This window comes from Bombina bombina, chromosome 3, assembly GCF_027579735.1.
Source record: "Bombina bombina isolate aBomBom1 chromosome 3, aBomBom1.pri, whole genome shotgun sequence".
Classification (NCBI taxonomy): domain Eukaryota; kingdom Metazoa; phylum Chordata; class Amphibia; order Anura; family Bombinatoridae; genus Bombina; species Bombina bombina.
Window position 1 is genome coordinate 79,863,210 of NC_069501.1, and position 72,089 is coordinate 79,935,298.

A 72,089-nucleotide genomic window follows, 5' to 3' on the forward strand; every position below is an offset into this window, starting at 1 on the left:
TACTTTAATAAATTATTCCTATTTAAAACTAAATACTTACCTGTAAAATAAACCCTAAGATAGCTACAATGTAATTAATAATTACATTGTAGCTATTTTAGGATTTATATTTATTTTACAGGTAACTTTGTATTTATTTTAGCTAGTTAGAATAGTTATTAAATAGTTATTAACTATTTAATAACTACCTAGCTAAAAGAAATACAAAATTACCTGTAAAATAAATCCTAACCTAAGTTACAATTAAACCTAACACTACACTATCATTAAATTAATTAAATAAATTAGCTGTTCCGATCAGCCAATAGAATGCAAGCTCAATCTGATTGGCTGATTGGATCAGCCAATCGGATTGAACTTCAATCTGATTGGCTGATAGCATCAGCCAATCAGATTTTTCCTACCTTAATTCCGATTGGCTGATAGAATCCTATCAGCCAATCGGAATTGAAGGGACGCCATCTTGGATGACGTCCCTTAAAGGAACCTTCATTCAGTTGTCGGCCGTCGGGGAAGAAGGATGTTCCGCGTCGGCGGGATGAAGATGGATCCGGAAGAAAGAAGATTGAAGATGCCGCTTGGAAGATGACATCGCCCGGTTGGAAGACTTCTTCAGCGCCGCCTGGATGATGACTTCATCGGATGGAAGATTTCTTCAGCGCCCCTTGGATGATGACTTCTGCCGCTCCGGATCTCCTCTTCAGTTCCATCGGTGGGTCAGCTGGCTGAAGACGACTCAAGGTAGGATGATCTTCAGGGGGGTAGTGTTAGGTTTATTTAAGGGGGGTTTGGGTTAGATTAGGGGTATGTGGGTGATGGGTTTTAATGTTGGGGGGGGTATATTTTTCTTTTACAGGCAAAAGAGCAGAATTCTTTGGGGCATGCCCCGCAAAAGGCCCTTTTAAGGGCTGGTAAGGTAAAAGAGCTGGTAACTTTTTAATTTAGAATAGGGTAGGGCATTTTTTTATTTTGGGGGGCTTTGTTATTTTATTAGGGGGCTTAGATTAGGTGTAAGTATCTTAAAATTGTTGTAATATTTTTTAAATGTTTGTAACTTATTTTTTTTATTTTTTGTAACTTAGCTTTTTTTATTTTTTGTACTTTAGTTAGTTTATTTAATTGTATTTAATTGTAGTTATTTGTAGCTAATTTATTTAATTAATTTAATGATAGTGTAGTGTTAGGTTTAATTGTAACTTAGGTTAGGATTTATTTTACAGGTAATTTTGTATTTCTTTTAGCTAGGTAGTTATTAAATAGTTAATAACTATTTAATAACTATTCTAACTAGCTAAAATAAATACAAAGTTACCTGTAAAATAAATATAAATCCTAAAATAGCTACAATGTAATTATTAATTACATTGTAGCTATCTTAGGGTTTATTTTACAGGTAAGTATTTAGTTTTAAATAGGAATAATTTATTAAAGTATAGTGTAGTGTTAGGTGTAATTGTAACTTAGGTTATTTTTTATTTTACAGGTAAATGTCTCTTTATTTTAGCTAGGTAGCTATTAAATAGTTAATAACTATTTAATAGCTATTGTACCTAGTTAAAATAAATTGAAAGTTGCCTGTAAAATAAAAATAAATCCTAAAATAGCTACAATATAATTATTATTTATATTGTAGATATATTAGGGTTTATTTTAAAGGTACGTATTTAGTTTTAAATAGGATTCATTTAGTTAATAAGAGTTAAATTTATTTAAATGTATTTAATTAATATTTAAGTTAGGGGGGTGTTAGGGTTAGACTTAGGTTTAGGGGTTAATAATTTTATTACAGTGGCGGCAGTGTAGGGGGGGGCAGGATAGGGGTTAATATATGTAAAAAAAGGTGGCGACGGTGTAGGGGGGGCAGATTAGGGGTTAATCACTCTAATATAGGTTGCGGCGGGGTCCGGGAGCAGCGGTTTAGGGGTTAAACTATTTATTTAGTTGCGGGGGGGGGGTCCGGGATCGGCAGGATAGGGGTTAATAACTTAATTATAGGTGGCGATGGTATAGGAGGGGCAGGATAGGGGTTACTAGGTATAATGTAGGTGGCGGCGGGGTCCGGGAGTGGCGGTTTAGGGGTTAATACATATATTATAGTTGCGGCGGGGACAGGGAGCGGCGGTTTAGAGGGTAATACATTTATTTATTTGCGGCGGTGTAGGGGGGGCAGATTAGGGGTTAATATGTATAATGTAGCTTGCGGTGGGCTCCGGGAGCGGCGGTTTAGGGGGTAATACATTTATTTAGTTGCGGCGGTGTAGGGGGGACAGATTAGGGGTGTTTAGACTCGGGGTACATGTTAGGGTGTTAGGTGTAGACAGCTCCCATAGGAATGAATGGGATGTCTGGCAGAGACGAACATGTACTTTCGCTATGGTCAGACTCCCATTGATTCCTATGGGATCCGCTGCCTCCAGGGCGGCAGTTTGAAAACCAGGTACGCTGGGCCAGAAAAGTGTCGTGCGTACCTGGTAGTTTTTTGATAACTAGCAAAAGTAGTCAGATTGTGCCGCACTTGTGTGCGGAGCATCTGTAGTGACGTAAGAATCGATCTGTGTCAGACTGAGTCCGGCGGATCGAAGCTTACGTCACAAAATTCTACTTTTGCCGGTATCTAGGGCTTGATAACTAAGGCGAATCAGCCTCGCCTCAAATACGCTGCGGAATTCCAGCGTATTTGAGGTAGACATGTTGATAACTACCCCTCACAGCATGGATGAATCCCAGTTCACCACATTACCAACCCATATTATACATTACCCTGCATGACACCAAAATCAAATCTGCTAACATTAACCCCTTGCACCAACTGGTATAAACTGGGTACGGTAGAAATATTTGTTATCTGGTTGTAAACTGCACCACGTCCTCGTATCAATTTCCATAAAATAAGTGAGTTACAATTTTTTTTGATTATGGTTTCTAAGGTTATTCGTTGTTATAAAGAACTTTTAAGACGTTTTTTTTTTTTTTTGGTTTATACTGCAAATATGACCAGATTCTGATAAATATTATTTAATACCTTGTTGTTCATAAAAGACATGTAGAAAGACAGCATGGAGCCTGACATCTGGACATACTTTTTCTGCCCTGGGTGCGTCCTTGACTCAAAGCATTCTTTCATATATTTTCAAACACTTCGAGCTCCAAAATAAGCAACATTGCCTTCAGCAAAAGACATTGACTCTTTGACAAACAGTTGGGATTTTGTACTAAAAACATTTTTATTAGCGCCACGGTCACTATAACGTTTTAACCAACAATGGCAAACTGTGTTTAATAATGTAGAGCAGACGCTTCTTATTGTGAGAGCCAAGAGTTTAGAGAAGCGATGTACCATTTATTCAGAGCTTGACAAGCCTCATGCACAAAAAAAGTGCTTTTGCAAACTAAATTAAAGGGACATGAAACCCATATTTTTTTCTTTCGTGATTCAGAAAGAGAATGCAATTTCAAACAACTTTCTAATTTACTTCTATTATTTAATTTGCTTCCTTCTCTTGGTATCCTTTGCTGAAAGGTTTGTCTAAATAAGCTCAAGAGCAGCAAAGAACCTAGGTTCTAGCTGCTGATTGGGGGCTGCATATATATACCAACTGTCATTGGCTCACCCATGTGTTCAGTTAGAAACCAGTAGTACATTGCTGCCAAGAGTATTAAACAAATTTGATAATAGAAGTTAATTGGAAAGTTGTTTAAAATTGTATGTTCTACCTAAATCATGAAAAAAAAATGGTGTTTCACGTCCCTTTAATTATTCTCTGCATCTCTCAGTATTCAATAAAACTCACATGAAGCATAAACTGATTCAAGCAATTTCCCAGAATTATTGGTTTAGATGGCAAATTCTCGCTATTAAATTCATATTCCAGGAGAATTTTTTTTCCATTATGCCTTCCCGAAACAAATGAAATGTGATCTTGCTGGAGAGAAAAGTAAGGAAAGGAATTACCGCTCTTTTCCAAATGTTAGTGTTTGTGGTTTTGTATAAAACAGAAGTAAAAAAATATAATTTTTTTGGTTCTGTAAATACTCGATAATGTCAGTTTACAGGTATTTTTTTTACATGGTCACACAAAAGATCCAGCGTCTAGAACAAAATGTTTTGCAACAATCGAACACCTAGATTACAAGTTTTACGTTTGTGTTTTAACGCTGAAAAAATGGTAATTTCAGCATTAAAACAGCACTGCAGCCATTACAAGTCTTGTCGGTATAGCTGTACTGCTAGCCTTTTATCCTATAACGCAACACTATATTAAACGTATTAACCCCATATCTGCCGCTCCCGACATTGCCGTCACTAATACAATTTATTAACCCCTATTCCGCTGCTCCCCGACATCGCTGCCACTATACTAAAGTTATTACCCCTATCACCCACACTATAATAAATCTATTAACCCCTATTCCGCCGCTCCCCGACACCGCCACCACTATAATAAACCTATTAACCCCTAAACCTCTGGCATCCCACATCACTACCACTAAGTAAACTTATTAACCCCTAAACCGCCAGCCCTCCACATCACAACAACCTTACAATTATCCAACATAATAACAATTATTCCTATTCTAATACCCATTTAATAAAAAACCCACCCCAAAATAAAAAAAACCTAATCCTAGTATATAAAAGGCCAAGTGTGTTTGTCCGAAGCTGTCATGCGCAGTAGAAACTGCGCGAGGACAAACACACTTGGCCTTCAAGAAGACTGACCTTGCTGGCATCTGGGACGACCGTGTATGATGGGGGCAGAGGGCCGGCCGGACGTGACGTGGGCAGGGTGTTGCGTGGACGGGGCTGGGTGTGTCGTGGGCGGGGCCAGGTGGATGTCAGAGAGAGAGAGAGATCAAAAAAAGAGGGGGGATAGAGAGAGAGCTCAAAAAAAGGGGGGATAGAGGGAGCAAAAGAGGGGGATAGAGAGAGCAAAAGAGAGGGAGAGAGACAGCAAAGAGATAGGGGGAGGGAGAGCAAAAGAAAGGGGAGAGAGCAAAAGAGGGGAGAGAAAGAGAGCGCAAAAGAGGGGGGGAGAGAGGGAGGAGAGAGAGAGCAAAAGAGATGGGAGAGAGAGAGTGCAAAAGAGAGGTGGGAAAGAGAGGGGAGAGACAGAGAGGGAGAGAGAGAAAAATAGAGGGTAAGAGAGGGGGAGAGAGAGCAAAAGAGAGGGGGAGAGAGACAGCAAACGATAGGGGGAAAGAGAGCAAAATAAAGGGGGAGAGAGAGAAAAAGAGGGGGGAGAAGGAGAGAGAGGGAGCAAAACAGGGGGGATAGAGAGCAAAATAGGGGGGGTAGAGAGAGCAAAAGACAGGGAGAGAGACAGCAAAAGAGAGGGGAGAGAGCAAAAGAAAGGGAGAGAGAGAGAGCAAAAGAGAGGGAGAGAGACAGCAAAAGAGAGGGGAGAGAGCAAAAGAGAGGGGAGAGAGAGCGCAAAAGAGAGGGGGGAAAGAGAGGGGAGAGAGCGCACAAAAGAGAGGGGGAGAGAGAGAGCAAAAGTGAGGGGGAGAGAGAGAGCATAAGAGAAGGGGGAGATAAAGAGCAAAAGAGAGGGGGAGAGAAAGAGCAAAAGAGAGGGGGAGAGAGACAGCAAAAGAGAGGGGGAAAGAGAGCAAAAGAAAGGGGAGAGAGAGCAAAAGAAAGGGGAGAGAGAGCAAAAGAGGGGGATAGAGAGAGCAAAAGAGAGGGGGAGAGAGAGGTCAAAAGAGAGGGGGGAGAGAGTGCAAACGAGGGGGAAAAGAGAAAGCAAAAGACAGGAAGAGAGACCGCAAAAGAGAGGGCGAGAGAACAAAAGAGAGGGGGGAGAGAACAAAAGAAATGGGGGAGAGAGAGAGCAAAAGAGAGGGCAAGAGAGAGCAAAAGAGAGGGGGAGAGAGAGCTAGAGCAAAAGAGATGGGGATAGTGCAAAAGAGAGGGGGAGAGAGCGCAAAAGAGAGGGAGGAAAAGAGAGGGGGAGAGAGAGCAAAAGAGAGGGGGGAGAGAGAGAGAGCGCAAAATAGAGAGGGGGGAGATAGAGAGCAGAAGAGGGGGAGAGAGAGAGCACAAGGGTTGGAACCGCTGTACTGCAAAAAATGGCCCGTGTACACGGGCTTTAGGACTAGTCTATAATAAACTACCAATAGCCCTTAAAAGGGCATTTCGTAGGGCATTGGCCTAAGTTAAACAGCTCTTTTGCTCACAAATAAATACAAAGACCCACTAACATTACAAACCCCCACCCCCCAATCCCACAAAAGAAAAAAAACTATCTAAAAAATCTAATCTACCCATTGCCCTGAAAAGGGCATTTGTATGGGCATTGCCCTAAAAAGAGCATACAGCTCTTTTGCTTCCCCTAAAAGGACATTCAGCTCTTTTAAGAGTGCCCATCCTAAACTAAAAAAAAAACCACCCCAAAAAAACTTTTAAAAAACCTAACATTAACCCCTCTGTAGGTACTCACAGTTGTTGAAGTCCTGCTTGAACGATCTTCATCCCAGTGGCTCCATCTTCATCCAGACGGCTTCATCTTCATCCATCTCAGGACTGGCATCTTCTTCATCCCTGCGGAGGCAGAGCGGCGATGCACAGAGCCAGAGGTCCAGGTGAAGGTCCAAGGCGGAGGTCCAGGCGGAGGTCCATCGATGTGACGTGGAGGTCCTCTTCATGCGATCGTCCGCCGCACACTGAGGATTGAAATGCAAGGTATCCCTTTTATACTGGGGGTACCTTTGCATTCCTATTGGCTGAAAAATTTGAATCAGCCAAAAGGAATTAGGGCTACTAAAATCCTATTGGCTGTTCAAATCAGCCAATGGGATTCAAGCAGCTCTCATTCTATTGGTTAATTGGCTTAATGCCACCATATCGCACGCACAAGCCGGCTGTTGTAATGGCTGCGCTATAGAGGGTGAAATAATGCAACTTTTGTTGCGTTCGTTAAAAACCCTATAGTGCGCATAACTCATAATCTACCTGAAAGATAATTATTGATTTGAGTGGTATCCTAGCGTATGTGTTAAAGGGATAGTAAACCCTTTTTTTCTGCCATGATTCAGATAAAGCATGCAATTTTAAGCAACTTTCTAATTTACTCCTATTATCAATTTTTCTTTGTTCTCTTGGTATCTTTATTTGAAAAAGTAGGAATGTAAGCTAAGGAGCTGGCCCATTTTTGGTCCAGCACCCTGGCTAGTGCTTGCTGATTGGTGGCTACATTTAGCCACCAATAAGCAAGTGCAACCCAGTTTCTGAACCAAAAATGGGCCGGCTCTTACGCATACATTCCTGCTTTTCAAATAAAGATACCAAGAGAAGGAAGAAAAAAAATGATAACAGGAGTAAATTAGAAAGTTGCTTAAAACTGCATTCTCTATATGAATTTTGACTTTAGTGTCCCTTTAAGAGCAGGGCCCTACTTCTCTAGGGTTAATTTATTTTTTTAAGTCTGTTTTATGTATCTATTTTTGTACTATGATCTGTGCATTTATAGATATTTTATTATTAATCATAATATACTGCTTCTGTAAAAGCAAAACTGACCATTCAAAAATGACCTATTTTGAAGCTGTCCAGCCTGGAACCGTTAAATGTATCTCCCACATCTTTTGGAGCTTTGGATCAGGCAAATGTAGCTTAAAGGGACATTACAGTTTAATGTTATAATGTTCTATTTCATGAACTGGACTCCAAACATTTTGAAGTAGCAGCTTGGATATTGTTTTTATCGTTTTCAATACAATTCCAATCAATAAACAAATCTACAGAATCAATTTAAAAAGAAAAAAAAACACCTGAGTTGGGTACACAGGTTTCTGAGATTTTTTTTCTTTCTTCTTCTGCTTTTGTTTAATTTACGTTGACCTTCACTGACAAAGTACAGTATGAAAAGATAGAACTGGCACATCCGGAGGGAGGGAATGTAAAAATAGAACAAACTCTTATAAAAAAAATAAAAAAAAAAAGTTAAAAAGTACTAAATGTATTGAAAAACAACATTCAGAATCAAGAACTGAAGCTGAAACTACAGGGAGTGCAGAATTATTAGGCAAATGAGTATTTTGACCACATCATCCTCTTTATGCATGTTGTCTTACTCCAAGCTGTATAGGCTCGAAAGCCTACTACCAATTAAGCATATTAGGTGATGTGCATCTCTGTAATGAGAAGGGGTGTGGTCTAATGACATCAACACCCTATATCAGGTGTGCATAATTATTAGGCAACTTCCGTTCCTTTGGCAAAATGGGTCAAAAGAAGGACTTGACAGGCTCAGAAAAGTCAAAAATAGTGAGATATCTTGCAGAGGGATGCAGCACTCTTAAAATTGCAAAGCTTCTGAAGCGTGATCATCGAACAATCAAGCGTTTCATTCAAAATAGTCAACAGGGTCGCAAGAAGCGTGTGGAAAAACCAAGGCGCAAAATAACTGCCCATGAACTGAGAAAAGTCAAGCGTGCAGCTGCCAAGATGCCACTTGCCACCAGTTTGGCCATATTTCAGAGCTGCAACATCACTGGAGTGCCCAAAAGCACAAGGTGTGCAATACTCAGAGACATGGCCAAGGTAAGAAAGGCTGAAAGACGACCACCACTGAACAAGACACACAAGCTGAAACGTCAAGACTGGGCCAAGAAATATCTCAAGACTGATTTTTCTAAGGTTTTATGGACTGATGAAATGAGAGTGAGTCTTGATGGGCCAGATGGATGGGTCCGTGGCTGGATTGGTAAAGGGCAGAGAGCTCCAGTCCGACTCAGACGCCAGCAAGGTGGAGGTGGAGTACTGGTTTGGGCTGGTATCATCAAAGATGAGCTTGTGGGGCCTTTTCGGGTTGAGGATGGAGTCAAGCTCAACTCCCAGTCCTACTGCCAGATTCTGGAAGACACCTTCTTCAAGCAGTGGTACAGGAAGAAGTCTGCATCCTTCAAGAAAAACATGATTTTCATGCAGGACAATGCTCCATCACACGCGTCCAAGTACTCCACAGCGTGGCTGGCAAGAAAGGGTATAAAAGAAGAAAATCTAATGACATGGCCTCCTTGTTCACCTTATCTGAACCCCATTGAGAACCTGTGGTCCATCATCAAATGTGAGATTTACAAGGAGGGAAAACAGTACACCTCTCTGAACAGTGTCTGGGAGGCTGTGGTTGCTGCTGCACGCAATGTTGATGGTGAACAGATCAAAACACTGACAGAATCCATGGATGGCAGGCTTTTGAGTGTCCTTGCAAAGAAAGGTGGCTATATTGGTCACTGATTTGTTTTTTGTTTTGTTTTTGAATGTCAGAAATGTATATTTGTGAATGTTGAGATGTTATATTGGTTTCACTGGTAAAAATAAATAATTGAAATGGGTATATATTTGTTTTTTGTTAAGTTGCCTAATAATTATGCACAGTAATAGTCACCTGCACACACAGATATCCCCCTAAAATAGCTAAAACTAAAAACAAACTAAAAACTACTTCCAAAAATATTCAGCTTTGATATTAATGAGTTTTTTGGGTTCATTGAGAACATGGTTGTTGTTCAATAATAAAATTAATCCTCAAAAATACAACTTGCCTAATAATTCTGCACTCCCTGTATATAGATCCAAAGGGGTATATTTATGAAGCAACGAATGCTGCTTATTCCGGGCAAGCCTTCAGGCTCGTCGAAAATGTAAGTTAAGAAGCAGTGGTCTTAAGATCGGATACGATCGGGATGATTGAAACCCCCTGCTAGCATCTGATTGGCTGCGAATGTGCAGGAGGCGGCATTGCACAAGCATTTTACTAGAAATGCATGTGCAGTGGTAAATGCCGACAGTGTATGCTGTCGCCATTTAGCGATGTCGGGTGGATAGGATCCGCTACAGCTGATCATGTCTGTCCGACATTTGTTAAATCTACCCCATAGTCTGTATTTTACTATTTTCCGCAAGATCACTAACACTGAGGTCTAAAATTCTCTGATGATGAGAATGTAACAGCAATCAAATGTATTACTATTAGTATTTGCATCTCCAGGATCAATTAAATTAGGGATAATGTATGTAGCGTTAGGAAAACCAAAAGAACCATAGAATGTATTAAACATTTGTTTTACAATTGTAAGGCTACAGTAAAAATAATGGTATTACTGTCAAAATAGACTGATGGTGGAGATCACATAAATACATGGAAATAAATCTTACTCATCTAAAAACTGTACTAGTGGGTATCCCAGGTGGTATGGATACCGAGGATGCAAGCAACATCAAAGCATCTGGTAAGTTTAAAAGAAAAAAGGAACAGTCAAGTCCAAAAAAAACCTTTTATGATTTAAATAGGGCATGTAATTTTAAACAACTTCCCAATTTACTTTTATCACCCCTTTTGCTTTGTTCTCTTGGTATTCTTAGTTGAAAGCTAAACCTAGGGGGTTCATGTGCTAATTTCTTAGACCTTGAAGACTGCCTCTAATCTGAATGCATTTTGACCACTAGAGGGCATTAGTTCATGTGTTTCATATAGATAACATTAAGCTCTTGCACGTGAAGTGACCTAGGAGTAAGCACTGATCGGCTAAAATGCAAGAGCTGTTTAATTTAGGGCAATGTCCTACAAAAAGTCCTTTTAAGGGCTATTGGTAGTTTAGCATTAGATAAGGGGGAGATTTTATTTTAGGGGGCTTTTTTATTATCATCGGAATTAGGTTTAATTTTTTTATTTTGGATAATTTTGTTTATTATTTTCTGTAATGTTAAACTATTTTATTTTTGGTAATTTTAGATTAATTTATTTTAATTTAATTTTAGGTTTATTTTTCCCAGTACTGTTAGGCTTTTTTATTTTAATTGTAATTTAGTATTTTAGTATTTTATGTAATTTGGGGTTAATTTAGTGGGTGTTAGGTTAGGGGGTTTAGTAATTAAATTAGTTATTTCCATTGTGGGGGTTTGGTGGATTAGGAGTCAATAGGTTAATTTGGATTATTTCATTGTGTGGGTTTGGCGGTTTAGGGATTCATTGTTTTATAGCATTATTGCGTTATGTGGGTTTGGCGAATAAGGGGTTAATAGATTTATAAGGTTTGTTGCGATGTGGTTAATGGAGGATTAGGGGTAATAGTTTTAATAGGTACTTTGCGATGTGGGTTAATGACAGATAAGGGGTTAATAGTTACTTTGCGGTGTGGGTTAATGGCAGATTAGAGGTTAATAGTTTTAATAGGGACTTAGCGATGTTGGTAAATGGCGGATTAGGGGTTAATGTATTTATTAGGTAGTTTGCGATGATGGGGTTGGGGGATTTAGGGCGTAATACTTTTACTAGGTAGATCGCAATGTGGGTGAATGGCAGATTAGGGGTTACTAGTTTAATTAGGCATATTGCGTTGTGGGGGGTTGTCGGTTTAGGGGTTAATACTTTTATTGTTAGTTGCAATGTGGGGGGATTGAGTATATAGGGGTTTTACGTGTCGGTTTTATTTTTGGGAGGCGGGTTGGACTTTTGCGGGAGATTTTACATTTTTTTTTATTTTCTTAGGTATCGGCAGTTTCTAATGTGCCGTAAGTCACTGGCGAATCCAGAAATTTGTATTTACGCACATTTCTGGAAATCGCTAGTTTATCTGACTTACGGCTGAACTGCCAGCACCGTATATGTGATTCCCAGATGAGCAAGGTGAAATTACGGGTGGCGCGGGTTACAGCAGTTACGCTGAAGCCTGCATCGCATATGTAATCTCGCCCATAGATATCAAAATTGGCTATTAAAACACAGAACTCATTCCAAAGTATTGTGTTTTTTATCTCCAACATTTTTTTTTTGCAACCACCAAAGGCCTCCACACAAAATGCACTTGGATTCATGTTAATCAAGTTTGTGATACCTGGGTGTGTAAATTGTGCTTCTATATCTTAACAAAATATGAAACTTGGTTGTTTATTTATATTATATGGGTGACAGAAGAGCATTCCTGTGATGTAAGCTGTATACTTGGGTTACTGTACTTAAAAGAATGCATTTAAAGATGCACTAAAAAGGTTGCTGTGTCTGTTTAACAATATTTGTAAGTACAGTCTTTAGTTACTTTTTTCAAATCAGTTTCATATTAAAACTTCATGCATACAAATGTATTAAAAAATAATATGCAGACAGGCACTTCTCACACAAAAGCTTAAAATGACTTAAATGGACAATCTACTCCAAAATTGTTATTGTTTAAAAAGATAGATAACGTCTTTACTACCCATTTCCCAGCTTTGCACAACCAACATTGTTATATTAATATAGTTTATAATATTTAAACCTCTAAATTTCTGCCTGTTTCTAATTCACTACAGACAGCCTCTTATGACATGCTTTTTTATTTGCTTTTCACAACAGGAGACTGCTAGTTCATGTGGGCCTTATAGATAACATTGAGTTATTTACGAGTCAACACAACGCAGCACTAATTGGCTAAAATGAAAGTCAACAGATAATAAATAAAAAGTCATGTGATCAGGGGTCTGTCAGAAGAGGTAAAAAGTATATTAATATAACTGTGTTGGTTGTGCAAAACTGGGGAATGGGTAATAAAGGGATTATCTATCTTTTAAAACAATAAAAATTCTGGTGTAGACTGTCCCTTTAAACTCTTGGTTCAGTCCATATCCTGCTTTATAATGCATTGAAACAGTTCTAAAATAATTATTTATATTTATAAAAGTCTTATCACTAGTGGTAAAGATTTTTGCAATTGCGTTCCCGATATTAGTTATAAACTGAAGGTGGCTAAGCTCCTTTTGTAGCTAGGGCTACCTTAGGATTTTCATTATGCTGTTATGCTTGGATGACGTCACTTAAAGGCAAACTTCATTTTCCAGCGATGACGTAAGTAGAGGATGCTCCGCGCCGGATGTCTTGAAGATGGACCCGCACTGGATGGATGAAGATAGAAGATGCCGTCTGGATAAAGACTTCTTCTTGCTTGGATGAGGACTTCGCCGGCTGAATGAAGATCAAAGAGGCCTCCTGGATGAAGACTTCTTTCCGCTTGGATGAGGACTTCGCCAGCTGGATGAGGATGGATGTCCGGACTTTGATAACTGTAAGTGGATCGTCGGGGGTTAGTGTTCGTTTTTTTGGGTGGTTTTTTTTTTAGCTTAGGGTTTGGGCAATGTAAAAGAGCTAAATGCCCTTTTAAGGGCAATGCCCATCCAAATGCCCTTTTCAGGGCAATGGCTAGCTTAGGTTTATTTAGATAGGTTTTTATTTGGGGGGGGTTGTTTGGGTGGGTTGTGGATTTTACTGTTGGGGGGTTGTTTGTATTTTTTTTTACAGGTAAAAGAGCTGATTTCTTTGGGGCAATGCCCGCAAAAGGCCCTTTTAAGGGCTATTGGCAGTTTAGTGTAGGCTAGGGTTTTCTTTTATTTGGGGGGGGGGGGGCTTTTTTTATAGGGCTATTAGATTAGTTTTTATTTTTGATAATTTCGTTTTTTTTGTAATTTAGTAAATTGTATTTTAATAATTTAATTTATTTTATTGTAATGTTAGTTTTTAGTGTAAGGCAGGTTAGGTTTTATTTTACAGGTAACTGCATTTATTTTAACTAGATAGTTAATAACTATTTACTAACTAGTCTACCTAGTTTAAATAAATACAAACTTACCTGTGAAATAAAAATAAAACCTAAGATAGCTACAATATAACTATTAGTTATATTGTAGCTAGCTTAGGTTTTATTCTTCAGGTAAGTATGTATTTAGTTTTAAATAGGAATACATTTAGGTAATAATTGTAAGGTTTATTTAGATTTATTTTAATTATATTTAAGTTAGGGAGTGTTAGGGTTAGACTTACGTTAGGGTTATGCTTAGGGTTAAGTTAAGGTTAGGTTTAGGGGTTAATATATTTATTTAGTGTTAGTGATGTTGGAGGCTAGAGGTTTAGGGGTTAATAAGTTTAGTATGGTGGCGGCAGATTAGGGGTTAATAACTGTAATGTAGGTGGCGGCGATGTTAAGGGCGGCAGATTAGGGGTTAATAAGTGTATTTAGGTGGCGGCGATATCGGGAGCAGCAGATTAGGGGTTAATAGTTTTATTTAGGTGGCGGCGATGTTAAGGGTGGCAGATTAAGGGTTAATAACATTATGTAGGTGGCGGCGATGTCTGGGGCGGGATATTAGGGTGTTTAGACATGGTTTTTATGTTAGGGTGTTAGGTTTAAACATAACTTTTTCTTTCCCCATAGACATCAATGGGGCTGCGTTATGGAGCTTTTGTTTCCGCGATCGCAGGTGTTAGGCTTCTTTTTTGCTGGCTCTCCCCATTGATGTCTATGGGGAAATAGTGCACGAGCACGTCAAAGCAGCGCTTGTATTTGGGTGCGGTATGGAGCTCAACGCCACCATATCGCCCGCACAAGCCTGCTTTTTGAAAACCTCTTTTGTGGCGGTCGTTAATTTCCCTATAGCGTGGAAAACTCGTAATCTAGCTGAATGTTAATTCATATACTCTAGCTGAGACTAAGCTCCTTCTATATCGGGAGCTATAACTATCATTATACTCTTGTGAATAAGGTGGTTTAAAGGAATAATCTAGTCAAAATCAAACTTTCATTATTCAGATAGCGCATGCAATGTTAAGCAACTTTCTAATTTACTCCTCTTATCAATTTTTCTTCGTTCTCTTGGTATGTAAAGATACCAAGAGAACGAAGATAAAATGATACTCCTATTTATCCTAATTTACTCCTATTATCATTTTTTCTTCTTTTTCTTGGTATCTTTAGATACCAAGAGAACGAAGAAAAATTGATAAGAGGAGTAAATTAGAAAGTTGCTTAAAATTGCATGCTCTATCTGAATCATGAAAGTTTAATTTGGACTTTACTATTCCTTTAAGTATAAATAATTTCTTGAACTTGCGAGTAAGCCAAAACGTTACAAATAAGGAGACTATTCTCCTAACATGTGCGCACCTGATGCGCATTTCACATCAGTCCAAAGAAAGAAGGGCAGTGTAATGTATCTTCTAAACTGATGTTTGAGACGTGTGTGAAATTATTGAAAATTCCTAATACAGACCTTCTAGTAAGGCTTTAAAGGGACAGTCAACACCAGAATTTTTGTTGTTTAATAAGATAGATAATCCCTTTATTACCCATTCCCCAGTTTTTTGCAAAACCAACACTGTTATATTAATACACTTTTTACTTCTGTGACTAACTTGTATCTAAGCATCTTCTGACCACCCCTAATCACATGACTTTGAGTTATTTTGCATATAGTTGCATTTTAGCCAATTAGTGCAGTGTCTGCCACTAGCCACGGGCGTGATCACAATGCTATCTATATGGCCTACATGAGCTTGCTCTCCCCTGCTGTGAAAAGTAAATAAAATAGAGGCGGCCTTCAAGGGCTTAGAAATTATCATATGTGCTTTCCTAGGTTTGCTTTCAACTAGAATACCAAGAGAACAAAGCAAAATTGTTGATAAAAGTAAATTGGAAAGTTGTTTAAAATTACATGCCCTATTTGAAAAATGAAAGTTTTTTTTGGACTTGACTCTCCCTTTAACACAAAGTTTAGGCAGAAAGATAACACAGGCAAACAAACATATTAGGGTGATAATCCTATTTAATATCTTTTCCATATCTTACCAAGTGTTTGGAGACGCTCAGTTGTAAGCTGCAATCTTAGACATCTGAGTCAGTGATCAGATCACACATTTATAAGCTGTAAAACTGTATATAGACAAAGGGCATAAAACACTTGCACAAGGGAAACGATTCTGGATATCATAAAAATAGTTCACAACTAAAGAAGTCATTTCTCACTTGGATAATACCGACACCAAAGAGAGCATAAGCAGGTGGTTGGCAAAAATAGAATTGCATAAAGAAATGCTTAATAATATTCCCTGTCTTGATACCCTGGGCTAATATGGAGATATTTGTAGCACATCCCCTGTTGATCTAACAGCTGGAGTAGGCTTTAACAAAGACATTTAACACCTGCCTGTTTTCCTATTTTAAATGAAAAGAAGACAGTTTATTTAAGTGAGCAAATCAGTGAGAATTGTCAGCAGGACCATCTGGTTTTAATCAAGAGACTAGGAATGAACTGATTCTATCTTTTAGTATCAATAAAAACAAGATATTGCTGCCAACAGCCACTGTTTTGCTTGATAAAAAGAAGCAGTGGTGAGTACTTATTTTCAAAGAAAAAGTACAATTGTCCTTTGTCACTTCTGAGCGTCTATGTCCCGTAAGGCACTACAGATAGTTTTATAACAAAATAATCACTGGTTTGTATAATAATAAATAATAAGCAAAAACAAAATTTATGCTTACCTGATAAATTTCTTTCTTTCCGGATATGGTGAGTCCACGGCATTATCAATTACTGTTGGGAATATCACTCCTGGCCAGCAGGAGGAGGCAAAGAGCACCACAGTTAAACTGTTAAAGTGAATGTCAATTTTGATGCTAAAGTGCCCGGTTTTTAAAAATTCAATTAAAAACAGGGGCACTTTAATTCATCAAAATTTACATTTCACTCGTTGTAAAAAAATACCTTTTAAACTTTACAGCAGCTCCAGCTTCCTCCGGTCGTCGCAAGCCATTTCTGATGTCAGAAATTATGGATAGGTCATCCTCCAATCTCGGCTTTCCCCCCGGGGGAATCAGTGTCTGATTCAACGCTGTGATTGGAGGAAGCTGGATTCCTCATTTTAGACCAAGGAAGAGGCTTTGCGACGGGTGGAGGAAGCTGGAGCTGCTGTCAAGATTAAAAGGTAAGTATTTTTTCACAACACGAGTGAAATGTAAATTTTGATGAATTAAAGTGCTCCTGATTTTAATCGAATTTTTTTTAAACGGGCACTTTAGCATCAAAATTTACATTAACTTTAAGTATCACTCCCTTCCCACGAAGGTAAATGGAGAAAAAGGAGTAACACAAGGTGCAGAGGTGCCTGAGGCTTAGTAAAAATAACTGGCTTAAAATAAAGGGCAGGGCTGTGGACTCACCATGTCATGTCAGGTAAGCATACATTTTGTTTTCTTTCCTAAGATATGGTGAGTCCACGGCATCATTAATTACTGTTGGGAATCAATACCCAAGCTAGAGGACACAGATGATTAGGGAGGGACAAGACAGGTATACCTAAACAGAAGGCACCACCGCTTGAAGAACCTTTCTCTCAAAAGAAGCCTCAGTCGAGGCAAAAGTATCAAATTCATAAAATTCTGAAAAAGTATGTAAGGAAGACCAAGTTGCAGTCTTGCAAATCTGATCCACAATAACTTCATTTTGAAAGCCCACGAAGAGGAAACAGCCCTCGTAGAATTAGCTGTAATTCTCTCAGGAGGCTACTGCCCAGCAGATTTATAAGCCAATCAAATTATACTTCTCAACCAGAAAGAAAAAGAAGTAACTGAAGCTTTCTGACCCTTACGTTTTCCAGAGAAACAAACAAACAAGGCAAAAGACTGGTGAAAGTCCTTAGTCGCCTGCAAATAGAATTTAAAAGCAAGCACCACATCTAAGGTGTGCCACAAACGAGCCTTATGAGAAGAAGGCATGGACATAGAGCAGGAACAACAATTTCCTGATTAATATTTCTATTCGAAACAACCTTAGGAAGGAAACCAAACTTGGAACAAAGAACTGCCTTATTGGTATGAAAGATAAGATAAGGCGAATCACACTGCAAAGCTGAGAGTCCCGAGACTCTCTGAGCAGAAGAGATAGCAATAAGAAACCTTTCAAGATAACAACTATATCTATGGAATGCAAAGGCTCAAACCGAGCCTGCTGCAAAACCTTAAGAACAAGGTTAAGACTCCAAGGAGGAGCAACAGACTTAAACACAGGCCTGATTCAGAAATCTGACCCTTCAGGGTACTGACTGACAAACCCTTCTCCAGACCTTCCTGGAGAAAGGGCAAAATCCTAGGAATCCTGGCCCTACTCCAAGAGTAACCCTTGGATTCACACCAATAAAGATATTTATGCCATATCTTAGGGTAATTCTTTCTGGTAACAGGCTTGCGAGCCTGAATCATGATCTCAATGACCGACTCAGAAAAACCACGCTTAGACAGAACTAAGCGTTCCATCTCCAAACAGTTATCTTCAGAGAAACGAAATTTGGATGAAGGGACCCTGAATCAGAAGGTCCTTCCTAAGAGGCAGCCTCCAAGATGGGAAAGACGACATCTCCACTAGGTCTGCATACCAGATCCTGCAAGGCCACGCAGGGGCTATTAGAACCACCGATAATGACTGGGGTTTGTGGGTAGGGAGTGAAACTTAACAGTTTAACTGTGGTGCTCTTTGCTTCCTCCTGCTGGCCAGGAGTGATATTCCCAACAGTATTTGATGATGCAGTGGACTCACCCTATCTTAGGAAAGAAAAAAAATATATAACACTAGATTTACCAGCTGTGATATATATTGTATAGCCTAAAGTAATTTGCAAATGTGTTAATGTTCCAGAAAGACATCTAATGGAATATACAATTATTCCATCTCTTATTTGATAGTTCTTCATGCTGTGAGCTGCAGAATTGACTCCAAATACTGTACTATGCTATTTGATAGTTAAAGGGACAGTCAACACCAGAATTTTTGTTGTTTAAAAAGATAGATAATCCCTTTATTATCCATTCCCCAGTTTTGCAAAACCAACACTGTTATATTTATATACTTTTTACTTCTGTTACTAACTTGTATCTAAGCATCTTCTGACCGCCCCTAATCACATGACTTTTAGTTATTATCTATTGACTTGCATTTTAGCCAATTAGTGCAGTGTCTGCCACTAGCGTGATCACAATGCTATCTATATGGCCTACATGAGCTTGCTCTCCCCTGCTGTGAAAAGTAAATAAAATAGAGGCGGCCTTCAAGGGCTTAGAAATTATCATATGAGCCTTCCTAGGTTTACTTTCAACTAGAATACCAAGAGAACAAAGCAAAATTGTTGATAAAAGTAAATTGGAAAGTTGTTTAAAATCACACGCCCTATTTGAAAAATGAAATGTTTTTTTGGACTTTACTGTCCCTTTAACTACATCTCTGAATTTTATATTATACTTTTTTGGTGTCAATTTTTATGTCAAAGAAAGGTGTTTTACACACATATTACAGAAAGTATTGTCAGGACTTTAGATTCTTGTAGGTTAGGAATGTTATTGGCTGGTTTCTTGTCAGTTGGTAGCTAAGGCAATATTACTGGATTAATAAACATCAATATTAGGTGATTACTAATAAACTGCTGATTACTTATACATATAACACAAAACAACAAAAGTACAAATAAGCAAGGATATGTTAAAAGAAAGTCCAAATAGGCAGAAAATCTGCCTCAGGTGCTTGATTGCAGAGGATCACAGGAAGATATGCAAGGAAGGAAACAGATAAATATAGTGCAGTATGTATGGATCAACTAATCTAAACCATTGTATTAACTGTTAGGCAAAAAAAAGGACTTTTTGTGGACATATACAGACATTTGTATTACCTAACAGTCAGAACTTTAGGGCTTCCGGATGATTGCAAATTGTAAAGCTGTTTGCTTTGCCGGTTTGTCTTATGCACAGTTAGTATCTGACTAATACAGTCTGTTTTTCTGTCCTTGTTTTTAATAAAATATTTTAACTTCTATATCCTGGGAGTATCCTTGTGAGCCATGGGGCTTTATACCTACCCGCAACATCACTAAGAGCTTAGTTATAGCTCTCTCCAATGTGAGTATTGTTCCCTGTGGGATAGGATTAGTTGATCCATACATACTGCACTATATTTGTCCTTTTCCTTCCTTGCATAACTTCCTGTGATCCTCTACAATCAAGCACCGGAGGCAGATTTTCTGTCTATTTGGACTTTCCTTTAACATATCTGTCATGAGATGCAGGACATATGCAGGACACAGCAATGATGGTACAACTCTATTTTATTACAGAGCATAGCAATACACATCCAGACAGGTTGATTGTACTAAACTAACTGCGACACAGACACCGGACCTAAGCCCCGCCCACAAGCTAGTGACATCACATCCTGCTCTCATCACATCTTCCCCTTTTTCAAAGGCAAAGCATACATTCGCATATATTAAATAACAAGGTACACCAACAGGGTATACAACAACATTTTGTTTTTGAACATTATAAAAACAGATAGATTAGAAAACATGAACAAATAAATTACATCCTGACTTGGACATCGGGGTAGACTACCCTAGTCCACAGTGACCATGGGATTATTCTGCCCATACTTCCGGTCACTGTTCTAGCTAAAGTCAGTCCCTGTATCGGGCCGGAAGTTTCACCACTCTTCCGCTTGATGTAACTTTGCATGAACTGTCCTCTGATACAGAAGATGGTGAACAAGAGTCTGCTGGAGGCAAAGATATATCCCCGCTATGATCTTGCTGAGGGGAAGGCACCTCTCTTAGAACAGGGGATCCCACCGGCGGTGGTACTGAGGTATCCGGTTCCAGACTCTCAGGTACAGGCTGAAGATGTCTTCGGTTACGGCGTGTAACCGTCCCTCCCTCTGTAAGGACTGTGTAAGACCTTGGTTCTGGAGAGCGGCCCACTACCGTAGCAGGCGTCTTCCATTTCTTCTCATCATCCAGTTTAATTCTGACACTTTGGCCCGCTTTCAGTTCCTGTAAAGGCCTGACAGAATGTCTCCTGTCGTAGAAGAAACGATAACCCTTTTTGGCCTCTTCATCCCTCCTAAGGACTTCGTCCCGAGGAACAGGGCCAGGCGGCTTGAAGACACCCACTGAGGGTAAAGTGGTGCGAATCTGGCGTCCTAGCATCAGCTGTGCCGGGCTAAACCCGGTGGCTTGAATGGGCGTCGCCCTGTATGACAAGAGGGCTAGGTACGGTTCAGATTGCTTTAGAATAAATTTTGTTGTTTGAACTGCCCTTTCAGCCATTCCGTTGGCCTGCGGATAATGTGGACTTGACGTGGAATGTACAAAATCATATTCCCTGCTGAAAGCACTGAACTCTGTAGAAGCGAACTGCATGCCATTATCACTCACCAGCTCCATTGGAATGCCCCAGCGGGCGAACAGGCTCTTCAGGTGAATGATAACGGCCTGACTTGTGATATCATTCAGGGGTGCTATTTCCAAATACCTGGAATAGTAGTCGATAACAACAAGAAACTTTTTCCCGTGCAGTTCGCACAAATCAGCAGCTATTTTCTGCCACGGCCCCGCAGGCAGCGGAGTAGACATTAAGGGCTCCCTTCTCTGAGTAGGCCGGCGTTCCCGGCAAAAGGCACATTTAGACACGTGATTTGCAATGTCGGAGCTGATCCCAGGCCACCACACAGCTGTAGCTGCTCTTTCTCTGCACTTTGTAATGCCTAAGTGGCCATCGTGAATCCTGTTTAACATCTCCTTCCTCATGCTGACAGGAATTACAATACGGTCTTGGAACAGCACCAACCCCTCCAGCTCCGTGAGCTGCGACCTCTCTGGCTGGTAAGCATTTAAAGACATCCAGGCTGCCCGGCTCTCGGGCCAGCCATCTCTTATGTACCTTATAACTTCTTGCAGATCTGTGTCCAAATATGTCTCTTTCTTTATCTCTTCCAGTTTCCTTGAAGAAATGGACTTAGAGGCCAGAACTGAATCAACATACACTTTTACATCCGACTCTGTGGAGGATTCTTCAGCAGCAGCCAGCGGGAGCCTGGACAGTGTATCTGCCACAACCAGCTGCTTCCCCGGCACATGCACTGCCTGAACATTGAACCTGAGTAGTCTCATTAAAAGTCTCTGGCATCTCAAGGGTGTTTTGTCGATGTCATAAGAATTGATAAGAGGGACTAGCGGTTTGTGGTCAGTTTCCAGACTAAATTTCTCCAAACCCACTAGATAACGCTGAAAGCGCTCACAGGCCCAAACTGCAGCCAGGCACTCTTTCTCAATTTGAGCGTATTTTGACTCTGCAGCCGTCAGTGTGCGGGAACAGTAGGCGATGAGCTGTAGTTTGTTGTCATTCAGCTGCAGGAGTGCAGCCCCCAACCCATAACTGCTTGCATCAGCACTAACCACAGTCTTTTTTGAAGGGTCGTAGAACCCCAGCACTGGGGCAGACCCCAGCAGGGACTTAGCATGCAGGAACGCTTTTTCTTGTGAGGGTCCCCAGACCCAGGCAACATCTTTCTTAAGCAACTCTGTGATAGGGTGCAAAACTGTAGATAAATCTGGAAGAAACTTGCCCACGTAATTTACAAGGCCCAATATCTGTCTCAGCTCATGTACATCAGAAGGGCTTTTCATCTGTTCGATAGCCCGAATTTTCTCGGGGTCCGGCTTGATGCCATCCCCGTTGATGATATGCCCAAAGTAGCATAATTCAGTTTTCCTAAAATGACATTTTTCTTTATTCAGCTTCAGCCCAGACTCTTTGATAGCCTGCAGCACACAACTCAAACGCTGATCATGCTCCTCCACTGTAGACCCATACACTAGAATGTCGTCCATGACGACTGCTGTGCCCACGTGGCCACTCAGGAGAGAACTCATTTCCCTTTGAAAGATCTCAGGAGCGGAGGATATCCCAAAGGGAAGTCTGCAGAAGCAGAACCGACCTACCGGAGTGATAAAGGTAGTCAGTTTGCGGCACTTTGGATCCAGGGGGATCTGCCAAAAGCCGCTAGAAGCGTCTAATGTGGAAAAGAACTTCGCCCCAGCCAACTTCGGGGCTATATCTTCCAACGTCGGCAGCACAAATCTCTCCCTCTTCACTGCCTCATTCAACCTTTTCAGGTCCACACAGATGCGCACCTTCCCATTTTTCTTTGCAACTGGAACAATGGGGGCACACCAATCAGTTGCTTCAACAACCTCTTCAATAACCCCCATAGACTTCATGCGCATGAGCTCTTTCTCCACTTGAGGCATGAGCGGGAACGGAATTCTACGAGGAGTAGAAATACTGTATGGGACTGCATCACTTTTAAGTGCTATACGGACAGGTTTGCAGTTCAGTAGGCCCAACTCGCCAAACATATCTTCAGAGACCTCATTCACTCTGGCCACGAGGCCCAAATCACAGGCTGCTTTTCTGCTCAATAAACTGTTAACACACTGACCTCGGATCACATGCACCCACATGGTGAACTTTCTCTGTTTGTACTCACAGCTGGCGAGAAATTTCCCCACACAATCAATGTGGCCACCAGGACTATGGACGTTTGTCGTAACCTTCGCCAGCTGGGGCTGTCGAGGCAGTTTCATAAATTCAGCAAAAGACATTACAGTGATATCAGCTCCTGTGTCAATCTTAAAATCAACATTGGCTCCCATTACAGTAAAAGTAACTTTCCAATCTTCCTCTGAGCTTGTCCGTTCCACAACAGACCCCACAAAAGACACTTCCTGACCCTCCTGGTCACTGTCCACCTGCATCTCCTTAATGTATTCAGTTTTACACACCACTTCAAAATGGCCTATTCTGTTACATTTTCTGCATCTTTTATCTCTGGCCGGGCATATGGCACTCTGATCATGAGCCCGGTAGCACCGTGTGCATCGGCCATGTTGCGCCCATCCACTTCTAGGCCTTTCCAGTACTTTTGATCTACCGCTCACACTGTGCCTTTCACTAGTAATTTTTCTAGACTGTTGCACTTCATCCACAATACTCTCAGACCTCAGATCAGCACTTTGCTTTTTCACCAGTTCACTCTGGCGGGCCATCCTAATAGCCCCTTCTAACGTTAAATCAGGCTCTAACTGCAGCTTCAGGGAGACTTCAGCATCTGCAATTCCAATAACTATTCTGTCTCTGATTTGCTCTTCTTTAGCAACACCAAACTCACAGAATTCAGCTAATTCATACAGGCTGCGCACAAATGACTCCACAGATTCTCCCACACGCTGATTACGTTTGTGAAAACAAGCTCTCTCATGAATCACATTTCTTTTGGGCACAAAGTGGGCACTGAGTTTATCCATAACTATATCAAAGTTAACTTCTTCCCCTTCTTGAAAAGTAAAAGCATTGAACACTGGCTCTACATCTTTCCCCATGGAGTATAAAAGAGAATTAACTTGTACTTCACCACTCTCCTTGTTCAGTTTGGATGCAATCCTGAAGCGCTGAAACCGCTGACGCCATGTGGGCCAAGCTGCAGGCTGAGAAAAGTCAAAAGGCTCAGGTGGGGTAAACTTTGACATTGCAATCGATCAGGAACAGAAGCGCAGTCCAGAACTTCTGACACCATGTCATGAGATGCAGGACATATGCAGGACACAGCAATGATGGTACAACTCTATTTTATTACAGAGCATAGCAATACACATCCAGACAGGTTGATTGTACTAAACTAACTGCGACACAGACACCGGACCTAAGCCCCGCCCACAAGCTAGTGACATCACATCCTGCTCTCATCACAATATCCTTGCTTATTTGTAATTGAATATTACTAGATTGATTGTGACCATGTTCGACGTGTCAAGAAGATTTTTTATAAATGAGCCATTCCTTTCTACAAATCACTACTGAAGTAGGGAAGTTACAAGTCATCCTCAACATGGGTGACAACTTGAATAGTCTTCTGGCCATCAAAATGTACCCTCTTTACCAGCAGGGACTACCTCTGCCTGTAATTATTTAGTTTAATCACCAGACAAGGTTTGTTTTCCACACAAACTCAGATATATAAGGTTAACCATCAGATGCTAGTAATAAGAATGAGAAAAAGTTGGAATACTACAGTGGGCCCAATACTGCCATGGAAATATTGCAACTGTATCAATGTTTCTTGCAAGTTAATGCAAACTCCTGTTTGTTAGCCAGAGAAAGTTGCTAATTAATGGCTGTCAATCTGTTGCAGCCCCACTGTTATCCAAGGGGTTAAAGCCTTACCCTAGCACTAACACTAGCCCTTACTGTAAATACTAGAGGGTGCATTTGGCTATGGACAAATGCAAATTTGTTGGAATTTAAGGTGATTTGTCCAATACAGGAACAGCCAAACACATTTTTATACAAAATGGACAAGAATGAACAATTGTTTGACCAAATTTATAAGCTATTTCATGCTGTTTGGCACCAAAAAAATGCATGAAGGGGCAGGAAAGGGGGCAAGAATTATATTGTTTGGATGATCAGCTCCTTTGCTTGCATTGATGTACAAGGGGATCTGTCCATTGTTCCCTGTCCGATTTTGCCATAGTATTACTGATGTTAGAGACAGCCAGTCAGGGACTAAATACTAAATGTTGATTTTATCCATAATCAAGCCTTAACCTAACATAGGGAGGTGGGAGACTAGGAAGCTCAGCCATGTTCAATCACTTTGACTACAGATATTGAAGCAGGCAGTTGTGTGCCTCTGTGAGCTAGTTTTTTTACTCCAATTCAGCCAGTTACATGTTCTATTAGCTTTAAAAGATAGGTTCTTCTAAATTGTTCAAAGGCTATCATTTTTGTTAAAATTAGTTGTATATATTTGCTATTCCCATTCCAGAAATAACAGTAATACATAAGAAATGAATATTTGACCAAAACAGATGCCCATATGAACCAAATTTGTACAACTGAATTAGGGCTGGGCGATATGGGGGGGAACTATTTTCTTATAAATTACACACCTTAATTTTTCATTAAAAATGAATTTAACACTACAGAATCTTTACACATACAGTATATATATATATATAGATATTCAATATAAATAAGGGAGATTATACAGCAACCGCAATTAGATTGCTATAAAAAATAGACAGGGATTTCAGCACATATTTTTATTTATTAGCTCAGCAAAAATTCTAAGCTCCGCTAAAATAGCGGTAAGTGTAATCTAAACTCATTCACCACATTCCCATATGCTACCCAGAGTCTATGTAGGTTAGAAAGTTACCACTTAATAGAAGAACACATGAACCAATGAGTCAGGAAACGTGATTGGACAAATCGTGAAGAATTTTCAATTCTCTCTTTCTATATATATATATATATATATATATATATATATATTTTCCATTCTTTATTTTTATTATAGGTTCTTTAGGGTTGCTCTAGTAAATAAATATATTTCACTGTATATAAATTCACCGAATCCTCTTTTCTATATACAAGTGGGCTGCGGCTCAGTAAAGGCTTATTACTGGCTACTACTGTTTTCCTATATCCTCCTATGAGCTTAAAGAAGGAGGGTTATAATGCAGCTGCACTGAGAATCAGCATCCGCTTTTGCCCTGAGGAAACCCCTGTGCTTTCTGGCTGTCACGTGGGGGGTAAAACGTACGTCGGCAGTGACGTAGGAAGTGGAGATGGACGTGCATGAAGGACAGATCGCTGTGGCGTCCACGCTGTGCTAAGCGTAGCATGTTGCCGAAAAAGAAGTCTATTCTCACACAGAAACCAATTGGAAATCCTATTACAGGAAGCCAACACACGGTTGTATAACTAACTGAGCACTTACCATCTGACTTTTCAGCCCGTTAATGTTTGGATATCAGAGGGTTTTTCGATGCACCATTTGTACACACGGCTCCAATTTATGGGACATATTTAAGCTCTTTAAAGGGTGTTCAACTTACACCGTTACAATACCCATCTGTGTACAATCTTTCTATCTGGTATTTCTATGCATCAAGTACAATGGGTTTAAAATGCTCTTTACTTATCATCATTATATATGCAACTGTGAAAGACGAAAAAAGATTTGTTTTGGGGTAGTCCTAACATAGATCCAGAAAAGATATTATTCATGACACCGGATACTTTTAAAATTTAGTGGTGCCCGCTGAATACTGGAGTTGTTATCTTCTATCCCCATAACTTTTTCTTGTCTTGGGAATTATTGTATAAATTAGCATATGCATATTGCTTAATGTTTATTTTCACAGTTAGTCTGTATACACTGGGGTTAAGAAACATAGATCCTGACACATTATAACATGACACCTGATACCTCTCATATAGTTGGTGGTGCCCGCTGTTACTGGAGTTGTTTCATTAGCCCCCTACAGACTATACTGTTCTCTTCTAAAATTACTTTGAGGAGGTTTATTGCACAATTTGGCCAAATTTAGGTAAAGTGCACATTATTAAGTATTACATCCCATACTTTATTCAGCTGTTTAAGTGCAAACTGCTTACTGTCTAATTTAATACATGAGCTGCCTTGACATAGATCCTCAATAATCACTATGGTGGCAGATTTTACGTTTACACGTAACCACCCACTAGTGGAGGTGTTGTCAATTTAGACAGCTCATTCCTGTTCAGCTTTTGTTTTTGCTCTGTGTGAACTACAATAAAACTGCACAGTTGAATCTGTGCTTATGCATTTGTCCAATCACGTTTCCTGACTCATTGGTTCATGTGTTCTTCTATTAAGTGGTAACTTTCTAACCTACATAGACTCTGGGTAGCATATGGGAATGTGGTGAATGAGTTTAGATTACACTTACCGCTATTTTAGCGGAGCTTAGAATTTTTTGCTGAGCTAATAAATAAAAATATGTGCTGAAATCCCTGTCTATTTTTTATAGCAATCTAATTGCGGTTGCTGTATAATCTCCCTTATTTATATTGAATATCTAAATAATTTAAGGGTCTGCACATTTGCCATTTTTTCCTTCATATAAGGTTTTTGTTACACCTGGGCGTTGCCATATAGTCCAAGGTAAAGAATCAAATTTTTGGCTCTACTAGCTTCCCTTTCCCTATCTTATCTATATATATATATATATACATACACATATATATACATATACACATATATATTATATATATATATATATACACACACACGCATTACTTTACTTTTCCCTTGTGCACTAAATACAGTTACTATATGTACTATATGTACTTATATTTACTATTACAAATTTATTTCTGAACAATAATAATAGCAATAATATTATAATCAAATACCTCTCTGATTCCTTGTATTAACCCTATACATGTCTGGTTGGATAGATGGTTAAAGATTCCTGATATTTTTGATTGAACTCTATTACCTATATCTGGGACAAGTAGTGCTATTATGCTGCACTATCTACATTCTGCACTATACAAAAGTTTGTCTTTTTTTAATTTTGTTTTAAAACGATTCAAACTATTATTTCTGGGCTGCACATAAGCCAGGAGTAGTTGTAAACTTAAAAAGAAACGTATACTGTATTTAAAAAGGGAAAAGTAAATGTCTGTAGACGTCCTTTAGGCTAAGGACATAACCATAAAACACAATACCATGTGCAGGAGCTCATCAGGGCGAAGCAGCTGGCGCTGTGTGCAAACCAACTAATCGCAGACCAACTAATCGATTATGAGATTCGTTGACAGCTATTTTAATAATCGATTATTATCGATTATATCGATTAGTTGTTGCAGCTCTAACTGCAACTTTGATTAGCAATACGCGGTTACCATTGAATGTGTGTTGTAAAGCATTGAATGCTCCAGTCCTAGAGCGTGCGCACGCCGTTTTCCCAGCAACATATCCAACAGCTACAAAAAGCATATCAAAATGTTACACAACCTTTTTAGACATCTTAATTTTGTGTGTGTGTATATATATATATATACACACATACATATATATATATATATATATATATATATATATATATATAAACACACACACATATACTGTATACATACATATATTCTAATAATGAGATAGGCAATAAAAACATACCAGAATTACTGGATTGAGTGAATTTCAGTTATTTAGAATCTGTAACATAAACTGTCTTATAAATAATGCTAGAAATCTTATCAACCTAGATTCCTATAGCAGAACAGTTTACATCCTTTCACTCTCAATTTCCTAATATAGTTACTTTGACCTTTAACCTCCAGTTTTGGAACAAATCCCGCTGCCCTCTCTCACAGTCATCTATCTATCTTAACCAGTCGGTGCCACATTTTTACAATTCCATCTTATGTTACTCAGAATAAGAAAGAGCTTATTTGTCACAAGGTTTACTATATATAGCTGAATTAACATTTTGCACTTTTTCTGATTTATACTCCTCTTGATAAAATGCTCTGTACCTAAACAAATGATACCAGTGATTATGTTATATCTTTACATAAAACAATTTTACAAAGTGACAACACTGCAGTACATGTAGGAGTGATGTAATATTTACTTTAGGAGCAACACTGCTGTAAAGTAGAAGATTGTAATTTTTTTTTATATATAATTTTTTTATTGAGGTTTTATAATACATGCAACAAAAAATAAGCATACTTCGCCTCATAATGCCAACAGTAAACATGTCAATATATACAGAACAATAACATTTGCAAGACAGTGTATATATATAGTAAGAGCGAGGCTAACCAAACCTCTGTTTTATATTTTTTCCATCTTAATTTGACAGACTAATTAGCAGGCCACTCATGGGCCATTTCAATTGGGATAAATGAATCGGTATGGTAGTCTGAAGGAGAGCCACTTTTGGGCTTTATGATAGTTAGGGGGGAGTAGGGGACAAAACAGCGGGCAAGCACCGCTCAGAGTATGGAAGAAGGGGAAAAAGGGGGGGGGAGGGCGGAGATATCTAAAATGGGTCTGCTGAATGTTGTGTAGTTCAAAAATAAAGTTCCTATGACACTACAAGAAGCCATGGCATAATATGCTACAGTAGATGGTAAATACACATAGAAATATACTTTGCAATAAGGAACGGCTCTGAGTACTTTATAGTACAAGCTGAACTGTTTTCTATAGATTGAATAAGGGTAACTCTTGACCGAGTTATGCGAGAGGGGGGAATATTAGGGAGTATGGAATATAGAGGACTTCTGAATGAGCTCCTCTCCAGGGGAAGTGCCATCTAAAGGCGATGTGGGAGAAAGGAATATGGATATGACCCGCAGGCAACAAGTACCGGCGGGAAAGGAAAGAGAGGAGCTCAACAGGAACAGAAAATTTGTGCTACCAATACATTCTACACAGGGGTATGCCCTTATTAGCAGAGAACATATGCGGAATTTTGTAAAAAAGGTTCCCCTGTATAGGGGGAGATGGAAATATCTCTAAATAAAATGCCTAGAGCACAGATAACAAACATAAGATAAACATACATAACAGATCTCAGTGTCATTGGCATAAAAGAGCTATGTGAACTTAAAATATTGATAATTACATATTGCTTTGGAATCTCTGCCATTTAGTAAGCGTATCACATAACAGAATCATTTAATAACAGGTGAGTAAGTATAGCTATACCTTTCACACAATCCAAAAGCACATATTGTATAGTAACATGAGATTATTTAAAGATTCAGAAGGATATATTCCAGAAGCAAGAGTGAACCAATAACAAAACATGAGAGGCACTATTAGACCACTCGAGGGACAACTAACAATAATAACTATGAATCAATTGAACACTGCATAGAATATAACCCTAAATAAGACAGGCAAATAACAGTAATGCACGTTTCACTTTATCCTATACCTAATCGGCAGTAGCAGAATTTCAATGCCAGCAAGGCTAATTTACTTTTGTGGGTGTTAAATGTGGGATTGTTCAGTAGAGGTGATAGCTAGGGTGGGTTATCAAGTAGTGAAAATCTAAAGCATTGTGTTAATATCTTATAAGATAAACATACTTAAATAATAATGGCCTAGATTTAGAGTTTGGCGTTAGCCGTCAAACCAGCGTTAGAGGCTCCTAACGCTGGTTTTGGGCTACCGCTGGTATTTAGAGTCGTGTGGGTAAGGGTCTAACGCTCACTTTCCAGCCGCGACTTTTCCCTACCGCAGATCCCCCTACGCCATTTGCGTATCCTATCTTTTCAATGGGATCTTTCTAACGCCGGTATTTAGAGTCGTGGCTGAAGTGAGCGTTAGAAATCTAACGACAAAACTCCAGCCGCAGCAAAAAGCCAGGAGTTAAGAGCTTTCTGGGCTAACGCCGGTTCATAAAGCTCTTAACTACTGTGCTCTAAAGTACACTAACACCCATAAACTACCTATGTACCCCTAAACCGAGGTCCCCCCACATCGCCGCCACTCTATTAAATTTTTAACCCCTAATCTGCCGACCGCACACCGCCGCCACCTACGTTATCCCTATGTACCCCTAATCTGCTGCCCCTAACACCGCCGACCCCTATATTATATTTATTAACCCCTAATCTGCTGCCCCCAACGTCGCCTCCACCTGCCTACACTTATTAACCACTAATCTGCCGACCGGACCTCACCGCTACTATAGTAAATGTATTAACCCCTAATCCGCCTCACTCCCGCCTCAATAACCCTATAATAAATAGTATTAACCCCTAATCTTCCCTCCCTAACATCGCCGACACCTAACTTCAAGCATTAACCCCTAATCTGCCGACCGTACCTCACCGCTACTCTAATAAATTTTTTAACCACTAAAGCTAAGTCTAACCCTAACCCTAACACCCCCCTAAGTTAAATATAATTTAAATCTAACGAAATATATTAACTCTTATTAAATAAATTATTCCTATTTAAAGCTAAATACTTACCTGTAAAATAAACCCTAATATAGCTACAATATAAATTATAATTATATTGTAGCTATTTTAGGATTAATATTTATTTTACAGGCAACTTTGTATTTATTTTAACCAGGTACAATAGCTATTAAATAGTTAATAACTATTTAATAGCTACCTAGTTAAAATAATTACAAAATTACCTGTAAAATAAATCCTAACCTAAGTTACAATTAAATCTAACACTACACTAGCAATAAATGAATTAAATAAAATACCTACAATTATCTACAATTAAACCTAACACTACACTATCAATAAATAAATAAAATAAAATACCTACAAATAAATACAATTAAATAAACTAACTAAAGTACAAAAAATAAAAAAAGCTAAGTTACAAAAAATAAAAAAATTAATTACAAACATAATAAAAATATTACAACAATTTTAAGCTAATTACACCTACTCTAAGCCCCCTAATAAAATAACAAAGCCCCCCAAAATAAAAAAATGCCCTACCCTATTCTAAAATTAAAATAGAAAAGCTCTTTTACCTTACCAGCCCTTAAAAGGGCCTTTTGCGGGGCATACCCCAAAGAATTCAGCTCTTTTGCCTGTAAAAAAAAACATACAATACCCCCCCAACATTACAACCCACCACCCACATACCCCTAATCTAACCCAAACCCCCCTTAAATAAACCTAACACTAAGCCCCTGAAGATCTTCCTACCTTGTCTTCACCATGCCAGGTATCACCGATCGCTCCAGGCTCCGAAGTCTTCATCCAAGCCCAAGCGGGGGCTGGAGATCCATCATCCGGCTGAAGTCTTCTATCAAGCGGCGGCTGAAGAGGTCCAGAAGAGGCTCCAAAGTCTTCCTCCTATCCGGGCAGAAGAGTAGATCCGGACCGGCAACCATCTTCTTCCAAGCGGTGACAAGCGGCTCCATCTTGAATACCTCCGGCGCGAATCCATCCTCTTCTTCCGACGTCCTAAGTCCGAATGAAGGTTCCTTTAAATGACGTCATCCAAGATGGCGTCCCTCGAATTCCGATTGGCTGATAGGATTCTATCAGCCAATCGGAATTAAGGTAGGGAAAATCTGATCCGATCAGCCAATAGAATGCGAGCTCAATCTGATTGGCTGATTGGATCAGCCAATCGTATTGAACTTGAATCTGATTGGCTGATTCCATCAGCCAATCAGATTTTTCCTACCTTAATTCCGATTGGCTGATAGAATCCTATCAGCCAATCGGAATTCGAGGGACACCATCTTGGATGACGTCATTTAAAGGAACCTTCATTCGGACTTAGGACGTCGCAAGAAGAGGATGGATCCGCGCCGGAGGTCTTCAAGATGGAGCCGCTTGTCACCGCTTGGAAGAAGATGGTTGCCGGTCCGGATCTACTCTTCTGCCTGGATAGGAGGAAGACTTTGGAGCCTCTTCTGGACCTCTTCAGCCGCCGCTTGATAGAAGACTTCAGCCGGATGATGGATCTCCAGCCCCCGCTTGGGCTTGGATGAAGACTTCGGAGCCTGGATCGATCGGTGATACCTGGCATGGTGAAGACAAGGTAGGAAGATCTTCAGGGGCTTAGTGTTAGGTTTATTTAAGGGGGGTTTGGGTTAGATTAGGGGTATGTGGGTGGTGGGTTGTAATGTTGGGGGGGGGTATTGTATGTTTTTTTTTACAGGCAAAAGAGCTGAATTCTTTGGGGTATGCCCCGCAAAGGGCCCTTTTAAGGGCTGGTAAGGTAAAAGAGCTTTTCTATTTTAATTTTAGAATAGGGTAGGGCATTTTTTTATTTTGGGGGGCTTTGTTATTTTATTAGGGGGCTTAGAGTAGGTGTAATTAGTTTAAAATTGTTGTAATATTTTTATTATGTTTGTAAATATTTTTTTATTTTTTGTACTTTAGTTAGTTTATTTCATTGTATTTATTTGTAGGTATTGTATTTAATTAATTTATTGATAGTGTAGTGTTAGGTTTAATTGTAACTTAGGTTAGGATTTATTTTACAGTTAATTTTGTAATTATTTTAAATAGGTAACTATTAAATAGTTATTAACTATTTAATAGCTATTGTACCTGGTTAAAAGAATTACAAAGTTGCCTGTAAAATAAATATTAATCCTAAAATAGCAACAATATAATTATAATTTATATTGTAGCTATATTAGGGTTTATTTTACAGGTAAGTATTTAGCTTTAAATAGGAATAATTTATTTAATAAGAGTTAATTTATTTCGTTAGATTTAAATTATATTTAAGTTAGGGGGGTGTTAGTGTTAGGGTTAGACTTAGCTTTAGGGGTTAATACAATTATTATAGTAGCGGTGAGGTCCGGTCGGCAGATTAGGGGTTAATTATTGTAGGTAGGTGGAGGCGACGTTGGGGGCGGCAGATTAGGGGTTAATAAATATAATATAGGGGTCGGCGGTATAAGGGGCAGCAGATTAGGGGTACATAGGTATAATGTAGGTTGGGGCGGTGTACGGAGCGGCAGATTAGGGGTTAAAAAAAATATGCAGGTGTCAGCGATAGCGGGGGCGGCAGATTAGGGGTTAATAAGTGTAAGGTTAGGGGTGTTTAGACTCGGGGTACATGTTAGAGTGTTAGGTGCAGACATAGGAAGTGTTTCCCCATAGGAAACAATGGGGCTGCGTTAGGAGCTTAACGCTGCTTTTTTGCAGGTGTTAGGTTTTTTTTCAGCTCAAAGTGCCCCATTGTTTTCTATGGGGGAATCGTGCACGAGCACGTTTTTGAAGCTGGCCGCGTCCGTAAGCACCGCTGGTATTGAGAGTTGCAGTGGCAGTAAATTATGCTCTACGCTCCCTTTTTGGAGCCTAACGCAGCCATTCTGTGAACTCTAAATACCAGCGGTATTTAAAAGGTGCGGGGGAAAAAAGCATGCGTTAGCTACGCGGGTCGTTACCGACAAAACTCTAAATCTAGGCGATAGTGAGGTAACAAATGTCCCCATGGGATATCGCTTATGACCAGTTACAAATATAATTATAATTATATGCTCTTCTGGGCAGGAGATACCAACTATATATTGTGGCTTTATTTGCAGACTAATGCATACAATATGTCTGGAATATCAGGAGGCTTACTAATCATAAGTATACCATTATATAGTATATGAGTCTAACCGTTAGCTGTAAAGTTTGTCAGGACTTCAGCATACAGAGCCTCTAATCATAGGAATATTAGCATAACATCATGAATTTGAAGTAGACAAGCATCACATTTAAGAAGCATTTTGCTAAAGAGCATAAATAAAAATGTAACATTGCAATAGCTTATGTAACTCACATCAAGGGGAGAATATGTGTGTGGAATTATATATCTCATATCACAAAACCATCTCAGCAATAAAACCTTGCCAAGGACAATTTTAACAGTATATATCACAGCATAACTAGAGAAATATATGCTGCAAGGTTTTTCCACATTTGAGAGATAATATAATGGTTCATATGTTCACTAGGAAGTGTCCAGAGAAGTTCATCTCACATCCACAATTGAGGCTGGTCAAAAAATAGAAAAAGATAGCATCCAATTAAGCCCTTTGATCCGTCCTGTCGTATTAGAGATCTCAACCGATGCCTTCTCTTGTACAGAGATTCATTAGAACAGGGTAGTCAGATTTGAGACTGTCAAGTAAGCAGAGCACGGCATAATGCAAGCTAGCCAAAGTATCAGCCAGCTCAGGAGACAGGAATGTAATACCTTCAGGTATGTGTTCAGAGCTGACAGTGTGGACTATTAAAAATGTGGCGATCGCCTTCATTGCAATCCACTCTCTCCATAGCCACATACCCTCCCAGTCGCCTCCCGCAATGCTCAAGATGATATCCAGGCTCCGCAGTTCCCTGGGCTTACCGCTACTCCCAAGCTGCAGTGGTTCGTAATCTATGGCGATTTCCGGGCAGGCAGGGACTCTATTCGTTAAGTATTGTATGCCTATAGGTAGTTCCAGGGAGGTTGTATGAGGACTTATCAGACTCGGTGGTTCTCCCGGTAATTCTCTGGTAACTGGATTGAGGTCAGGATGCATGGTATTCTGACATATAGCCGTTAGCTCCTCAAAACCAGCATCCATCTTGTGTCCTAGCTCTTCTAGTAGTGACCGCAGAGATGCGTGAAATTCCTCCATAGCGGGCTGAGTAGGCAGGAAGCAGGACAGTTCCAAAACGGCTGCTCTATTCAAGCAATCGGGAGATGTGCTAGTGAACAGGGAGTCGCAGGGTCTACTATCCTCTCTGGTCTCTCTCATAGGCTTCTTGTCAAATTCCCTCTGGACCTTCAAACGCCGCTTCTAAGATGGCGCCCGTCTCTCAGCCAGCTAGCAGTGATCTAAAGAGCAATTTTCCACAAATTGTCAGCAGAATTTATCTCATTTTCTGTCCCCCTTCTGTTCTCTACATCTTATCTGATTTCTGTGGTTGAATCTGAGTCATATTATGGCTTGTGTTATTGTCTTGTATTCTGTAATTATGCAGAGCATTAGGTACTTGCGACTGCTCCGTTCTGGGCTTGCTCCGCCCCCCCCCCCCACCCCGAAGATTGTAATTTTAATCAGTGCAAGGCTGGATCTGCTTTAATTTAATTTGGGACCTCTGTCTAGCGGCCACTCTCATGGTCTTTCATTCCCTATAAATAAATATATTCCCAGCACACCAGCCACACCTGGACTTCATTGGCTTAGCCCATGACCCACCCTAATCCTACCTCAGGACAGCTTTACCCTGCCCCAAGTTGCCAAGACTGCATCTATGAAAAGGTCCTGATAAACATAGCTGGAAAGTCCCTCACAATTCCCAATCTAATTGTTTTGAAAACATAAAAATTCTGTTTCTAGCTTTAATATGAGAATATTTCTTGAAAGTAAATCCTGGTACATTGCTTCTCGCAGCTCCATGGGTTGGAGGATGTTCATGTAGATTAGGCTTTTCCAAACAATGCAGACCTAAAATGTATTTTACTTGACCCCCAACTGGGTGACAATGAACTATGGAGGAGATTAAAATTCCACTTCAAGCAGTATGTAAGAGACAGAAATGTGGGGAGATTCTCAACGCATATCTGTCTTAGTATTCTCGTTAGCACAGATACATTATTGCACTGATACTGGCTCAGTGCAAGCCAAACTGTACCTAACTTTCACCTAGATTACAAGTTTTGCGTTGCGGCTTGTAACGCTGAAAATATGGCATTTTCAGCATTAAAACAGCACCACAGCTATTGTTGTTATAAGTGTTGTTGGTATAGGTGTACCATACACCTTTTAGCCTGTACCGCAGTGTCAGACCTGCACAGGTAAAAATTACTTTTTTTTTATGGGATTCCCATAGCGTCGGTATTACGAGTTTTGCAGTACGGCTAAAAAGTTAGCGTTACAGCCTAAAACGACAAGATCTGTACCGCCATCTAAAGTCAGTAGTTATGAGTTTTACGCTACAAAGCTGTAGCATAAAACTCATAACTAAACTGGTACAAAGTACACTAACACCAATTAACTACCTATTAACCCCTAAACCGAGGCCCTCCCGCATCGCAAACAATATATTACATTATTAACCCCTAATCTGCCACTCCCCACATCGCCGCCACAATTTTTTTTATTAACCCCTATTCCGGAGCTCCCCGACATTGTCGCCACTATAATAAACTTATTAACCCCTAAACCGCCGCCCTCCCGCATCGCAAACACTATTTAAATATTATTAACCCCTGACCTGCCGTCCGCCCACACCGCCGCTATAAGAAACCTATTAACCCCTAAACCGCAAGCCCCCCACAACGAAATATACTAAAATAAACTATTAACCCCTAAACCGAAAGCCCCCACAATGAAATAAACTAATTTAAACTAGTAACCCCTAAACCAAAAGACCCCCTAACTTTATATTAAAATTAAATGGCTAATTCGAATTAGCCAATAGAATGAAAGCTACTTAAATCCTAGTGACTGATTTGAACAGCCAATAGGATTTTAGCAGCCCTAATTCCTATTGGCTGGTTCAAATTTTTCAGCCAATAGAAATGCAAGGGACGCCATCTTCAATCACGTCCCTTGCATTGAAGATTCAGTGTACGGCGGCGACCGTATGATGCTCCGTGCCGGATGTCTTCAGGATGGACCCGCTCCGGGCCGGCTGGATAAAGATCGAAGAGGCCACCTGGATGAAGACTTCTTGCCGCCTGGATGAGGACTTCGCCAGGATGAAGATCATTTAGTGGGACTTCAAAAACTGTAAGTGGATTGTCAGGGGGTTAGTGTTAGGCTTTTTTAAGGGTTTATTGCGTGGGTTTTATTTTATTTTTTTATTTTTTATTTTTTTACAATTTTTATTGAGGAATTATATGATACAGTAAACATGCTCTTATAGGAGTGTACAATACAATGTCAAGTTAATATTATAAAATCATGCTTGTGGACCTTGAATAATTGTCCTCATTTTTGTCCCTTTAAGTAACGATGCGGACCACTCATGGGTCCTCCATGCTATAATGTGAGCATAAAGGTAGGGATTGTATATAGTTAAAACAAAAAACAAACAATTTGAATAAAACAAACAAAAACAAGGCAACATACATAACTATCAATGCAAGTGAGAAGAGGCCAGAGGATGATTCATGCAAAGTATACATTGATTTGTAAAGTCAAACCTCATGTTCTCCCCATATAATAAATTACCAGACCACTCTTGGGCCTTTGATTAATCTGTATCCATACAAGATTGGGGTTTTATAGAGTTGGGTAAGGTTATATAAACAAAATATTGTGAAACAAACAAGATAAAACATATTCAGGACCTCCAAAGACCAGATTGATTGTTAGTATGCAAGGGTTAGTTAATGTCCTGTCCCATACCACCCAGCAATGTGTAATGAGCAGGTGTATGCTTGTAAACTTGTTATCTCCTGTGGCTTTAAGAAGACACAGCTTGCTACTCTGTGTTGTCTGTAGCTATACAGCAGGCTATGACATATGTGGCAACAGTTGTCCGGCAGTGCATGTTGTAAATATGGGCTGGCATGAAACAGGACAGTCCATGATATAATGTTGAGGACTACATGTAGTCAGAGACTGTAAAACAGGCACCCCTATTGTGATATGCATTATTAATATAAACTTATGTATGACTGGAACACAATTTTATTAGCCACATCACCGTTAGGATGATACATATCAGGACTACACTACCCCCCATTATGTTGGCAACTGAAAGGTAGACAGACACTGTAAATCAAATATCAGTTAGCAGGACATATTATAAAGATTAGTCTGTAAAAGGCTAGCAGTGAAGTGTCAGCGGTCCCTGTGAGATCAAGTACAGAGGCATCAGATAGACATCTTGTAAAACATATCTGCTCAAGAGAACATAACCCAACATAACCTAACGTTAAAAATGAACTGTAAGCTTGAACAGTGGGTCCAAAGGTCAAATGAACACAAAGACCGGGTTTGCATTTACCAAATATCAGCCCCCTGGGTCTATGTGCAAGCGAAGCAGCGACTCGTTGCAGGCACTGATTGTCCTTAGCAAGTTAGTAAGACAGCTCTCGCTCTCTAAGTACCTTCTGAAGATTGAGTTATTGTTGCCTGCAAGCGGTATAGTGTTAGTCCCATTTGGAGAGTCGCTGCGAGAGTCAAGTTGGGACATGTTATCCGTCGTGCAAATCTGCTTGTTAGCGCTTGTTTTTGATGTAGTTCCAACTGCGGGAGGCCTCCGCACCAACTCTGTGAGGCCAGTTCTGGCAGCAGGCATCATTCGTTCACTAGTGCTGATCGTAGCTGCCTCACCAGTATCAGGGGCAGCAGGGATGGACCCGTCCTTAATTAGGTGAGTTAAGTTGGTCAGGGTACACCGGGTATTTGTAATGGTTTCGCCATACATCAGCGGTGGTCTCGCAGTTAGCGGTTTCTGCTCCATTGATGCTATATTAAGATCAGAGCCTGGCCGCCTGCTGGTGCTAGCCATAGCTGTTTTACCTAGGATGGGAGGTATAGGAATGTTCTTGTTTAGCGGCCATATATTATGTGTCCCTGCTGTCTCACCAATGCTCTTTATTGCGGTCTGCAGGTGAAAGTCAGTCAAGGCTGCCTCTTTTTTGGAATGGTTAGTTTTGCCATCCCCCGTTGTTTTATGTAAATCTCGCTCTGTCTGCTGTATAAGAAGGTTTTCTGTACATAAAGTTTGGCTCTTCAATGTAATATCTCTCTGTTCGCCATCTTTATTTGTGGGTGTTGTAGGGGTATGCACCAAATCTCCTGCCGTTATGCGCTCTATAGGAGATGGGGTGTTTTTTGTGCAGTCCAACGGGAGTGATCTCTGATATATTCTAAGGAGAATAGATTCCAGTTTAGCGAAGCGTTGCTCCAGCTCCTGCTCTATGTTTGTTTCCCATGCGGTCGCCATTTTAAGGTGATCTTGTGGACAGTAACGTGGGAATAGGGGTGCACACTTCTATAGGACTGTTAATTGTAAATTGCCTGTTCTGTGTAATGTCACTCCAGAGGAGGGCTATGTGGTATTGAAGAATTGGTAAGTCGGAGTAATCCGACAGCACCAGTAACCCCGTTTCTTCCCGGGGGGGGGGTTTACCTAATAATGGGCCGCCGCCCTAGGCCTTAATGTTCCGATCCGAGTCCCCAGAGTCATAAAAACAGCAAGGAAAGCAGATATGGGACCACAGCTGTTAGAGTTGTGATATCCCTATAAGTTATGTACTAGATCTTGCCGTTAGTACACAATAACCAGCGGATTACTGTAATTTCGGCCGGAGCCCTCAGAAGTTGCGTCCTTCCCTGAACACTGCACGGACACGCCCCCATGGGTTTTATTTTTTAGTTTAGGGTCTGGGCAGTAAAAAAGCTAATAGCCTATTTAAGGGCAATGCCCATACAAATGCCCTTTTCAGGGCAATGGGTAGATTAGTTTTTTTTTTAGATAGTTTTTTTTTATTTTGTGGGTTTGGGGGGTGGGGGTTTGTAATGTTAGTGGGTCTTCATAAATAATTTTCAATAAAAGAGCTGATATCTTTAGTACAATGCCCTACAAAAGGCCCTTTTAATGGCCATTGGTAGTTTATTCTAGATTAGTTTTTTATTTTGGGGTGGTTTTTTTGGGGTATTAGAATAGGAATACTTTTTTTTTGATCATTTGTTTGTTATTTTGTGTAATGTATATTTTTAGGGGGTGCTTTTTTTTTTAGCAAAAGAGCTTTTTATCTCAGGGCAACGCCCTACAAAAGGCTCTTTTAAGGGCCCCCCAAAAGGCCCTTTGAAGGGCACCTGGTAATTTGGGGGGGGGGGGGGGTTGTATAGTGTTAGGGGGTGTTTGTATTCTTTTTGGAGTAAAAGAGCTGTTTATCTCAGGGCAATGCCCTACAAAAGGCCCTTTTAAGAGCCCCTGGTAGTTTGGGGGTGGGGGTTTGTATAGTGTTAGGGGGTGTTTGTATTCTTTTTATAGTAAAAGAGCTGTTTATCTCAGGGCAATGCCCTACAAAAAGGCCCTTTTAAGGGCCCCCCAAAAGGCCCTTGGTAGTTTGGGGGGCGGGGGTTTGTATAGTGTTAGGGGGTGTTTGTATTCTTTTTGGAGTAAAAGAGCTGTTTATCTCAGGGCAATGCCCTACAAAAGACCCTTTTAAGGGCCCTTGGTAGTTTATTCTAGAGTAGGGTTTTTTATTTTGGGGTGTTTTTTTTTTTAAGGATAGGATTAATCTTTATGTTTTTGGATAATTTTGTGTTTTTTTTGTAATGGTATTTTTTTTGTAATGGTAGTTTTTTATTATTTTTTAATGTTAGGTTTTAGTGTAAGGCAGGTTAGGTTTTATTTCACAGGTAAGTTTGTATTTATTTTAACTAGGTAGTTAGTAAATAATTAATAATTATTTATTAACTAGTCTAAATAGTTAAAATAAATACAAACTTACCTGTGAAATAAAATTAAAACCTAAGCTAGCTACAATATAACTATTAGTTATATTGTAGCTAGCTTAGGTTTTATTTCACAGGTAAGTATTTAGTTTTAAATAGGAATTATTTAGTTAATAATTGTAAATTTAATTTAGATCTAATTTAATTATGTTAAAGTTAGGGGGTGTTAGGGTTAGGTTTAGGGGTTAATATAGTTTAATTTAGTGTGTTGCGATGTGGGGGGCTGGCAGTTTAGGGGTTAATAAATGTAGTATAATGGCAGCGATATCGGGAGCGGCAGATTAGGGGTTAATAACTGTAGGCTGGCGTCAGCGATGTTGGGGGCAGCATATTAGGGGAGTTTAGACGTAGGGTTTATGTTAGGGTGTTAGGTTTAAACAGTATTTTTATTTCCCCATAGACATCAATGGGGCTGCGTTACGGAACTTTTGTTTCCGGCTCTCCCTATTGATGTCTATGGGGAAATATTTGCAACCCTTCTTGTCCGCTAAGAGACAATCATGTCGGACAACAAATCCCCCGGCAACCAATACAGCTCTACCCAGTTCTCTGTTCACCTTCTTCCTAACCCTGTAAGCTGATTTAGGGGTAGGGAAGTTTCTCCACTGTAATCTGGCCACTATATTGGACCATCCTATTCTTACCCCAGGGAAGGTGGTACAAATCCACCTGACATCAGACCTCATATTAATGAGGTCAAGCGCTTGAGCACTACGCAGGTCATTCCCCCCATGTGGAGCAAAATGATGTTGGGTCTTCCCCATCTGCGCTGAGCATCTAGGAGGAGTGATGGAAGTGTGGGCCACTGCATACCTCTACGACCTAACCACCTCACCGAAGCTGAGGAAACTGGGAGCCCCAGCTGCTGGCCAACCGTGGACGCCGTATGAATGGCAGCCCAGTGGACAAAGGAATGGCCCATGATCTATATTCTGGTAGGGCCTTTGCTTGCACCTGTAAATAGATAACATTGTTACAAAAGAAAACAGTTGCTAATTGAACAGAAGCACTGGTAAATGCTAGTTTGGACAACCTTTTTTTAGATCGATTTAACTCTTTACACTTCTCATGGATCTTCCAACTAACAGCCAACAAATTAGCTGTACACAAAACATCAATCTGTACAGATTACTCATTCTAACTATATAACAAAACAAACATATATAGATATCCTATTTTATATACTGTATACGTGTATATAAATATATATATACATATACAGGGAGTGCAGAATTATTAGGCAAATGAGTATTTTGACCACATCATCCTCTTTATGCATGTTGTCTTACTCCAAGCTGTATAGGCTCGAAAGCCTACTACCAATTAAGCATATTAGGTGATGTGCATCTCTGTAATGAGAAGGGGTGTGGTCTAATGACATCAACACCCTATATCAGGTGTGCATAATTATTAGGCAACTTCCTTTCCTTTGGCAAAATGGGTCAAAAGAAGGACTTGACAGGCTCAGAAAAGTCAAAAATAGTGAGATATCTTGCAGAGGGATGCAGCACTCTTAAAATTGCAAAGCTTCTGAAGCGTGATCATCGAACAATCAAGTGTTTCATTCAAAATAGTCAACAGGGTCGCAAGAAGCGTGTGGAAAAACCAAGGCGCAAAATAACTGCCCATGAACTGAGAAAAGTCAAGCGTGCAGCTGCCAAGATGCCACTTGCCACCAGTTTGGCCATATTTCAGAGCTGCAACATTACTGGAGTGCCCAAAAGCACAAGGTGTGCAATACTCAGAGACATGGCCAAGGTAAGAAAGGCTGAAAGACGACCACCACTGAACAAGACACACAAGCTGAAACGTCAAGACTGGGCCAAGAAATATCTCAAGACTGATTTTTCTAAGGTTTTATGGACTGATGAAATGAGAGTGAGTCTTGATGGGCCAGATGGATGGGCCCGTGGCTGGATTGGTAAAGGGCAGAGAGCTCCAGTCCGACTCAGACGCCAGCAAGGTGGAGGTGGAGTACTGGTTTGGGCTGGTATCATCAAAGATGAGCTTATGGGGCCTTTTCGGGTTGAGGATGGAGTCAAGCTCAACTCTCAGTCCTACTGCCAGTTTCTGGAAGACACCTTCTTCAAGCAGTGGTACAGGAAGAAGTCTGCATCCTTCAAGAAAAACATGATTTTCATGCAGGACAATGCTCCATCACACGCGTACAAGTACTCCACAGCATGGCTGGCAAGAAAGGGTATAAAAGAAGAAAATCTAATGACATGGCCTCCTTGTTCACCTGATCTGAACCCCACTGAGAACCTGTGGTCCATCATCAAATGTGAGATTTACAAGGAGGGAAAACAGTACACCTCTCTGAACAGTGTCTGGGAGGCTGTGGTTGCTGCTGCACGCAATGTTGATGGTGAACAGATCAAAACACTGACAGAATCCATGGATGGCAGGCTTTTGAGTGTCCTTGCAAAGAAAGGTGGCTATATTGGTCACTGATTTGTTTTTGTTTTGTTTTTGAATGTCAGAAATGTATATTTGTGAATGTTGAGATGTTATATTGGTTTCACTGGTAAAAATAAATAATTGAAATGGGTATATATTTGTTTTTTGTTAAGTTGCCTAATAATTATGCACAGTAATAGTCACCTGCACACACAGATATCCCCCTAAAATAGCTATAACTAAAAACAAACTAAAAACTACTTCCAAAACTATTCAGCTTTGATATTAATGAGTTTTTTGGGTTCATTGAGAACATGGTTGTTGTTCAATAATAAAATTAATCCTCAAAAATACAACTTGCCTAATAATTCTGCACTCCCTGTATACTATATATATATATATATATACATACACACAGTATATATATATATATATATATATATATATATATATATATATATATATACACACACACACACATACACTATTACTATTTACTTAATAAGCTTATTTATATAGGCAAGGAAACCGCATGCTTAAAAAAACTAAATTAAGGGTGGAAATGCCACAAAAAAATAAAAAATAGCACTTACGTCAGACAGCACTTCACACTTTTTACCACTTCAATATGTTTTCATACTCACAAGCAGCTTTTAAGCGGAACGTCTTGTAGACTGGGCTATCTAAAACCTACAGATCCATTTATGAGGTAAAAACACATCTTAAAATACATAAAATACAGGCACCTGCTATTCAAATGTTGAGACGTGCTATTTAAACACTTTCCCAAACACGTTGGTTCTACCATGATACAATACGAGACTGTACTTGTACCACCAGAAATGACCATACAAACAACCCTATATACACTATATGACCAAAAGTATGTGGACACATGACCATCACACCTATATGAGATTTTTGGACATCCCAATCGCAAACCATGGATATTAAAATGGAGTTGCCCCCCTCCCTTGGCAGCCATAACAGCTGCAACTTCTCTGGGAAGCCTTTCCACAAGAGTTTGTGCTCATTCAGTCAAAAGAGTATTTGTGAGGTCAGGCACTGATGTAGGAAGAGAAACGGTGGCTTACAATCATTGTTCCAGTTTACGACAAAGGTATTCAAACGGGTTGAGGTCAGGGCTTTGTGCATGCCACTTGTGCTCCTCCGCACCAAACTCGTTAAACGTGTCTTCATGGACCCTGCTTTGTGCACAGGGAAAGGGCCTTTCCCCAACTGTTGCCACAAACTTAGAAACACTTGTAAAATTGTAAAAAATATCTTTGTATCCTGTAGCCTTAAGATTACCCTTCACTGCAACTAAGGAGCCTAGACCAAACCCCAAAAAACAGATGATTTGCATGTGTTACACTACTAAGCGACCCGGCTTGCAATTTGTGTGGTCTACCACTTCATAGCTAAGCTGAAATAGCACAAATAGAAAAAAAAAATCTATATTTCTTCATCAGCATAAAAAGAAGCAATTTGCACATCAATATTGTTTTCCCAGAAAAAAAAAGACAAACTGCTAACGTTTCTGTGGATTCCCCACAAAAATACAAAATTTCATTTTGGTTTCACACAAATATACAAGCATTAACGTCACTTTAGTCAGAACTTCCGGTCTACACCGGCTACTTATCCCCAGAGAACGGGTGGCCCGCCGCCTTTGAAATAGCCCAGTAAGGGCGAAACGCGTTAGGGAAAGACCAGGAGCTTATGGGGGCTCCTTTTTTAACTGGATAGAAGTGTTTAGTGTTATTATACCATAGGTATTCTGGGATGAGTTGTTCTCCCAATTGTATGCTCCTCACTTAACCTTAGTCAAAGGTGCCACTATTAAGTGTATGCAGGGATTACATTGCATGGTATATTAGTATGGGTAATTTGAGATGAGTTGTTCTCCCAACGGTATAGTTATTACCTATCACTCTGCAGTTGAACTATTAATCCGGCATCTAAATTAAGAATAGCCGATTCACCGCGTATATACAATGGCTGTGCTAACATATTGGCAACAAAGTATTAGCAATACTAACTGTTAAAAGTTAGTCACTCCTGCTGGGGAACGCAACCAACCTGGAGATAATACAATAATAATAGTCTATTTACAAATTGTATCAAGAGATTCACTTTAAATAGAGCTCAGCTAACAGCATAGGACGGTGTTTAATATCCAACAACAGGCGTTTTTTGTTTGACCCTTTGCCTGGGCCACCTCTTGGAGGAGTTTCGAAGCGGAGACGAACTGGGAGTCTGCTTAAGTCAACCACAAACACAAGACCGGAGCAGCAGAGACAAGCTGCGAAAGTAAGGTATTAAGCAGGTGAAAAGCAAAGACTAGGTGAGTGGGGGGAATGAAGACAGGGCAGTAAAGAAGGCACACCAGGGCCAAGAAATATATATGGACAGTTTGCAACAGAGTGCTAGCAGTGTTCTGAAGAAGGATTATAATAGGAGGAACACATTTTTGGGGCTAGCTATGTGTGGGTAGACACGCAAGGGCCAAGGTGAAACTTCGTTAAAATTACTAAACCCTATCATAGAAAAGCAGCTTGTTCTGTAATAAGAGTCCCCCCCTCACAAAGAATAAATACAGCTAAAGCAATCGGTGTGAATAAACAGCTGGTCTAGTTTTGTATAGGCTTATACGGCTAAGGACGGCCTGCAAACCCGAGAAGGGTGCTTTAATTGGTATATCCCCCAGGCTAAAGAGAGCTTTAGGCCATAACATTTCTTAAGCCAGGTACCGCAAGGTGGGTGAAGTCCCGGCTGCCTCCGAAGGGGGAAAGTAGCTCTCTTGTTCATTTGCCTGAACATTTAGAGGATTACAGCAGTATATTTTAAGGAGAAACAAGGTGCTTAAGAGAGGAAAACTACTGGGAGCTTAGAACTCCCTGTCTAGACAGCAGGAATTAACGAACCTGCCTGGTTGGATTTGCGAGATACTATATTGGAGCTACTACTAAAAGGGTACTCTTGCTGCAGAAGCAGTGGTACAACAAATTAAGACTGTAACGGTATTGGGGACAATAACTATTCTTCTTGCAAGCTAATCTGTGGAAATAGTGGCTCTATAACTGCATGTACTTGACACAGCAAACACATTTCTAATGCTGTCCCAGAAAACTTTAAAAACAAGTTGTTAGCTGAAATGAAATTGATGTTGAAGGGAACATTACGAAAAGCTTTATTGTCTGTAGAATCACAGGAATTGTAAAAACAAGCTATGTACAATTTATATTTGATGGGATAGTAACTAATAACTTTTCTATAGCTAGCTATTGTCTAGATAACAGGAACATTTTTTAAAGGCCAATTGTGGGAATATAGCCTGTTTTAAGAATGCGATTGTTGTAGATGATCTTACAATTGTGTATACATATATGTACCAGGTTATTAGGAAATTCTGAAATTTGTTATACATTTTGCAAGCAATTGCTGCCTCGGCCACTGTAAGAAGCAATATTTTTGGGTATTTGAAATTGGAGCAAAAGGGGATAGTAATAAGAGATTTTACTTGTTCGCAGAAATATTAGAAATATAAAATAAGATCTGTTAAATACTTATTTGTTGAGATAGTAGCTTAACAATTTTTCTGCAGCTTGCCATTGCTCATATAATAGAATTTTTTTTTTCTGTAGGGGCTAACAGGGAGAGGGTTGCCTATCTGGAACCCAGTAAGAAATGCGGTTGTACTAGACGATATTAGGGCTGCACATGTATATAAGTGTAGGGCTAATAGCGAATTTGGAAGCATAATATATATTTGGATCTAGTGCCCCCTCTCTGTTGCTATAAAGGTCCGAATGCTCTATAAGGGTAATGGTCTTACCCTTCTTGAAACAAAGGTTGTTCTGGCAGCATACAGATAATATTGTGGTTAAGTTTCTCTCATACCAGTTGCGAAAATATTAATAACAAAGTTGACATAAGTATATGAAATACATATTGGTGTAAGAGGTCTGAGCTTTATAGGGTTAGCTTACAAAAATAATAATAATAATAATTGTGTATAAGGATCAAGAAGGGAAGGGAAGAAAGGTAACAATTACACTGTATACCTATATTTGGAAGGAAGGTTACAAGGACCAATAAGGCTTGTACATAGGAGGCTTAAAGACACAAATATAACTGTTTCTTTATTAGTCAGGCATTACCATATATAGCTGCACAAGAAGCATGTATTTTGTAAATACACACACGTATGGTTTATCCAATACGATTTAGTTAACACTTTTTTTTTCACTCCCTTGGCACACGAGGCCGATAGTAGGCCCTTATTCTATATTTCACCACACATATCCATGGAAAGGTTTGTCACTGTCAAAAATAAATCACCGGCAATGCCACCTAAAGGAAAGGATAAGAAAAATTTGAAAAGGAACAGCTTAGACACAGCAAACGGAAGTTTAGTAGAAACAACAAACACAAGGTCAGAAGTAAAACAATTTTCAGATAGGCTGTTGGAGGCAGAAAACAGAATATCAGATATAGAAGACACCAGCATGAGATAAGGATAAAAGAACAGACTAGTCAGATACACTTATTACAGAACAAAGTTGAGGAGTTAGAAGATCGCGCAAGACGCAATAACGTTAGAATCAGAGGACTCCCAGAATTGGAAGAATTTCAGGATCTAGTGCAATTCACTATCCTTAGGCATGCAAATTCCCCCACAAGGGTTACAGGTAGAAAGAGCACACAGAGTAGGTAGTGCTAGAACTTATGTAGATGGTAAGACTAAAAACAGGCCAATTATTGTTAAATACCTGAATCACCAAGAAAAAGTTAATATTATAAACCATTATAAGAAAAATTACCAGTAGCAATTGGAAATCAGAATATACTACTCTTTCAAGATATTTCAGTAGAAACCTCCAAGAAAAGGAAAGAAATGGTACCCATATGCACAAATCTAATTAAAATAGGCCACAATTATATATCCGGACAAAATTTTTAATGACCAAGGGAATGAATAATTATGAAGAAGCTAAAGCTTTCCTGTATGTAAGACAGAATGATAAGGGCAAGTAGCAAAGAAGTAGAGTAAACAAGAATTACTAATTGTAAGTCAAGTTAAGAGATATGGAGGCTCAAGAGAAGATTAACAGTTCATGCAGAAGTTTGAGGAGGCTAGGTCCTCCAAGAGGTGTGGTTGTTACAGGTCTATTTGAATATAAATTATCTGGTGTTTATGAGTTGTACAGGGGTGGTTTCCCCAGTACTCTCTTTTAACGTCTCATGGTATACACTTTTATAGATGTGGGGGTTTCCCCCCCACTTTTTTTTTGGTTTTGCGCCCCATTGTCTTTCCCCCTCTCAGCCTCGTTATGTGGATTTTAATACTAGTCTAATCTAAATGGTTGACCAAATTAAAATTATATCATGGAATGTGGGAGGGATCTCCTCTCTATGGAAAAGGAAAAGCATATTGAAGCAATGTAAAAAGCATTCTGCGGACATAGTAATGTTACAAGAAACCCACTTGAAAGAGCAGGAAATAGACAAACTCCAAGTAGGGTGGGTAGGGGAGGTGGTGGCAACACCATGTATAGCAAGGAAAAGAGGAGTGGCAATAATATTCAATAAAAAGCTAGACTATAAGATCCTGTAAAAAGAATTAGACACAGAGGGAAGGTTTATAATTTTGCGTATTGAAGTTCAGGAAAGACCTCTGATTCTATGCAATATCTATGGCCCTAATAACTTAGATAAAATCTTTTGGAACAAGATGCAAGTTAAATTAATGAATTTTGGTGTGGAAAATATAATTTTATATATATATATATATATATATATATATAATTTAATATAATAAATATGGTAATGTACCCAACTTTGGATAGGTTAAAACCGTCTATGAATAGAAATAGCCGATCGGAAACTAAGGTACTTAAGAATTTATGTAAGAATCTAAGACTCAAAGACATTTGGAGAATCCTGAATCCAGATACAAGGTGTTTCTCGTGTATATCACATAGCCACAAAACAATGTCCAGAATAGAAGCTTTCTTGGTTTCAGAAAATTTGCTGGACATTGAAATGTCTACAGATATCAAAGATGGTCATATCCGACCATGTCATTATTTCTCTAAACCTTAAATTTAAAAGGGTTAAAAGAGACCCTACAAAAGTTTTTCTTCCCTACTTATTTTTGCTCTAACGTTCAATTCAAGGAGTGGTTGAAAAAAAAAAAAATGGCATGATTATTGTTACTTTAATAAAGAATTTGAAAGCAAACATGAAATATTCTGGGAAGCTTTTAAAGCATTTATCAGAGGGGAAATTAAGGCCTATCTAGTCAGGAATAAACAAGTTATACAACAGAAACATTTACAGCTAGCAGGACAGGTACGTAATTGTTATAATGCATTCCTAAGTGACAGATCGGGGAAGCTGTGGGACAAATACATAAGGGCTAAACAAGTAAGAGAAACCTTCCTAATGCAAAAATTAAGACAGGAAGACCTCAGAACAAGGGCTTTTTTTCTATAGTCATAGTGGAAGAGCAGGTAAATTTTTAGCAAATCTAGTCAAAGTTAAAAAGAAAAAACGTGCCATAGAGGCTATTAGAAAGGGAACAGAGATTGACAAACATTAAAGAAATAAATGACTGTATATACGAATATTTTCAAAAAATTTACGCAGTAGATAATATCAACTTGGAAGTAAAAGCAGATTTTTGGGATAAAATCAGATTACATCATTTAGATAGAGAAGACCTGGAAGAGTTAAATAAACCAATAACACAAGAGGAAATAAAGAAAGCAATTGAAAATACGACAGCTAATAAGGCACCCGGTCCTGACCAGATCCCGAAAGAAATTTATAAAATAATGAAGGAGGAAATAATGCCGATATTAAAAGCTCTCTTTAATACGTTATATATAAAAAATAAGATGCAGTCTAAATATTTCACAGCATCAACAATTTCGTTAATTTTGAAAAAAGATAAGAACCCGGAAGAGATGGGTTCATACAGACCAATCTCATTATTAAATAACGATTATAAACTACTTATGAATGTGATTTCCCAAAGATTAAATAAAGTGATGGCCCCATTTATCCATAAAGATCAAGTTGGCTTTATGCCAAATAGAAGTTCAACGACCAATCTGAGGAAATTGCAATTGATAATTGAGTCATATTGGAACCAAGTGAAAAAAAGGGAAAGTGGAAAACAAACAGATATGGCTATTACATCTATTGATGCTGAAAAAGCCTTTGACATGATTACGTGGGATCATTTATTTACGACAATAGGAAAATTTGGGATTACAGGCCCTTTCTTCAGAATGGTACAGATGATCTATAAAGAACCCCAGGCCAGTATCTTAATAAATGGTAGCACAACACCAAATTTTACACTCCAGAAAGGAACCAGACAAGGGTGCCCACTTTCCCCCAACCTGTTCAACTTAGCTATTGAACCATTAGCCATTTATTTGAGAAAAGAAATTAAGGGTATTTGGTTGGGGAAGAGAAGAGTCACATTATTATTATATGCAGACGATTTGTTGGTTTTTATAAAAGATACCAAAAAAATATTCCTTTATTAATCCAGATTCTGGAAAAGTTTGGGATATTTGTAGGCTATAAAGTTAACATCAACAAATCAGAGATTTTCTGGCTACAGAAACAGAAAAATAGCTATAAGAATGCTCCATTTAAGGATGCAAACAGAAAGTCGAAATATTTAGGTATTGTATTGGCCAGGGATCCAGAGAAATGGTATAAATTAAATTATCTTCAAATATGGACAACAATGTCTAAAGACTTGGTAAGTTGGTCCAATTTTCCTCTGACATTGTCAGGCAAAATTAATTTAATTAAAATGGTATTATTTCCTAAAATTTTATATCTACTACAAAATTTGCCTATATTTATCAAGCGTAAGGATCTTTTATTATTTAGACGGGACTGTTTAAAGTTCTTATGGGGGAAGAAACGTAAGGCAATTGCATTTTATAATCTGACTCTGCTTAAAACAGGGGGAGGTCTGGCTTTGCCGGACCTAGAAATATACAATTTAATATGCATGGGAAAATTTGTACTAGAGTGGCTAACTGAGGTAAACTATTATGCTACTGAATTAGAAGAACATCTAGTGGCTCCATATGCGCTAAAAGCACTAGTACATTGCAGAGGGAAATTACCAGATAAAGTAAAAAATCTATCTACAATAAAGAATGTAATTGTGGCATGGCACAAATTGTTAAAAATACTGTGAATAAGTCCTAAATATTAAAAATATTTGACAATAAGTGGGAATCCCAACTTTATACCGGCAATAGAGTCTAAAATATTCCATAGATGGAAAATGAAGAGCTTCATTTTGGTACAACAGTTAAGGGATAAAGAAACCAAAGGATGTAGAACGTTCCAAGATTTAAAAAGAGACTTTGGAATCCCAAATAAAGAATTCTTTGCCTATTTACAAGTACAACATTTTTTTGAAGATCTAAATAAAGAATATATAGAAGATAATTTGGGTGAAAGGATGAATATGGTACTAAATTTGTATAGTCAAGGAAACTATTCTATTTCCTTCTTCTATAAAACAATGAAAAAGTTTCAAGAAACAACAAGAATAGGGGCACTGGCAGCGAGTTGGCGGCAGCCAGTAGAGAGATTACAAAAGAGCTTCATCCTGGTAGATAAAGCAACTCTGTCGGTTGGTTGGAGAGAATCTCACATGAAAGTAGTAAATAGGGTATATATTACCTCAGCTGTAAAAGCAAAATGGGAAAAAATATGGAAAATAAATGTTGTAAATGTAGTTTTCCATTAGCTGATCTAGTACATTGCCTATGGAAATGCCCAGAAATTAAAAAATTGGGGGGGAAACTGAATTATTAGCTGAATAAAATTAATAGGAACGAGATTAAATTAGATAAAGAAGATATCTTTTTTATGTTTCAAACTCCCAAAACACAAGTTAGTTTTAAATTTGTGAATACAATAATACTAGTAGGGATATTGTTAATATTGAAATATTGGAAAGCCAAAAAATGCCCCAATTTGGTAGAGTGCATTAATAAAATTAAGGGACAGTTGATAGTGGAACAATATGACACAGCAGTCTATTCCAAATCGCAGATCAAACGTTTCCTTAGTAAATGGAAAAAGTTTATTCAGTCATTTTCGGAGGTGGAACAAGTGCGGTTAATATACCCTTTTAGAGAATCAGAAACTTTGATTAACGCGATTGCAAGAAATGAATTCCCGAATTGTGAATAAGGTATTAATGGATTGGGATGACGGTGATCGGGGGGAGGGGGGATGGAGGGGCGCAAAATAATATTTTGTGGTGTGTTTTTTTTTTTAATTTTCTCTCCCTCTGTTTTGTCTAATTTATTTTAAGTTTTTTTGGGTTATAAGAATATAAGCAGATGCAAGACTTATCAGGATGTACTAACCCTAATTCAGAGAGGATTATGAATATAAGTTGACTGAAACATTTAGGAAAGAAATTAAGTATCTTTAAAATAGAAAATTGAATGTATGTATATTTTGTTTTGAACAATTGTTTCTTTCATTTGTATTATAATAAGGGTTATATGATAGCCTTGTATGACTTGCTTTTTGTTTGAATATTTGGTATGTCTGTATTGTTTGTATCTACAATAAAATCTTTAAAAAAAAATATATCCATACTCTGTGGCTAATATATGACAGTTGGAAATGTATAACTAAAGGAAACCCGTATCAGCACCAACTCTTACAATTGGCTACAGTTACTAAGAAGTAGTATTACTACACAACTAATGCTGATTATTTATTAAGTTCAACACTTACAAGTAGATGAGAACCTCTATATTAGGTCCTATTAACCCTTTAGTGAATAATCCTGACAAAGTACAATAGAATTATAAGGGGCACACCAACAGTACAGCACTAGTGACAGTATGTCACCATGCTACACACTAGATGTTGAAAGGGTCTAATTAATTTTATTTACATACCAGCTCAGAGCCTAAACTTGAAGCTCTAGGGCTCAAGGAACAGATTTGGCTCAATATTATACATGGTGACACTGACATAATACTTAATTTAATTATAGAGCTAATGAACTCAGATCCAAGCAGCACATGACTCAATAATCATGTATCGCAAAATGCTAACTGCAAGCACATAACAGATATATGTTAATACCATTTTATCAATAACGGTTATTTTGCTTGAACTACTATAGATACAATATTAAAAAAAATATAGGAATTTACCCCTCTCATGGTTTACGTGATAATAAACTAAGCACCCTACTCAGGGCCGTCTTTAATATTGACTGGACCCTGGGCAAAAATTTTCTTGGGCCCCCCCATGCAATTTCACTCTCCACCCCAACATCCCAAAAAACAACTAAATCAATTTTTTTTAATTATTAGCCCAGCAGTGGATCATCTACTGCTGGGCTAATCATTTAAAAAAAATTGAAATACATTGCAATATGTGAAACTGGAACTAAGCAGAACTAATAAGTAAATAAATATATAAATTCCTCCACTGTGGATTCATTTAATATTCTTTTGAATGTGATTCTAGTGTGAAGTTAGCTGGTTAAAGAGATTTAGGGCAGCCAACAGGAGCAAAGCAAGGTAAAGACTGAGGAGGAAGCATGGAGGTGCAGACAAAAATAAGTTTACTGACTGGAACAGCAGAACTACTATGGGAATCTGTAAAATCTGAGACAGAGAGAAAACAAAAACTATAAAAATAAAACTTACATTAATCTGTGAAGTATCAGCATGACACTATACATCAGCCACAGCAGCACATGTCACTTCTTTGCTAGGAACAAGTTCCCTCTCACCCTGCACTAGACAATGCTGCATGGGGAGTGGTGTGTGTGCACTCACTTATTCTTCCCACTGACACCTTTCTACAAAGCACTGTTCCCCTAACAAACTTCAGTTAGATCTTAGGGCCACAGCAGAAAGAGCAGGGCTAAGGGGACCAGCAGACAGGATGCTGTCTGTCCAAGGCTGCATGGATACAGTGTGGGATGAGTCACACAGCCTCAAGACTGAAGAGAGCAGTGTATGCAGCTGCACAGATGCTCAAATCCTCACGTCCTTGCCGCTCCAGCTTTCTGCTGCATGCGCCTACAGTCAGCCCTACCCAGAAACAATCCCTACCACCAGAGCAGTGACCTGGTAACAGTGGTAACCCCAGTAGGACCTTTTCTGATGCAGTGGGAATGGCTGGATACCAAGTTAAGGCTTTGCATTCAGTGCTGCACAGTGCACATCTAAAACAGCACATGGCAAAAGCTTGGCATGTCACATGACACCGGCACGGTCTGGCACAGTTTAAAAATATATATATATATATATATAAACAGAGTACTTTTGAATGTGACAGTATTAGGATTGAATGCATATGTTCCCCATGTCACATCAGCAGTCTGGTATGAACCATAAAAAAAAAAAAATTTTTTTTTTTTTAGGACTCTTGGGCCCCTCAACAGAAACTGGGCCCTGGGCAGCTGCCCCTTTTGCCCTGTGTTAAAGACGGTCCTGACCCTACTATAACAGAGAACTGTTCAATACCAATAATCTCTTAGAGTGATCTCAGAATTTGAGAGTGCCCATTTATACTGTGCACTGTGGATTAACCTAACACACCCGGAGGGGACTTATAAGTTCAAGTACATTATACGGTGGCTTAACAAGCCGTTTGTATCATATTAACAGTATCTAAGCCCAGATTTTTGTGACAATATTCCAATTCTGGGACTTGTGTGATAACATTTGCGTTCTAAGAGGAATATCATTGTACCCTTGAGATTCATGTATTCAAACATTATAACCCAGACCATTGGAATATCCCAACACTGGGACTTGAGGTCTGTGTCACCTGAAGTGTGACCTAATATGTAGATAATTGTATCACCTAGATTTACATGTTGAAGCATCACATTACACACAGGTTACATTTATTACAGAACCTCTTCCTTTTTCCCACCCTGTCTTGAATGATATCTGTTTATAATATACAAGCAGATTCATCTGCTCAATCTTATTTTCAAGACTGGGGGGTAGGATATATTACCTAGACTTGTGGCATTGTTAATACTATTCGGATACCTAAGCTATTCAGGATTTAACCCTTGGATAATTTGAGGCTAACTTACCTCAAAGGCCTATTGAAATACTATTTACTAGAGTTATTATAACACACCTACTCCTTCCATGGTTTTAAAATTCTCTTACCTATTTTTAATTTACTATTAGAAAGTTATGTTTTAATTTAGCTGGTGCCCTTTTCTGCCTTGTAGTTAGGGCAGTGAGTGCTGTATTCGCATTCTGTAGTGGGAACACTCTGATTCCCACATTTCCCTTTGAAGCATTAACATTTGTGTACAATACATGCCTATTTAAATGAATTACAGGTCACAGATAATGAGGTGCATTTTGCTTGAGTAAGCCCCAAAATAGCTGCATGGCTTAACCTATATGAACATATATTGTAGAAAAATATGTGTTTGCATGGAAGACCTTCTTGAATCTAGCTGCTAGGCTTCTTTTTGCCCCACCCATGACTTCATATGAATTCATTTGGTACTGAACACAGTCATTTATGGGAATATGCCACCCCCAAACCATAACAGTTTTATGTGAAAAAAATACTGTATGCAGCTCATATGTTTGTAGACAATCTTTACTAAGCCATCCCAATCCATCTGAGAAGCCATTGTTTAAACCAATTAAACTGCCCAACATATTAAAAAAAACAACTCACTTTAGTGAAATGAAAAGAACACGCCAAAAGTTAAAAAAGGTTTATTTAAACAAAACAAAAAAACTTTAAATACATACATAAGTATATAACAGTATAATGCATTCATATAAGAAATTACATCCCCACTCGTCAGAACAGAGAAACAGCTCACTTTTTTAAATATAAAATATTGCCGGACGCACGGGTTACGAAACTAGCGAGACCATTTCTCATAGGTCTCACAATCCTTTTATCATCTGGGCCTATGGAAGCAGTGTGAGTAATAATGTGATAAAGACGTGCACACTTCTGAGCTCCTATGAGCCTACCTAGGTTTAATCTTCAAAACAAGGATATCAAGAGAATAAAGCACATTTGATAATAGAAGTAAATTGTAAAGATTTTTTTTTAAATATGCTCTATCTTAACCATGAAAGATTCATTTTACAATTATCATGGTTGATCTAAACAAGTCTGTAAAGTATCTATGGAAGTCCTGGATATGCTAAATAAAATTGTTCCTTGACTAATAACAAGAAATGTATAAAGACCATATATAATCTTAAATTGTAATATAATTGTACATTAACATCACTGGTCACATTTTCCGGTAGCTGTTCTTTTATTTGTTTAATGAGGCACGGCATAGAATTTGTTTGCCCTACATATTTTTCAGATGAGTTCAGATTGTACTTTAGACTTCTGAACAAGATTTACATTTACACAAAGTATTAATCTGCAGAGCATCGGAACATCTCATGACAGATATGCGTTTGTGCAACAGACTCTGAATATACATTAGAAGGCATGGATATATAAATGATCGCACGGAGTTTAGACTTCTAATGACTCCCAATAATTTGCAATCCCAAAAGCCTGGGTATTTTCAGGTGGCGGTTACACAAAACAACAAGGGCAAGGGACCCCATTGAGTTCATAATTTATATTGCATACACATTAGTTTTTACTGTGTGCATCTAAGGTAGCTGTAAATCATTTGTATTTTAAAATCCATTCTTCAATATTTACCAGTATCTACCAAACAATAACATTAACAATATTCACTAGTATCAGGAATTAAATGAGGGCTTTCTGGATATTATATTTGGATCATTAAAATACCTAGATAATATAAAGAATGTTGTGTAATTGCTATAGACTATGAGCTGTACATTGGTATCTGTAGGGTCAAGAACTGGTGTAAGTTACTTTTGTGCTTCAACGTCCCAAAACTGTTCAGCACATAACTTCTATATAAGCCTTAAGCTAGTGATGGGATGCAATAAAAGCAACAATAGTGTGAACCAATATAAGTAAATGTGATTTTCCAAAAAAGGATATGTGAATTATTTGCATAAAAGAGTGGTCTGTCCCTTTAAGGCCAATGGGGTAATTCCTCCAGCGCTGTATCACAAAAGGAAAAGACACACACAATAGTGAGTACTGTCAGGAAAACAAACTGTGATTATTCATGGAATCTTACTCACACTTTACAGAGCTTATAACTTAGCTAAGTTTTCATACAGATTTTAAAGCCCCTCGGCTGCTCCAGTAAATACAGGAACACCGCTTCAAGATGTATATTTAAAAGGTTTATTCAAAAAGATTATGGGACATAAAGACAATATACACTGTTAACAAGATCGTCACACCACTAAGCTGTATAAGTTAGCTAACAGGGCTATACTAAGCAGGCTATCAAGGCGATTACTAGGCTGTAATCTTGCGCTGAATTGCTTTCAGTGAGTCAGTTTTTCAGTCCTTAAAAACAAATTTTGACCAGATGTCCTACAGCTTTTTTCAAGGATAATCAGCTGTACCCTCAGCCCTTCTTAAATATCCAGTCCTTGTATCCAATTGGGTAATTCGCTGATCATGTGTTGCAAGGTCCATCATGTGATATGTCACATGTTGTAACTGTTTTGTTGTCAATGGTACATTTCAGCATTTAAGAAGTATCTTACTCATTAATTTAAGGATCGGTAACTGAAAGGGTATCATACACTTTAAAATATTACATTATACATCTAGAAGCATATAAAATACAGAAAAAAATTTGAGGGCATTTGGGTCACTTTTAGCATCACTGTTTTAACTCTTTAAAAACAATTGTCTATATCAAATTACAAGACTGTAACATGTTTGTTTTAAAAAAGAAAAAAGTGGTTTCTTGCATTTATTGTTTTTCATTAAAATGATTTAACAAATATTGTAAATAATACTACAAAGTCCCTAAGAACTTATGTTTCAGTGCAGGGAATATAAGAGATCATCTCTTTTAGAAAATATTTATACAAATCTGCAAATCTAAAACCTATACCTAAGCCTATTTCCTTATCACCACCAAGATAATACCGAGAAAAAGTTAAAAAATAAAACTACTAAAAATCTTGTTAATGTCAGCAAATGTCAACATTAAAAACTAAATTAAAACATGTCAAAAAAATGTATTTCTCAGGGAGTTGTTTAAAAAAAGTATACAGATTAAAAAAAGGAAAATTAGTCTTTTTGTCCTTTAATAAATTATAATAATGCCACTTATTGCAGATCAATCTTTTATGCCACATAGATGTGTAGTGCTGTTTGGGAACCAGCTTTCGTGGTCCTGTTTGGGAACCAGCTTGTGCTCTAACTGATGTACGGTGGCTGTGACTTGGGAGTAGTATGTATTGGGTACTTGTAAAGCGCGGCGGTACTTGTAAAGCGGGTCTCAAGGCGCTGCTCATTTTATCAACCTTGGAAGGATGAAAGGCTGAGTGGACCTCGCCGGGGATCGAACCTGCAACCCTTGGGTTGCTACAGAGCTCAGCCACAGTGCCTTAGCATGCTGACCTATCTGTCCGGCAAAGCTTAGCTGCTGTGCTGCATGGGTTAAGGAAGATGGCAGCACCCAACCACTGGTTCTTAAAGGGGCTTGAAACCCCAATTTTGTCTTTCATGATTTAGGTAGAACATACAATTTTAAACAAATTTCCAGTTTACTTCTATTATCAAATTTGCTTCATTCTCTTGGTATGCTTTGTTGAAGGAGTAGCAATGCACTGCTGGTTTCTAACTGAACACATGGGTGAGCCAATGACAATTGGTATATATGCAGCCATTAATCAGCAGCTAAAACCTAGGTTCTTTGCTGCTTCTGAGCTTACCTGGATAAACATTTCAGCAAAGGATAACAAGAGAAAGATGCAATTTAAAGAGACAGTCAAGTCGAAAAAAACTTTCATGGTTCAAATAGGGCATGTCATTTTAACCAACTTTCCAATTTACTTTTATCACCAATTTTGCATTCTTCCCTTGGTATTCTTAGTTGAAAGCTAAACCAAGGAGGTTCATATGCTAATTTCTTAGACCTTGAAGGCTGCCTCTATTCTGAATGCATTTGGCAGTTTTCACAACTAGAGGGTGTTAGTTCATGTGTGAGCTCATGCATTTGAATTTACCGAGGAGTGAGCACAGATTGGATAAAATGCAAGTCTGTCAAAAGAACTAAAATAAGGGGGCAGTCTGCAGAGGCTTTAATACAAGGTAATTACAGAGGTAAAATGTGTATTATTATAACTGTGTTGGTTGTGCAAAACTGGGGAATGGGTAATAAAGGGATTATCTATCTTTTTAAACAACAAAAATTCTGGTGCTGACTGTCCCTTTAAATAATAGAAGTAAATTGCAAAGTTGTTTAAAATTGTATGCTCTGTCTAAATCATGAATGTCTAATAATGACTTAACTGTCCCTTTAAGAGCCTGGGAAATTTTAGGAACAAGTTTGCAAGAAACAGTGAGTACTGGATGATCCCACCACTGCCTAAAGCTCCTATGTGTATTACATATAATTAAAAGGATATGAAACCCAATATTTTTATTTCATCCTTCAGATAGAGCATGCAATTTAAACTACTTTCTAATTTACTTCTATAATCCATTTCTCTTTGTTCCATTGATATATTTTGCTGAGGAGCAGGGATGTAAGCGTAGAAGCCGGTCCATTTCTGAAGCACTATTTTGCAGCAGTTTTGCAAGAATCTTATCCATTAGCAAGAGCAATAGATGGCATCACTATTTCCTGACTTGTAGTGCACCAGATGCCTACCTAGGTATCTCTTCAACACAGAATATCATGAGAACAAAGCAAATTTGATATTAGAAGTAAATTGGAAATGGTTTTAAATGGTCTGCTCTGTCTAAATCACAAAATACATTTTTTTGGTTTCATATCCTTTTAAAGAGGCAGCAAAGTTAAACTATGTGTGGCCATAAAATGTTTAATTATAAAAAACAACAACTTTGCAATGAACGTTATTTTGCCTGCTTTTCCTGTAATTTGTATTGGTTGTTTAAGCCTTAAACCACTTTTATTTAATAACACTACAGTATTCAGTCACTAAATAATAACAATATGATTATGATTTAAAGGACCAGTAAATGCAGTAGATCTGCATAATCAACAAATGCATGATTGTCAGGGTTTTTTCCCTGATCTGTTTGCCATGTGCTGCTGGCAGACATTTTACTCACCACTCTTGCTGACTCTGGTGCATACTGTTTGATGCTGCTCATTTCCTGCACGCCCTCTTATGGCCAGACTGGTGAACATCATCCGTGTGAGACAGGATGCAGTCTCAGAATTGTGATGTCATCACTTATTATTTAAAGGGCCTCTGTTCAGTATGCTTTGCCCTTGCGTTGTCTCAGACCTGTTGGTAGAGCTCCTGTGTATTACATGGCTGTCTGACGTCCCACCTGGTTCCTGATCCCTGGCTTGTTCCTGACTCTGATGTTCTCCTTGTTCCTGATTCCGGCTAGTCTGACTACTCGCTTTGGCTCCTGACTAGGCTCGTCTGACTATTCGCTTTGGCTCCTGACTCGGCTCGTCTTACTACCAGCTCTGGTTTTGATTCCTGGCTTGTTATTTGTTTTGTGGACTTTTTATTATTTTTTGTTATTTATAAAGGTGTGATTATTTTTGCACTTCTTGTCTGTCTTATTCCTGGCACCCTGACAATGAAAAAAAAACAATCTTTTCCACTCCCCCTGTATCATGTGACAGCCATCAGTTGATCACAAATGCATAGACGTATATTCTGGGAATTCTTGCTCAGTAGGAGCTGGTGACTCAAAAAGTGTAAATATAAAAAATATAAATTATGCTTACCTGCTAATTTAATTTCCTTCTGTATGAGGAGAGTCCACAGCACCATTCCTTACTGTTGGGAAATACTGAACCTGGCCACCAGGAGGAGGTAAAGATACCCCAGCCAAATGCTCAAATACTCCCCCTACTTCCCTCATATCCCAGTCATTCTTCCAAGGGAACAAGGAAACAGTAGGAGAAATATCAGAGTATAAATGGTGCCGGAAGAAAATAACTAATTTTGGTCCGCCCATCGGAGTATACGGACAGGGGCCGTAGACTCTCCTCATACAGAAGGAAATTAAATTATCAGGTAAGCATAATATATATTTCACTTCTTAATATGAGGAGAGTCCACTGCATTATTCCTTACTGTTGGGAAAACTATACCCAAACTCTAGAGGATACTGAATGATAACGGGAGGGGTAAAGAAAAGGTGGACCCTAATCTGAGGGCACCACAGCCTGCAAAACCTATCTCCGAAAAGCTGCTTCAGCCGAAACAAAAACATCAAATTTGTAGTATGTAAGGAGGACCAGGTAGCCACCTTACAAATCTGATCCATAGAGGCCTCATTCTTAAAGGCCCAAGAGGAAGCCACCGCTCTAGTGGAATGAGCCGTAATCCTTTGAGGAGGTCTAAGTCCCACTGACTCGTAAGCTAGGTATATAACACTCCTCAAATAAAAAGATAAGGAAGTTGAAGAGGCCTTCAGACCCTTACACTTCCCAGAGTAGATAACAAACAAGGACACATTTTGTCTAAAATCCTTATTAGCTTTAAGATAAAACTTTAAAGCTCGAACAACATCCAGATTATGAAGCAAACGTTCTTTCGAAGAAGAAGGATTAGAACACAAGGAAGAAACCACAATCTCCTGATTGATGTTACAATCAGACACCCCCTTAGGAAGAAAACCCATGCGGGTACATAGAACAGCCTTAGCCGTGTGGAACACCAGATAAGGAGGCTCACATTGCAAGGCCGCCATTTCAGAAACTCTGCGTGCCGACACAATAGAAAAAGAACCTTCCAGGACAATAATTTAATGTCAAGTGAATGCATAGGCTCACACAGAGCCCGTTGCAAAAACTTAAGAACCAGATTCAAACTCCAAGGAGGAGCGTTAGATTGAAACACAAGTCTGATCCTGATCAGAGCTTTAATGAAGGATTGCACGTCAGGGAGCTCAGTGAGTCTCTTGTGCAGCAAAACCGAAAGGGCCGAAATCTGTCCCCTCAGGGAACTGGCAGAAAGGCCCTTCTCCAGACCTTCCTGGAGAAATGAAAGAATCCTGGTAGCCTTGACCTTATGCCAGGCGAAACCACGCTCTTCACACCAGAACAAGTAAGCTCTCCACACCTTATGGTAGATGCAACGAGTAACCGGCTTACGAGCCTGAATGAGAGTGTCAATAACCCTCTCAGAGAAACCTCTCTTGGCTAAGACTAAGCGTTCAATCTCCACGCAGTCAGCTTCAGAGAATCTAGATTTTGATGAACAAAAGGGCCCTGTTCCAGCAGATAACAAGGTAACCTCCATGGAGGAGATGAGGACATCCCCACTAGGTCCGCGAACCACATCCTTCGCGGCCACAATGGTGCAATTAGCATCACTGATGCTTGCTCCTGCTTGATGCGGGCCACTACACGAGGGAGAAGTGGTAACAGCGGAAAAATGTAAATTAGATTGAACCTCCAAGGCACTGCTAATGCATCTATTAACTCCGCCTGAGGATCCCTGGACCGCAACCCATATCCGGGAAGCATGAAATTGAGCCGGGACGCCATGAGATCTCCGACCTCCCCCATCTGTTGAAAATCTCTGCAAACACCTCGGGATGGAGAGACCATTCCCCCGGATGAAAGGATTGTCTGCTGAGGAAATCCACTTCCGAGTTGTCCACACCCGGAATGTGGATTGCTGACAGCGAGCAGTGGTGGGTCTCCGCCCACTCCAGAATCCAAGTTACTTCCCTTATTGCTAGGGAGCTCCTCGTTCCTCCGTGATGGTTGATGTAAGCCACCGAGGTTATGTTGTCTGATTGGAATCTGATAAACTGTGACAAACTCAGAAGAGGCCAAGCCTTCAGAGCATTGAAGATCGCTCTAAGTTCCAAAATGTTGATCGGGAGGAGAGATTTCTCTTGAGTCCACAGGCCCTGTGCCCTCCTGACACCCCAAACAGCTCCCCCTCCTGATAGACTTGCGTCCGTAGTCACAATCTCCCAGGATGGTCTCAAGAAGGATGTTCCTTGGGACAGATAATCTGGACAGAGCCACCAAGAGAGCAATTCTATCGACCAGTTGTCCAGAGAAATCTGTTGAGACAGATCCGAATGATCGCCGTTCCACTGCCTCAGCATGCACAGCTGAAGTGGTCTGAGATGGAACCTGGCAAAAGGAATGATGTCCATGCTGGACACCATGTGACCAATCACCTCCATACACCGAGCCACAGAGGGCCTTAAAGAGGTCTGGAGGGCAAGACAAGCAGAAGTTAGCTTGCAACGTCTCTGGTCTGTAAGGAATATCCTCATGGATATGGAGTCTATTATAGTACCCAGGAATACCACCCTGGTACTGGGAATGAGATAACACTTTTCTAAGTTTATCTTCCATCCATGAGATTGAAGAAGAAATAGGCGATCTTCCGAATGGTCCTCTGACAGACGACAGGATGGTGCTTGAACCAGAATATTGTCCAAGTATGGCGCTACTGCTATACCTCTGGTTCTGGCCACTGCAAGCCGGGCCCTCAGAACCTTCATAAAAACTCTTGGAGCAGTAGCTAGACCAAACGGAAGAGCAATAAACTGGAAGTGCTGGTCCAGGAACACAAACCTTGTGTATTGGAACGTGAAGGTAAGCATCCTTCAGATCTATCGTGGTCATGAACTGTCCTTCCTGAACCAAGGGAAGGATGGACCTTATTGTCTTCATCTTGAACGAGGGAACAGATAGGAATTTGTTTAAGCACATTAGGTCCAGAATCGGGTGGAAGGTTCCCTCCTTCTTCGGGACCACAAAAAGGTTTGAGTAGTATCCCAGACCTCTTTCTGCAAGAGGTACTGGTACAATGACTCCCAGGGAGGAAAGATCCCTCACGCACCCCAGAAAGGCTTCTCATTTTTTCCGACCCTGAAGATAGGTTTGACAAGAGCAATACGCCCCTAGGTAGATGAGACTAGAAACCTATCCTGTATCCCTGAGCGATGACCTCCAGGACCCACGGGTCTTGCACGTCCCCAAACCAAGGGTCCAAAAAAAGTGATAGTCTGCCCCCTACCAAATCCATAGCCGGATCGGGGGCCGCCCCTTCATGCCGACTTTGTCTCGGCAGGCTTCTTGTTTTGCTTGGACTTATTCCAGGACTGAGCCAGCTTCCAAGTCCCCTTGGATTGCTCTGGCTTTGTGGAGGGCTGCTGACGTTGGGATTTAACCGAATGAAAGGAGCGAAAATTAGGACCTTGTCCTTTAGGTTTGTTCTTCTTATCCTGCTGTAAAAAGGCACCTTTGCCTCCCGTAACTGTGGAGATAATTTAGTCCAGGACTGGACCAAATAGAATCTTTCCCTTAAATGGGAGTGAAAGAAGTTTTGACTTCGAAGTCATGTCTGCCGACCATGACTTCAGCCAGAGTGCCTGATGGGCTTGAGCATAAAAATCTGGTGTCTTAGCATTCAGGCGAACTGCCGTTTGTAACTGCTCAGTAAAGTCTGGCGGTAAAAGGGCTCCTCCAGATGGAGGATTAGGAGTGCTACGGGAAGCTGCATGTGTATTAGGAGATGACTGTAGGGTGCACACCTCGCAGGACGGAGACTCTTCAGAGATGGACGGCTTAGTGGTACTAAACATATTAACTTTCATTGACATGATTACATTATCAAGGCATGTGGAACATAATTGAGCAGGCGGGTATACCACGGCCTCCTCACAATATAGACAGGTATTAGACTTGGGTAAAGAGGGAGTACCCTCTAACGCATCAGAATCCTCCATAACTTGCGTTTATAAAGCAGATTATAGAATGAAAAGAGAAAACGGCACCTTTACACCTCCAATGGCTGGGGCACTCCCCAACTCCTATGACCCAGGCTAAACAGAGAAACCGCTTCTTCTCCGGTAAACCGCATGGTCAGGAAAAAAGGAAATCAGTGTGACCACACCCGGTCACATGGTGCGCAATGCAGGACCGCCCCTGCTATAGGAAAAAGCACGCCAAGCCTTGCAGGCTGCGCAGCTTACAAAAATAAAAGTGAAATCTGTACGTTCCAACATCTGCCTGAGCCTCATCTCACACATGTCGCAGCATAATCATAATAAAATAAATTATGTGATTAATCCCCCCTTTTCAATAATCCCCCTCTGAAGATATTAACCCTTGATTCCATACAGATAAAGGGAGCCACACTGTAACCCTGTATTCTTTATCATAGGAGTATAAAAAAAAAATTAAACAATCTTACCAGAATCTATGCGGTGGAACAGAAATACAGCTCTCAAGTTTGACAGTCTTGTAGCATAGCTCCTGACATGGACTTGAGTGATGGAAGCAGGCAGTGAAACTCGTCAACACTGATTGCTTAGGAGCTGTTAATACGAGTCTGGATGGATTCACAGAAAGACTCTACCAGCATCTCCAGACTCTAACATTCATCAATGCTCGACCTGAGAGGCTAACAAGACTACTTAAAACTCCATTCCCATTCCTCCTTAAGGAACTACTCCGTATCTTCCGACACTTTTCTGCCAACCTCCTGTGACGAAAGGCAACGAATGACTAGGATATGAGGGAAGTAGGGGGAGTATTTGAGCCTTTGGCTGGGGGTGTCTTTGCCTCCTCCTGGTGCCCAGTTTCAGCATTTTCCAATAGTAAGGAATTATGCCGTGGACTCAATTAGTTAATGGAAACAAACTGGAAAGTTGTTTAAAATTGCATGCTCTATGAAAGTTTAATTTTGACTTGAGTGTCCCTTTAAGCTAACAGGAAAACGTTTACTGACACTATGTTGTTTTGATGCAGGCTCAGTTTATACACCCAACAAAGGATGAAGAACAGAAATGTCATTTTTTGTGATCCTGTAACTACAAATTGTGATCTTATCCTGCTTTTTCTATAGGAATGTATCAGGTTGGATATAGACAATATTCTTAAAGCTCTACTCTTAGTTACTGCAAGTTATATTCAGATGTTTATACAGGATTGTTTTTCCTTGGATACTATATATAATCACAGCACATTGAACAGCTATAAAATTATATATCAGATAAACAACATGACATGCCAGTTGTTCATAAAGTATACAGTGTTCTAGTGTGTGAAAAATCAAACCAACTTTCTTACATATTTCTTACGTACACAAAAAAACGATACACAAGATAAAAGGTCTAACTTACGTATCTTCATAGTTTTATGAGGTTTGTGATTACTATATTTTTTTTTTTTTTTTTTTTTTAAAGTTTTTTATTGAGGTTGTTCAAAGATACAGCTCCAATTAGATGTTCAATAGCAAAAACAACATATACATTGAGTTGCACGATTATGATTTGCAAATACAAACAAAGGGTTACTATAATAAATAGAAAGCAACCTAACATCATCACACAGAAAGCTACTGAACACTAGTAATGGACCTCATTTTATGGTTTTAACAAATATACTGTATGTGCGCCCCAAAACCTCAAAAGGCCACTTATGGGCCCATGTAAATATGAGTAACTCAATAATGGGGACCCTAATGATAGATACGGTCACTTTTGGACCTTAAAACTTGGTGATTAAAGTTTGATATGTGGAGTGGTCGCATATGGACCAAAAAGTTAGTAAGTCTTTACACTTAAGTGTTACAAAAAGTAAAAATAGGTCAGGCACCTAGTGTTATGGGCATGGGCAAAATCCATTTTAAAAAGCAACAGGAACACTCCTAAGCCACCATTTTGAGCACAGCTCTAGTGTCCATGTAGCACAAAGGCGTAGAAGGGGTAAGAATGGCATGTGGGCTATAGGGGGCCGAAGGTAATTTATGTAGGAATATATACCGGTGTCCACTTATATATTGTGGAATCATCTAGTTGATATAAATAAATACCATGGTACAGGGGCATCTTCAAGTTGAACAATAACAGCAAGATATATAAAGGCAAAACCTAGCAGGGTATGAGCATCAAGACCTTGGGCTACTCATACATATATAATACTCTAAACATAACATGCACAAATATCTACACAGGTGATCTCCAATAGTAAAATATACAAAGGCTAGGCCTAGCATGATTTAAGTAACTGAACTCTGGGCTATTCATGCAGATATGGTCCTGTAAACATGGTATATAGAAATAAGGGTACAAACAATCTCTTATAATAAACTATATAAAAGCAAGACCTAGCACAGCTGGAAGTTCTAAATGATAATTCAACATGCATACTTATAAACTATGAAACAGTTTAACAGACCTATAAATGAACAAGCCTATATAACAAGGAAGGGAGAATAGGTTTCCCCCAAGAATCAGGCAAAAACGCCATCATTAATAGAGAGTAACTCTCTGGGGAATGTTATGTGAAGTCAAAGTGAAATAGGTCCCAATGTGGATTCAAATAAAGTTTTCTTATAAAGTCACTGTAAGGGCTAGTACCTGCCATGTAGCCATCTGAGCAAGATATGTGTAACCCAGGCTCGACTATTATCTGGTTTTCCATGAAAAGAGCAGCCTACCCAATACCTTGTCGCCAATCTCTGAGGGCTCTCGTAGGAAGAATGTCTCGGTCAGTTAAATTACCTTTCTTTATAATCGGCAAACAGTGGTTCTCTTGATGCCTTGGGATAGAAGAGGGAAGTTCCTCCGATTGAGGTGCATTATTTGTTTTTCTGGGCAGTGTTGTAGTTAGGCCCTTCCCTGTTCCTGCGGCCATGCCGGGCTGGAGTTGCTTATCGAGCCGCCCTATGCCAATTACCGGTACTTCTGCGGGCATTTGGCTAGTCTCATCTAACAGATCAGCCATCTTCACATAAAGAGGCCGTCTCGTCACTCCGACCCCTGGAGGTGCGGCAGAGCGTTCTGCTTGTTCCGGCACTGCCGTTATCCGCCTAGTCTCCTGCGGGTTCTCGGGTGCTGTGTATACTTCAGTAGTCAGAGCCTTTTCCAGCACGTTCTCTGCAGTACTCTCTACGGTGTCGAAGGTTACCACTCCGCTGTCCGTGGGAGATGTGTCTGACCTCTGGCATGTAGGAGTGTTGTTCCAGGCATTTTTTATACTTTTAGATAGGCTCAAAAAATGGTCTTGTAGTATGCGTTGCATGTCCTGTGCAGTAATGGCATCTCTAGGCGCCTTCATATTACCGTGTAATTGTAGATGCAATTTGCAGTAGTAGCAGTAATTAGTACTGCTCGTAACCCCAGTCACCTAGGGGGGGGAATATGCGGTAGCCCCGGCTCCACGAGCTGCCAGACACCAGATGAATGCAGCAGCCGCGTGGCCTAACTGCAGAGCATAGGCAGAGATGTGAATCCAAAGAATTTCCCCCAGGATTATCAATTTCTTGAATCCTATAGCAGTCTGCTGGTCTCCAGTCATAGAATGATATACTTTCTCTATAGAAAACAATAAAATATTGCATAAAACCCTATGATAGAACCAGGAGCTCCCACAAGACACGTCCTGCCGCTACAGCTGTAGGCTCCGCCCCTCTGATTACTATATTTTAATTCCTTTTATAGGAAAACATATCGCAAACAACTTAACTCATGAGCAGTCAAATTCTGCTGCAAATTCTTGTTGCTATGCCCCACAAAACCCCCTTTTCATTACATCTGCCTTGGCATGGAAGGTGAAATCTCAATGTGGATGTTTCAAACATAAATGATAACAATTTAGAGCCCAGAGCAGCTTTTTAATCACCTTGTAGACAGAATATTGTCATTTCTAAGGGAATTCCCTGCTACCTAAAGGGGCATAAGACTCTTTATTTCAAAAAGAAAATCCCCACTTTTATGTTAGTACTGGCATATGTCAATGATGAGTGCTGTCTTTAAGTGACATTAGGGACAATTATATAACTATCATATACAGATGAGAGGGACATGAGATCCTTTATGTGCTTATGGCAAGAGAAAATAGTTAAGCTCCTGGCACCCTGACAAAAGCCTTCCATTACAAAAGTGATGGAAAATTATAGAAGCGTGTGACCATTCATCCAAAGAAGAGAAAATCCCATTCCTTCAAATGAATAGTCTCAATCTTCTATAAGTAAATCAGAGGAGAGAGAGCAATTCTGTGATAGCCCACATCCACTTAACAGAAATTCTCCCTGGTAACCATGCAAAAGAGTTGTTACCTACATTGTAGGGGACAAGTGACTCCTCATTCAAAAGAGTTGTTACCTACATCGTAGGGGACAAGTGACTCCCCATTCAAAAGAGTAGTTACCTACATTGTAGGGGAAAAGTGACTCCCCATTCAAAAGAGTTGTTACCTACATCCTAGGGGACAAGTGACTCCTTATTCAAAAGAGTTGTTACCTACATCGTAGGGGACAAGTAACTCATTCAAAAAAGTTGTTACCTGCATCCTGGGGGACAAGTGACTCCTCGTTCAAAAGAGTTGTCACCTACATCCTAGGAGGACTCTTCATTAATATATGATTTGTTGCTTCCTCGGTGGAGATAAGGAACATTGGCTGAGGGTAATGGCGCTATGTAAGGACATCACTGTGCAGAAACAGTTGTGGGAATATTAATATTGAGAAAGAAACTCTGCCCATGCCCACCTCTTCATTCTTCCACCAGAGAGCAAGTAGGCTGGAACATATAGGGCACAAAAGGTATTAGTCCTTCCCACAAAGGAGGAAAAATGTTTTTGTTGTCCTCCAAACTCAGAGTTTAAAGGAACATTGCAGTTAAAAAGGTTACGTCGTGAATGCAGAAGAGAAACATGTTAAAAGATATCTGCACTTCATAACAGTCAATACAAGTGGTTTAACTATAAATGAAAACTAGTGAGAGATATATGTTTATCAACACATACCTAGGTACCAATTGCTCATTGGTTGAAAAGGACAACTCCCACAACTGTATTCATGGAATTGACACACTAGGAACAGTTTAGTTTGATTATATCTTAGTAGCAGAAAGGAGAGAAAAAAACTCCCTACTCCTAAGACCCACTCTGCAATAGCTTTTGGCGAAACTGGCTACATATATGAAATAGGACAACAATTATGCATTGGGAATACACATAGAAGAAGAATGTAAAAATAAGTGATAACCAGGTAACCTCATATTGCCTTATGCTTCCTTCAATATTTTCTATATCTCTTTTATGCATTCCTATAAAGATGTAATTATGAACTTATGGAGCAAGTTAAAAAACCTCAAATATGTTAACATTCCAAAATGGTACATGTCAGGAGTGTGATGTAAATTTTGAAATTAACATCTTTATTTAGTAACAACAGGTTGACATTTTTACTTTCAAAAATATCTTTTATTCAAGAGTTACTCTGGTGATTCTTTGGTGTATGTTTAAAGACAATTTTTAACACTTTACTATGTGAGGCTCTTTAGTATATGAGCAGGTCGTCTATGGTCACTGGGAGCATTGTTATTAGCAGTATAATGCTATTGAGTGTCCTTTCATCATTTTTGTTTTTACTAAGATACACCTATCAAAATATTGTCTACTTTATAAGGAAACCAATTAAATGACAATTATAGTCATGCTCTAATTAATTAATAGTGATCATATAATGCTGTGTGTTTAACCCTCGCAAAGGGATAAAAAAATATAGACGTACCACTTGAGACCCGCAGAGCACCGCTGGTCAAGAGCACTAGTTACACAGTCATGCGACTTCCACTCCGGGTCCCGAAAAGTACATCTACTATGTGTTTAAACCCTTTGCAGAGGATAAACACATATAATTAAAGGGTTACAAGTCTTAAAATTACATGTTCTAATGAATAACAGCATGTTGTTAAATATATTGGCCCTTTAAGGAGCCTTGGTTATAAAATCTGCTCCATTGTAAGATACATGCAGTACATATTAGATTATAAAATAATTCTTTATATGTGTGGGTGCACATTGATTTATTCTATTTTTCCTTATAATTAATTTTTTATTTTTTAAATAAACTTATCTGTCAGTGGATGGTACCGTCAATAAAAAGCTGTACTGCCCCCCCCCCCATTGAAACCAAGTAGAGTGATTTAGTAGGACGGTGCCACACTAAAATAAAGAGTGAGTCGCTGAATCCGCTTATTTTGGTGTGAGGAGTTGAGCATGTACACACACACAGCTCGTCTAATACATATCAGAGCAGCTGAAGATGAGACGAAATGGTTTGCAAGGCTAAGCGACTCCATGGTCCTAAATGCAAAATAAAATCCAGAATAGATCTTCCTCCAGATTAACACGTTTGGCAGTTTGTTTGAAACATACATAAG